The sequence below is a fragment of the Lemur catta genome, chromosome 4 (assembly GCF_020740605.2).
Source record: "Lemur catta isolate mLemCat1 chromosome 4, mLemCat1.pri, whole genome shotgun sequence".
In the NCBI taxonomy this organism is placed as follows: domain Eukaryota; kingdom Metazoa; phylum Chordata; class Mammalia; order Primates; family Lemuridae; genus Lemur; species Lemur catta.
In genome coordinates this window covers 31,870,112-31,921,795 of record NC_059131.1, presented here as the reverse complement: position 1 = coordinate 31,921,795, position 51,684 = coordinate 31,870,112, and the positions used below count along the sequence as shown (strand labels likewise).

At 54.6% G+C, this 51,684-nt stretch overlaps 2 long non-coding RNA genes across 3 annotated transcripts; one reads left to right on the top strand and one right to left on the bottom strand.

The window, feature by feature from the left end:
- Window positions 1-13,747: 13,747 nt before the first annotated feature.
- Window positions 13,748-50,794, top strand: LOC123636851. The gene is made up of 3 exons (XR_006734681.1): window positions 13,748-13,943; window positions 50,129-50,282; window positions 50,500-50,794. It is a non-coding gene; the product is annotated as an uncharacterized LOC123636851 (long non-coding RNA).
- On the bottom strand, window positions 33,260-36,038 carry LOC123636852. 2 transcript variants are annotated; one of them, XR_006734683.1, is made up of 3 exons: window positions 35,865-36,038; window positions 35,300-35,435; window positions 33,260-34,825 (listed from the first exon to the last, which is right to left on the bottom strand). It is a non-coding gene; the product is annotated as an uncharacterized LOC123636852 (long non-coding RNA). The 2 variants fall into 2 exon arrangements; XR_006734682.1 differs by having other exon boundaries at window positions 35,300-36,038.
- Window positions 50,795-51,684: the final 890 nt, after the last annotated feature.

Sequence of the window (51,684 nt, the reverse complement as noted above, 5' to 3'; positions counted from 1 at the left end):
GTCCCCTCCACTGGGCTCAGTTTTATGGGGAAGGGCCCATGGTGACTGCTTGCAGGGCGGCAGTCTCTGAGCCCTGCACCACTTACGTGGGCTGCAGGGTAATTGGAAACCTGCTGTTTGTTTTCCCTGCACCACTAACAATCTGAGCAGAGGGGGTGTACTTCAGAGGAGAGGAACTTGGCTGAGGTGTGTGGCCATGTGATCCTCTGCTGCCTGGGTGTCTCTCCCTGGCCTGGCTACTGGTGACGCTTCAGCTCCCAGCAGGCCAATGTGCAGGATTTCACGGAGCATCTACAGGATGCCCAGACCGGTGTCAAGCCCCAGAGTTGGGTGGGACTTGACGGACATCCCAGGCCACATGTCATGCAGGTGGAAGTCAGAGACACTGCAGGTGGTGGCACGTTTTGCTGAGGGCCAGAGCAGGTGAGATTCAGACTTGCTGGCAGATACCCCTCCCCCGCCCCGATTCAGCCCAGACAGCAGGGGGTGCAGGACGCTGGGTCAGCTGGCCAGGCCTTTCATTCACATCACCGGTCACTCTTGATTGTCTAGTAAATGCCTGCACTGGGATAAGAGGGGTGAGCTGACGGGCGGCATCCCTGCCTGCATGGAGCGTACATGTTTTCAAGCTTATGCATGATGCAGCATGAACCAGCCTTTCATTCCTTTTCATGACTGAATAACGTTCCATTGCGTACACATACTGCATTCTGTGTATCCATTCATCGGTGGGTGGCCATGTGGGTTGTTTCTACCTTTTTGTTGAATCATGCTGTTACGAACTAGGGTGCTACTCTTTGCATGAGCATAGGCTTTTATTTTTTATTTTATTTTTTTTGAGACAGAGTCTCAACTCTGTTGCCCAGGCTAGAGTGCTGTGACGTCAGCCTAGCTCACAGCAACCTCAAACTCCTGGGCTTAAGTGATCCTACTGCCTCAGCCTCCCGAGTAGCTGGGACTACAGGCATACGCCACCATGCCCAGCCAATTTTTCTATATACATGTATTTTTTAGCTGTCCGTATAATTTCTTTCTATTTTTAGTAGAGACGGGGTCTCGCTCTTGCTCAGGCTGGTCTCCAACTCCTGACCTCCAGCGATCCACCCGCCTCGGCCTCCCAGAGTGCTAGGATTACAGGCGTGAGCCACCGCGCCTGGCCGAGCATAGGCTTTTAATTCGTTTGGGTATATACCTGGGAGTAGAATTGCTAGGTCATATGGTAACTTTATGTTTAACTTCCGGAGGAATTGCCACACTATTTTCAAAGTGATATATTGATTTTTGTAATTATTTTATTAATGTCTGTTTTTCCTACTCAGCCATGCTCCAAGATGTCATCATAAAAAACTGGTACACAGTTCACAATAGCCGAAACGGGGAACAAGCCAAATGCCCATCAACAGACGAATGAATAAGCAAATGTGGTATGTCCATGCAGTGGAATATTATCCAGTCATAAAGAGTAATGCAGTACTGACGCATGCTACAGCACAGATGAACCTTGAAAACATATAAGTGAAATAAGCCAGACACAAAAGACCAAAGACCACCATTTGTATGAAATGTCCAGAATGAGCAAATCCATAAAGACCGAAAGTAGATCAGCAGTTGCCAGGGGCTGGAGGACAGAGAGAATGGGGATAGCTGCTGATAGACACACGGATTCTTTGGAGGTTGATGACAATGTTCTAGATTTAGATAGTGGTGATGGTTGCACAACCTTGTGAATATACTAAGATGTGTACATTTGTACACTTTAGTGAATTTTCTTTTTTCTTTTTTTAGAGACAGTCTCTTGCTCTGTTGCCCAGGTTGGAGTGCAGTGGCACCATCATTGCTCAATGTAACCTCCAATTCAAGCCATCCTTTTGCCCCAGCCTCGAGAGTAGCTGGGACTACAGTGTGCCACCATGCCCGGCTAATTTTTTTTTTTTTTTTTTAGGGACAGGGTCTCATTATGTTGCCCAGACAGGTCTCAAAACCCTGGGTTTAAGTGATCCTCCCACTTCGGCCACCCAAAGTGCTGGGTTATAGGTGTAAGCCCACTGCACCTGGCCTAGTTTGGTGAATTTTATGGTATGTGAATTATATCTCAATTTTTTTCAAAAAGTATACTCACAAGCCAAAATCAGGCTGTAAAAGGGAAGGACAGGGTACTAGGGGAACCTCTCTCAGGGAAACTGGCCTCATCTAGGGTCCGGGAAGCCCCTGAAGAAGTAAGAAGGGTAAAGGGCCAGTGAAAGAGCTTTCCAGGGAAAAGGAGCAGCTAGTGCAAAGGCCCCGTGGTGGGAGGGTTGGGGGGATGGATCCAGAGTGGGCAGAAAGGCGAGGGTGCCTGGGGGTACAGAGCAGAGCAGCAGGGCACAGGGTGGCACTGGGGAGGTGGGCTCAGCCCCCAAGAGATCTCTCATCTGCCCCCTACCCATTCACTAAGCCCCCTATTAGAGCATCATAGACAATTGTCTCTCAGTATGTGCATGGGGGATTGGTTCCAGGAACCCACCCACCTCCATACACCCAAATCTGCACCTACACAAGTCCTGCAGGGGGCCCTGCGGAATCTGGCCCTCCGTATATTAGTACAGAGGTTTCACATCCCGTGAATACTATATTTTTTTTACCTGTGTTTGGTTGAGAAAATCCAGAGCAGTTCAAACCTGTGTTGTTCAAGGGTCAACTGTCTTTGGTTCGATGATTTCTGCACTGTCGTCTTCTTATATTATCCTTGGAACTTTTTTATATTTTAGTTAAATGTTTTAGATTAACTTTTTGAATTTAAAAAAATTGCCCTCAACCCCACTCATCCAAATGCAAACGCTCTTGGAAAGGGGACCCGGTTGGACCTTTCACCCCAGAGCCCAGCATGGTATCCTAAATGGAAAGAGCTGGGGCTCGAATCAGATGGAAGCAATGGGTCCCCAGGTGCTGCCAGTTACTCATTGGGTGACACTGAGTGCAGTTCACAGCCTCTTTGAGCCTCACTTTCTTCATCTGAAAAATGGGTTAATCCATTGTGGTTGTTATAAAGATTAAGTGAGATAATATGAGGCAGAGTGCCTTGTTGAGGGCCTAGAGGTGGTACGAGTTCAACAAGTATTAGCTGCTGCTGTTACTATTACTGTAAGGTGTCCTGATTTTCCACTGCCCTCTCCCCCGGAATGCCTTAATAATTCTAATAGTTACTATTTATGGAGTTCATATTATATACTAAAGGTTTACATGTTAATATAGTCCTTATAGCAACCCAAGACTAGAGGTACTGTTGATATTCCCATTTCAAAGATGAGGAAACCGAGCTAAAAGTTGTTATGTGCTCAAGGCCATGTGGCTAGGCAATGGTTGAGGCAGAATCCAAAGGAATCTAAGCTTTTGCTCCTTCGAATCACCCCAGGCTGCCTTTCTGACTCCTTTCTACCTGCCTTCCACCTGTCTATAAAACATAAATCCTCCAAGAAGCCTTCCAGGATTTCATTCCGGAGCAGACTGTGTCCTGCCTCATCTGTGCTTTTAAAACACAATGAGGATGGGCACAGTGGCTCATGCCTGTAACCCTAGCACTTTGGGAGGCCGAGGCAGGAGGATTGCTTGAGCCCAGGAGTTCAAGATCAGCCTGGGTAACATTGCAAGACCCTGCCTCTACAAAAACTACAAAAATTAGCTGGGCATGATGGTGCACACCTGTAGTCCCAGCTACTCAGGAGGCTGAGGCAGGAAGATCCCTTGAGCCCAGAAGTTGGAGCTGCAGTGAGCTATAATGACAACACTGCACTCCAGCCTGGGCGACAGAGCAAGACCCTGTCTTAAAACCGAAACAAAACATAACCCCACAATTAGTTTAAGTCACTCTTCTGCTCAAAATCCTCGCTCAGAATAAAATCCAAAATCTTAACAAGGCCTACAAGCTCCGCATCGCTCCACCTTTCCAAATTGGCTTCCGATTCCCTCATCCTGCTCCAACCACATCAGCCTCCTAGCCGGGCCTTGATCGGGCTGGGCTTGCTCTCTGTTTCAGGGCCTTTGCACTTGCTGTTCCTTCTGCTATGCTCTTCCACACGGGCATTTCCTTCAACTTCCTGCTGGCTGTAGCCTTTCAGGGGGCCACCCAGACCACCCTCTCTAAAACAACAGGCCCATCTGGCATTCCTTCCCTCTCATCCTGCTTTATTATCCTTTTATTTTTTTTGGTAGAGACAAGGTCTTGCTATGTTGCTCAGGCTAATCTCAAACTCCTGGCCTCAAGCGATCCTCCTACCTTGGCTCCCCAAGGTATTGGGATTACAGGTGTGAGCACCACACCCAGGCTACATCCTGCTTTATTGTTTTCCTTGGCATTGGTCATCCTCTGACATATTTCAAATGCCTTTGTTTAGGCATATATTGTCCTTCCTCCCTAGACTCTAAGCTTCTTAAGGGCAGGCACTGTCCCCAGAGCAGGGAGAAACCACTGAGGACTTTTAAGCCAGCGAGTAAGATCACCACATCTGCATTTTAAAATGATTTACCTGGTGGTTGTACAAATAGTAGGGGGGGCGGAGATGTCTTACGAAAAAAAATTTTTTTTTTTTTAGAAAGAGTCTCACTCTGTTTCCCAGGCTAGAGTGCCGTGGCGTCAGCCTAGCTCACAGCAACCTCAAACTCCTGGGCTCAAGTGATCCTCCTGCCTCAGCCTCCAGAGTAGCTGGTACTACAGGCATGTGCCACCACGCCTGGCTAATTTTTTCTATATATACTTTTAGTTGTCCATATAATTTCTTTCTATTTTTTTAGTAGAGACAAGGTTTTGCTCTTGCTCAGGCTGGTCTCGAACTCCTGAGCTCAAAGAATCCGCCCGCCTCGGCCTCCCAGAGTGTTAGGATTACAGGCGTGAGCCACTGTGCCTGGCCTCCAATGATTCCTAATGATGTCATTCATGCCCCTTGTCCTTTGCCTTCCCTCTGCCTCTGCCAGGGACACCCCCATCATCCCCTGCTTCCTCACCTCTCCCCTCCGCAGCCAGTCCAGGCTGAATCCCAACCTCAGATCTCACCCGTCCACCCCTCCCTGGCCCACCCGGGCCCCTGTGCAGGCCTTTATCGAGCACATACCACGTTGTCCTACGACAGCTGGTTACGTCTGTCTTCCTTTCTGGCCTGCAAGTTCCTTCAATGCAGGAACACTGTGTTCCTCTTTGCAGCCCCCAAGCCTGGCTCCTAGCAGGGCCTCAAAACTGAGCATACAACAAAACCAGACTCCCCTGTGAGACCGGCACTGTCCTCTCCCATCTGACAGATGAGGAAAATGAAGCTCAGAACAGAAGTCACCTGCCCAAGGTCTCCCGCCTCATGAATGGTGGGGCTGTGATGCTATCCATGCCCCCTCGGAGAAGGCTGAGTGCCCCGGCCACTCAGAAGAGGGAAAGATCCGCTGTTTCTTGGTAGACGGCGCCTCTCATTGACTTTTTTCCTCTTGTTCCAAACTCATGCCTGCTTATTGTGAATAACCCAACAGCATACACTGGATTCCAATATGGACAAATGGAAAAGTCCCTGTTAACCTTCCTAAGTCCCACTCAGCAAAGGTGACCACTTGGTAACCCCTTTGTGTGAGGCATTCCAGAGACTTGGTTATGCAGCTATCTATAAATATTTATACACACACATTCATATATGGCTTCGGCTGACAAAATGAGATCATGTTGTAGCTCCTGTCCATCGGCCCAGCCTCCTTACTTGGTGCGTGGGCTGCTCGGGACGCCTGTTCCGATGGCCCCAGAGATGGACGCGGAGGCTCCGAGCGGTTTTGCTTTACAAACGATGCAGCACAAACATTTTCATACTCGGGCCCTTGGGTGAATATCTCCATCAGGGGAACCCCTGGAAGCAGCATCGCTGGGTCACAGGGTGGCTCACGTGTTTCTGGGGAGGGAAACATGCATTTAAAAGCTTGAACCTGCTGTCACAGTAGCCCTGCAAAAGTGTTGCACTTAATACCCGCCAACCACCTGCCTCAGAGGCCACTGTCCCCGTTTGTCTGTTCTGAGTTTCTGGAGTCCCCATCTCAGGGGCTGCACCCTGGGGCCTGGTCTTTCTCCATCTCGCTCCCCTATTCCGAGATCCTCCCCTAGTTGTCCACCACTGGACTGGTGCCAAAGTTTGAGGCTGTCACCTGGGAGCCCCAGGGCAGGCCTTGGTCAGTTCCACTGGGCTCAGGCCCCTGTGGCCTGAGGGGCAAGGGGGTGGGGGAGGCCCGGCCTGTGTGACCGCTGGGGGGGGCAGCAGAAATCCTTTGCGGACGTGTGTGCGAGGCGTGTGCGTGAGCGTGCGAGGCCGTGCAGGTGCGTCTCTGTGAATGCGTGTGTTAGCGCAGGGGGCGAGCTGCTGTGACGGAGCGCGTGCGGCGGCGTGTGTGTCAGAGATAGTGTGTGTGTTGCAGGGCGGTTGTGTCGGGTTATGTAATGGGGGCCCTCCCTGGGGCCAGCAAACCGCAGTGGTGTAACTGCCAGGCTGGCCGGGCCACCAGAAGGGAAAGGAGAGAAAATGTAAACACCGCTCTGAGCCTTTCCCACCACAGGCAGTCCCTGGACAGCGCGGCTCTTCCCGTCCTCCATTCCCACCACCTTATCCCTGTGGGGTGATAAGGGGGGCACGCAGGCCAAGGCCAAGGTCACAAGAGCGCCATAGGAGTCACCATTCGCATGGCTTGGCCCTGGCCCAAGCGACAGGACCAGGAGGAGGGCCTAGCCAGGGTCTCCCTGGGGCTCCCCCACCAATGAGGCCTTCCTCACCCGGCACAGGCCTCTCTTTAAAGCCTTTGGGGGCTCCATGTCCCAGAGGCCTCTCCATGGCACTGGAGCCCACCACCCTGCAGTGAACCAGCGTGGACGTCACAGCTCACCTGTTCGCACCTGTGCAGTGGCCTCAGGGCCAGCTGTCTCTGTCTCCCTCAGATACACTCAGAGACGCACCTCCTCCCTGCCCCACACCGCGCTCCCACAGACACCTCCCTTCCAGCTCCCAGCCCTTCAGCGCCTGCCTGGGCCCTCTCTCCTGGGAGCCTCCCTGTCTGCTCCAGGCTGGCGGCCTTGCTCCCTGCCCTGAACTCCCGAGGCACCTCTGGACACACAGCTGGACACCTGGCCATGCACAATCCACCCTTGTTCTCCACTTGCTCATTTTAATAATAATGGCCACAATTTATGGGTCACACTCTGCCAAACCCAGTCCCTGGAGGAGGCCTCATTATGGTATGTCATCCTCCCGCTTACCCTAGAAGGTGGCGTTAGTGCCATTATGTGAGGGAGAACCCCAGCAGAGAGAGATTACACTTTCCGTGGCTACATGGCCACACCCTAGAAGTGGCTGGTGGCAGAGCCTGTGCTCCCAACCTCTGGCGGCTGAGTCCCGTTTCTCTACACCTCCAGGCTCTTGGAGAGCAGGAACTCTTCTGCCTCCCACCCTCTGCCTGCCCCAGCATAGAGCCAGCGGGACAGCCACTAGATGTTCAAATAAAGTCTGTGGCTGGCATAGAGTTGGTGCTTTTAACTGTTAGTTGATGAAATAACTGAATAGAATGGAATGGAATCCTTTACAGAGAACAACAGTGTGATATGTTAAGAGCAGGGTCTCTGGAGTCAGTCAACTACATGACTTCAGGCAGCTCATGGACCTCTCTAAGCCTCAGTTTCCTCATCTGCAAAGTGGGAAGAGCCATTGTGTTTTCCTCAGTGTGAGGCGATTGCATGTGATACTGTGTGTGCTGGGCCTGGCTTAGTGCCCCGTACGCGTTTGGTGGTCAGTAAATGTCAGCTGCTGCTGCCTTTTAAAGGTATTGCTGGAGCAAGTGTTTCCCCCCATTTTACAGGGGAGGAAACTAAGGCCCAGAGAAATGGCTTTCCCAAGATCCTGCAGGGCCTGGACTGCACCTGCAAACTGCTGATTCCTCGCCCAGAACCCTTAGTAACAGGCCAGCATTTTTCATCCAGGTCGGTGTGGGTAGAGGCGATGGCGTCAATTGAGGTGAATATCTTTCTGGGCTTTAAAAATGGTTCTGATCAGCACGAGGGCGGTGTCCTCCCAGAAGGATGGGCACCCTCATCTTTCCACCCCTGTGACAACAGGGCCACCCTCAGGGTGACCTGCCCTGTCAGCACACAACCCTGGAAGGCTCCAGCCTGCGCCGGCCTGGCCTGGGCCACGGGCTGCTCCTCAGCGCTCCAGCCCCGCCTGCTGTCTTGCCCGCTCCTTCCCGCACGGGGCTCCGGGAGCAAGGCCCCAAGCCCCGCTCCTGCCTCCTGCCGTCTCACCCCTGCCTGCTCACATGGCCAAGTCCTAGTTCTGCACGGGGCCTCCAGAGCAGGGCCCCACTCCTGGGCCTGCCGGCCCCCCAGCTGCAGCCCCACCTGCCACTCCCACCTTCGTTTACTCTCTGTCCTTGGCACCATCACCATCTAACACACTGCACAGTTTACATATTTGTCCTTATTGCCCAGCTCCCACTAAAATGTTAGCTCCAGGGATTTTCGGGGGGAGGGGGCATCTTTTTTACCGTGTCCTCAGAACCTGGCACATAGTAAGCACTTACCAAATCTCTGAAGGAATGATTGCATTCCCTGTATCCTCCTGCCCGTTGCACACTTATGCCAGAGTCTTTGTTCTTGCCCGGTTAGGCCTCTGCCCCAGAGCCCTTCCAATACCTTAGGCTGAATCATGCCACCTCTTGCAGAAAGGCTTCTGGGATTACACCTGTCCACAGCACGGCCTCCCATCTGACCTCATCACAGCACGCATGGTACCCAGCCCAGTTGTTCTTCCCTTCTCTAAGCTCTGTGGAGTTCAGAGGAAGACGGTGGGCAGCACAGGCCGGCTGCCTGGGGCTGTGTCGGGACCAGATGTGCTCCAGGGCCTCTCTCTGCCTGCCTTGGCTTAATTATAACTCTGATTTCTGGGCTCTGAGGTGGGCCAAAGAGATTTGGGCCCAGTGGTGAGCAGAGGTGATTAGGAAAGAGGTGAGTGAGCATTAAAAATGCTCTAACAAGAGGCTGGTCACCAGGTAGAGGCCTGTTTGCAGAGGACCAGCCCCATCACCATGAAATGTCAGGTTCCATGTGGCCAGAGAGTGGGCTGGGTCTTCATGTGCTGACCAAGGACGTCTAAGCTGTGAGGTAAAATTACAAGATTAAGGAAAGAACCCTGTGTTACAGCACAGCCTCATTGCCTGTATGTGTGTGTGTGTGTGTGTGTGTGTATTTTTTTTTTTATGAGACAGGGTCTCCCTCTGTTACTGCTAGAGTGCAGTGGAGCAATCATAGCTCACTGCAACCTCGAACTCCTGGGCTCAAGCAATCCTCCTGCCTTGGCCTCCTGAGTAGCTGGGACTACAGTTGCGCGCCACCACACCCGGCTAATTTTTCTGTTTTTTGTAGAGACAGGGTCTCACTATATTGCCCAGGCTGGTCTCGAACTCCTGGCCCCCACTGATCCTCCCGCCTCAGCCTCCCAAAGTGCTGGGATTACAGGCCTGAGCCACCACACCCCACCCTGTATATTCTCTTTAACAGACACACGTGTACACATATGTGCTGCTGTGGGTATGACACTTTTTTCTGGCAGGCTCCATGAGAAACTGTAAATGGGTCACATTCAGAGAGAGGGTGGAGAAAGGGTGGAGGGAGAGTTTTACTTTTATTTTACAATTTTCTCTTTTGTTTGACTTTCCTACCATGTGCATTTATTATTATTATTATTATTATTATTATTATTATTTTAAATGTCAACAGATGTTATCTGAGCACTTGGGATTATGGGCCATTCTGTTCTTTTTCTGTTGTGTCAAAAAAGAAAGAGGTAATGAAAGTTGGTGGGGAGGGGCTATGATTTTGTTGGGTCTTGCTGTTTTGCGGCAGGGCCTGGCTGGGGGCAAGAGGCTGAAGGGCCCAAGGACCCCAGAAGGGGATTACGGGGGTCACTGCCCTGGGAAGGGGGTCCAGCCTCGCTCTTCCTTCCTCCCACTGGCTGGGGCGGCCTCTGAGGGGCCCAGGCCAGGCCTCAGGCTTTGGAGCCCTTTCTCCAGTTGAGCTAAGCCTTCCAGAGCACTGACTCCTTTACTATGGGGACAAGGACGAGGGCCTCTGTCTGCTTGGCTGCGGTTTGCCTGCAATCTGCATGCCCCACCACTGCCTGTCCTGTTTTCTAAGCCTCTGGTCCGAGGCATATGGCAGATGGACAATGGAGCTGGAGGAACACTGAGTGGCCGACCAGGGGCTCTCTGCTGAGCCCTGCCCTGTGTCCTTCCACGGGGCCTCCCTACATCCCTGCAGCAGATGCGTGGACAGGGACCATATCCTTCTGGCTAGTCCTGGAGGGCTTGGGCATCCACTGGGGACTGCACCCCAACCTTCTCCTCGGCTCTAGCCTGCTGGGCTCCATGGCTTGCAGTCACTGCTGACCCAGCACAGGCGAGGCAGGCTGTGGTCTGTTGCATCAGTCACCACTGACCACCATGCCAAGCCATGACCCTCATCCCTAGTGGACAGAGACCCCTGCACCCTGCTCAGCTGGGAAGAGTTCTGTGAGCTCCATTTCATAGGCTGGGAAACCGAGGGCCAGGTTGGTAAAGTGACTTGCCAAGACCAGTGGTGAGCTGGTGACAGCAGAGCCTGAGATCCAGGTATCTGTCCATCTGGGTGCCTCGACCCTTGATAAGAAATGAAATTAATACGATCTCAGGATTATTTGAGGAAAACCTGCTTTAAAAGTGACCCACAAAAACATCATATGTCATTAGGGAATTGAGAGTTAGAAATTAAAACAACAATGAGATACCACTACACACCTATTAAAATGGCCAAAATCTAGAACACTGGCAACACCTAATGTTGATTATGACATAGAGAAACAGGAACTCATTCCCTGCTAATAGGAACACAAAGTGGTACAGCCACTTGGGGAGACAGTGTGGCAGCTTGTTACAGAGTGAAACATACTCTTACTGTAAGATCCAGCAGTTGTGCTCCTTGGTACTTACCCAAATGAGTTGAAAACTATGTCTACACAAAGCTCCACACACAGGTGTTTATACCAGCTTTATTCATAATTGCCAAAACCTGGAAGCAATTGAGATGTCCTTCAGTAGGTGAGTGGATACAGAAACTTGGTACATCCAGACAATGGAATATTATTCAGCACTAAAAAGAATGAGCTATCAATCCATGGAAAGACCTAGAGGAAACCTCAATGCATATTACTAAGTGAAAGAAGCAAATCTGAAAAGGCCACATATTGTACAATTCCAATTATATGACATTCTGGAAAAGGCAAAACTATAGAGACAGTACAAAGATCAGTGGTCACCCCGGGTTGGGAGAAGGGGGGTGAACAGGTGGAGCACAGAGGATTTTTAGAGCAATGACATTAAGCTATGATACTATAACGGTGGATGCATGTCATTATACGCTGGGCCAAACCCACCAATGAGTTTGAACACCAAGAGCGAGCTCTAATGTCAACTATGGACTTTGGTGCTGATGATGTGTCAGTGAAGATTCATTGATTGTAACACACGAACCGCGCTGGTGAGAGATATCCATAATGCGGGAGGAAGAGGGTCTATCTATGAGAATTCTGTACTTTCTGCTCAATTTTGCTGTCAACCTAAAACTCTAAAAACTAAAGTCTATTTAAAAACAGTGACCCAGATGCAAGGGTTCCAAAGAGCCCCTGCCACTTTCCCAGGCCCCTTCCGGTCTCTGCCACCAGGGAGGTGGGTGGGGACTGCTCAGCTCCTTGGGAGGGTGAGGAAGTGAGACAGCCTTTGGGGGGCTCCCAGCACTGGGGGCTTCAGGAGGCCTGTCTTTGCCCCCTCCCATCTCCCCACATTTCCTGGAGGAGCCTCAAAGATCCCCAGCCGTTGGCCCCCTTCTCCCCGACTTCCTGTTTGGGTTCCAGAGAGACGTTTGGCCGTTTCTGCAGCTGAACTGGGAGCCAGTTGGGCTGGTGGAGGGAGGACACTGGCTGGGGAGTGGGTTGAGGGGCTGCCGGCTGGGGAGGAGGAGCTGGGAATCCGTGGGAGCCTCAGTTTGTAAGCACTTGGATGCTCAAATCCTCAGACCTGGAGGGTTTTCAGAGGGGGCCTAGTTCAGCCCCTACCTCGGTGCAGAATATATCTGGCCCAGGCAGCTGCGCCCGGGGACATCACCCTGGCCTACTGCAGCCGTGCAGGCAGGCCTTCTTCCTGGCGTGGCTTGAGCAGGCCTCTCCATCTATCAAGCCCCCCGTACCCCGTGGCCCCGCTCCGTAGGCACACAGGCCTGGAAGCTGCAGCACTGACTCTCAGGGCAGGTGGAGCACACACTTCGGACTTGTTGGAAGGGAAGAAGCCTGGCTTTGTCACCCACACATTGACCTCAGCTCCAGACCTGCCAGAGGTCTGGTGAGCAGCCGACAGCCAGGCCCTCAGAAGGGCCAGAGGCCATCAGGCTAGACACGCACATATTCAAAGGAGCATCCCGGGAAGGCTGAGTTCCAGGGAGAGAGTCTCAAGTCAGAAGTTCAAGGGTGATGGAGTTAGCGTGGCAAAGGAACGTGGGAAGGGTATTCCCTTAGCAGAGGCCCAGAGGCAGGCAGGTACCTGCTGTGGGCAGGGCTGTGTTGGGAAGAAAAGCCAGCAGGCCGGTTGGGTCAGACCTGCCCACTCACCCCACCTCGCCTACGCCAGTGCCTGGGGTCCAGGACGGCCCAAGGCCTCTGTTGCCCTGGGGTGTCAGCGGGATCACAGCCCATACAGGTCTGGCTCTGCCCCTACCTGACAAGCGGCTCAACAGGTGAGCAGAGGTCGAGGTCACTGCCACACCTCATGGCTGCAGGGTGGGGGTGGGGCCTGCAGGGGACATGGCCCAAGGGACACAGCCCTAGAACTTGGGCAAGGGAAGGCGGGCCCTGCCCCTGGGGAGGCCAGGCTATATACCCTGGGGCCAGGGAGGGCAGGACAGGGGAGGGGCCTGCCCACCTCAGTGAGGCTATTTACAAACAGGAAGGGCAGTTCCTCTGTCCCTGAGTGGAGTGTGTAGGGGGAGAAGCTTCTTTTTGGGAGGTGCACAAAGGGATGATTTGGAGTGTGGGTTCTGCAGGGTGGGGGTTGGGGGTGGAGGGTGTATCCAGCTGCTACTCTTCCAGTCCCAGGACAGCCACATCTCCTGCCACTGCTCCCAGCAAGGGTCCCAGGGATGGGGAGGGGCAGACCCAAAGTGTGTGTTTGCCCCCATCCCCACTGTGTCCTGGCAGGGAACTGTCTCCCTGGTGATATGAGGGCCTTCCTGGGCCAGCTGTGTGGCCTCCCCCATTAGAATGGGGCCTTTGGGAACTGAAGTGGGGTCTCTTTCTGAGACAGAGCCAAGGACACAGTCTCCTGTTCTCCATGCCCCCGGCAGTTCCTGTGGTGTTTTCTCAGGTGACAGAGGCCTAGGCCTGTGATGTCAGAGGGTCTCTGCTTCTTCCCCGGGGCCCTGCAGGGCTGGTCATCCTAGGCCAGACCTTCTCCTGGGTCAGTGAGGGCTCCAGGGAGAGGTGGGGCTGAGGAGGGACCGACAGGAGGAGAAGGCAGGGCTAATGCATAATTTGCAAAGCCTAGTATGAAATGGAAAGTCAGAGCCCCTTGCTACAATTTTTAAATTTCAGCTGGCATTAACAGAGCATCAAACTGACAATGGGGCACAGGGCCCTTCTAAGCTCAGGGCCCTGTACAGCTGCGTAGGTCACATGGGCATGAAGATGGCAATGCAAGAGGAGGCAGGTGTTCCAGAAGGAGGCACTTGGTAGAGAAAGGAAAGGAGGCTGGAGCAAGGACCCAAAGGACAAGGAGGAACTTGCCCTGCTGGGCTGTCAAAAAACACGGAAAGATGAGGCTGATTAGGTTGGAGGACGTCTGATCCAGATAATCCTGAGCACTTGAATTTCAACTTGATCCTAGAGGTAGGTAGACACTGAAGATTCTGGAGCCACAGGGAAGCAGGAGAGGCTGGGTTAGGGCAGCACAGAGTGCCAGACCTGGGAGGGCCCCTGAAAATCATCTGCTCCCCATTAACTGAAGAGGAGACTAAGGCCCAGAGAGGGGCGGAGACTTGCCCAAGGTCACCCAGCAAAGGCTGCAGAGCCAGACCAGAGCCCTGACTGCCTAGAATCTTGTCTCAGATTGTGTGGGGAAGAAGCTGAGAGCTGACGCACAGGGAGTGTGTAACTAGCGTTGCCTGTCATGTCATGTCTGTGTTCTCCTACCGAGTAGGACCCAGCTGCCCAGCACCTTCCGTCCTGGGCCTTCCTCTTCTGGGTTCCTGGGTCTCTTCCCCTCCCTTCTCCTCCCTTTCCCTCCCCTCCCCTCCCCTCCTTTCCAACAGAGTCTCGCTTTCTTGCCCTGGCTAGAGTGCAGTGGTGTTATCATAGCTCACAGCAACCTCAGACTCTTGGGCTCTAACGATCCTCCTGTCTCAGCCTCCGGAGTAGTTGGGACTACAAGTGTGCACCAGCTCGCCCAGCTAATTTTTCTATTATTAGTAGAGACAGGGTCTTGCTCTTGCTCAGGCTAGTCTTGAACTCCTGAGCTCAAGTGATCCTCTCACCTTGGCCTCCCAGAGTGCTAGGATTACAGGCGTGAGCCACCCCACCTGCCCTGGGTGTTCTTTTCCTCTGGCCCTGCCCCAATGTCTCTGGTGTTCCCCTGTCTTGGGGTCCATCCTCTTGCTTCCCTACTAGCTTCCGCATGCAGGCCCAGGAGCTGAACCTCACCATGCAGCTAGACCTTTGGAAAATTCTTGCCCCCTACCCTCAGCCTGGTCTGCACATGAGGGGTGCACAGTGGGGGTCCCGGCAGCCAAGCCCCCACCCCCACTGCCAGCTTCCGGGAGCTACTGCTCCCCCGCATGCCCTCTAACCTGCCCCCAATTCACCGCATGCTCTGTCCCCAGGGCATTTGGAGACCTCACTGAGGCCTTGCTGCCCCCCAGGGACCACAAATCCGTTACTTCTCAGTGCTCTGTGGGAAATGAGAGCTTCCAAAGCAGCCCATGCAAATGTATGCAAAAGAGATGCAAATTAAAATGTGAGCCTCTCCAGTTAAAACCAATCTGGGTTTTGGGTGTTGCTTCCCTCCTCTCCACTCTGCCTAATTCATCTAAATTTGCAAGTGTGTGAGTGAGAGAGAGAGATGGAGAGAGAAACAGAAACAGAAACAGAAACACTGGGCAAAAGGCAGGTGGAGGGCCCAGCCTGTGGCCCCAGATTTGGGTCTCTGAACCAAGGGAAGGGGCAGGGCCGGCCTGGGCTACACTCCTTTCCCTGCAGGGAAACCTTGGGGTCCCTGTCAAGGATGGGGGGAGTGGGGCCACGGGGAGCAGTGGTCCAGGGAGGGGTGCCAGGGCAAAGCGGGGGCAAATCGAGGCTACCAAGGGTGAGCGGGGGGTTCAGCTCTGAGTCTGAGACAAAGGGCTGTGGCCCCAAGAGGAAACCCCCATTAGTGTCAACCGGAGGCCGTCCCCTTCCTCAGTACCACTGGGCCCTGAGGAGCTCACGTGGGAGCCCTGTGGCCAGCAAGGCATTTGACCTCGGGGGCCTCGGTTTCCTCATCTGTCAACACGGCAATGGTGTGAGGACACCACGGTGCAAAGTTGATTCTACCATCCTGTTGTGGTGAGATGATTTACAACCTGCAGGAAGTAGGAAAATGGTGGGTTCTTCTAGAAGTCTCTGCAAGAAGCTTAGCAAAACATCTTGAAGTGAGGAGCCCCAATTTAGGAGGGAACTCCCTGGGTCACATCTGCAGCACTGAGGAGACTGGGAGAGCTGAGGTCATCCCTCCCATGTAGGGGAGGCCACCAGGGTTGTCCAGTGTTCGGGTATCAATGCAGGTGAGAGAAAATCAAAAGTAAAGACACGGTTGGGCATCAGGGCTGGAGGGGAGCTGAGTGTGGGGTTAATGCAGCTGTGGGAAAGAAGAACGGTGTTAGGTTCTTTTAAATTTTGTATGACTTCCTGGTCCTGCGGGCCAGCCTCTGCCACTTCCTGGCTATTTGAACCAGCCTGAGTCCTTTAACCTCACCCAGCCTCAGTTTCCCCATCTGTAAAATGGGGCTGATAATGCCTGTCACTAAGCTTGCAGTGGGGACACAGAGAGAGGGAGGTACGGGCCAGGCTGGTGCTCACTCGGGGCTTCCCCAGGAGCAGAAATGAGACCATATCAATAGAGATGTTGCTTGAATAAAGAATTCAATTTTTCTAGAAAAAGACCGAGTGAGCCCTATGTCACACTGTCTGTGGTTCGTGCTGTGGGGAGGCTGACCGCGGGCTGGCTCATGGGCAGGCCTCAGGCTTGGGTGTGACAGAGCTGTCCCTGCCCCCAGCCTTTGGAGGGCCACAGGGGCTGCGGGTTGAACTTCAAAGGACTGTTCTAACAGATGCAGTGGGTTTCCTGCAGCTGTGCAGCAGCCCACGCCAGCCTGCGTCACCCAGGCCTGAGAGGAGCTGGGGAACGAGGTCTAGGGAGTGCACAGGGCCAGGTTAATCCGAGAGGCTTCCTGGAGACAGAGGGCACCCAGATCCTAACTGCTAGGAAGAAAAGCATGGCTTGTGGGGGAGGTGCCACTCCTTCGTGATTCTTTAGGGAAGTAAGTGGGAGCTGCTGCAGCCCAGGGTGCTGGGGTATATGGTATACGTAGATCCAGAGGGGCCTTTAGGTGGAGAGGGGACTTGGGAGAGGAGATAAGAACACTGATAAACTAGGTGACACGTAGGAATGTAACCCACTGACCCTCCAAGCCCCAGGGACACACCAGCAGGGGGCTTCGGGCAAATCCTGTCCACCAAGAAGCTGTCAGGCTGTTTCCAGCTGTGTGCCCTGCAGCTGCCGAGCTACAGGGACAAGTCCTCGGGTCTGTGCTGTGGGTATGGGGGAGTGAGACGGGGTGGCCATGGACCAGGGCTGGGGCCCGGACAGGGTGGGCGCCTGGGAAAGTGGTGGCCATAAGCAAGGGGCTTAGAGGCCCTGTGTGGGGCTGGCCCGTGGCAGGTGGGAGGTATTTTTAGGTAGGCTCAGGTGCAGACAGAGACATTACGCCATGGCCCGACAGGTGGTTAATATTTAATCCCCTCCTTAATCATTAACTCTCCGGCTAGCTGGGGAGGAATAGGCCTGTTGTCAAATCACTAACCACTGGCCCTGGAACAATGTCCACAGATCTCCTTGCCTCTCCCACTGCCGAGGCCTCTGGGGGTGCTGGCCCGGTGGGGTCATCCCTGGCCCCAGGGGCCCTGGTACGGTCTCCTTCCCATGGTGACCTGAGGACTGGGAGAGGGCAGGAGGCAGGAAGAATCCCCTCCGGGCCCTCCACCCCCAGAGGGACTCACTGGTGGGGAGTGGCTGGGGGTGGTGTCCATTCAGGCGTGAAGGCTCCAGTCCCTGCTCCTTCCTTCCAGGCCGTGTGACCTTGGGAAAGTCACGTAGCCTCCCTGAGCCTCAGTTTCCTCATCTGTGCAATAAGGGTAATTATTCGTATCTTGAAGGACTGTCATGAGATTTGAATGAGATGTGGGTGTACAAGGAAGTACTTTATAAGCTGCAGATTGCGCCAGCCAGCAAGTTAGAGAAAGTGCAGACGGAAAGACACAGCAAAAGGGTAAAGATGAAAGGAAAAAGCTGGCGTGTTCTCGTTTCCATTCACCGAAATGCAGTTCCTTTCAATGGAGTTTGTTTTAATTTCGTTGAACGAGTGTTTACTGATAAGGCTGTGTCCCTGTCCTAAGCTGGGCTTTAGGGGCAATTTAAAAAGGAGTTCACTTTGCCCTCAGGGAGCAAGGGTGACCAGGCTCCGGGGCTGAACCAGCACAAGACAGCAGCGCTTGGGATGAAGTCAGCAGGTCAGGGCTACAGGGTCAGCGGGAGGGCTGGAGGGTCAGAGCAGGCTTTGAGGGTGAGGCCAGGCAGGGAGAGGAGATGGGCGTGGGGCGGGGAGGGAGGACTCCTGCGTGCAAGCTTGCACGGACGAGGGATGTTCCTGTACACAAATGCAAGCACCTAAGCAGACTGTCCAAACACACAGCCTGTCACAAGGGTGCACATGAGTCACACGCACTCTGAGTAGTCAGCCACCCACACACAAACACACACACGCGGGTGCACGCAGTCACCCCGGGAGGGCATGAGCCACCTCTCCTAGCCCCAGCCCCCAGACTCCCTGTCCCCAGGAGCCAAGCCCCCCACCTCCCGGCTTCCTCTGGGTGCCCCACTCACATCCCACACTCAGGCTGGGCCCAGGCCCCCAGAGCCCAAAAGAAGCCAGGCAGTAACTCCTGAGAAATTGGGCTGAGTGGGGACCGTGTTGTCCTTCCCCTGGCTCCCTCCCAGAGGGGGCTCTGAGGGCTGAACACAGGTATGGGGGCCGGGTCCTGCTCTGAGCTCCCTAAGCAAATACTAAGAGGGCGCCTGCAGGAAGCCAGTCCCGTCCACACTCCTCACCCTGAAGAGCTTCCAGTGCTGTGTAGCCAGGACAGACTGACATGCATCCAAACTGCCAGAGCCCGAATCCTGCCTCCGTTTCCAGCTGTGTGACTTTGGGCCTGTTATCTGACCTCTCTGTGCCTCTGTTTCTTATCTCCAACATAAGGGATGACCACAGTTGAGTACTTGCTGTGTGTAGTTGTTCTGAGGGTTCAATGAGACCCGGGCCCAGCACAGTGCCTGGTGGATAGCAGGTGCCAGTGGCATTCAGAGCAGAATGTGTTTCTGACCGGCCTGTTCAGGGGAGCTGCCTGGAGGACACACATAAGCAGACCCTCGAAGGACCAGCAGGGTCCCCATGGAGCTGGGGGAAGGGAAGACTTCACTTCCCTGCAGAGGGGCCAGGGCCACTGGAGGCAGGAAAGGACATGGCCCGGCTGGGGACCACAGGGAGTTCTGTGTGACCACAGCCCCTGCTGGGGGATGGCAGTGGGGGTGATGACTGAGGCGGAGGTGGTCAGGGAGGGTTTGCAATGCCAGGCTGCCCTGGAGCAGAGGAACCCCAGCAACACCGAGGCTGAGCGTGGCACAACGAGCAGGCCTGTTGGAAGGGGAAGCCCAGGCAGAGGCCTTCCGAGGGACAGGAGCCCTGCACGAGGCTGGTACCGTGGCTCTGGGCTCAGGGGCTGCTGGGAGGCTGGTGCAGACCAGCGGGAAGGGACAGTGCTGAGTCTTCACCCGTGGGTCTGGTCCCCCCAGCAGGACTCAGAACATACCTTCCCTAAGCGCTCTGGGCGCGCTCTCTGAGGCCCCTTCCAGCCCCGACATTCTACAGGCCTGGCCTGGGGACCTTGGGGAGCTCACTGGCCTCGATGTTCTCCTGCAGAAGTGGGTGCGGGAATTCCCGCCCACCATCCTTGCCCAGTGGTGGTGGGAGGTGGTCTGGTTCTGGGATGTGTAAGGTCCAAGAGGATGCCCATGGCCCATAAGGATGCCCTGCTGCTTTTCTGGACAATGTCCGGCCAGGGGTGGGGCGGCTCCGAGCTGGGGCGGAGCCAGGCCACAGCTTTGTCTCTTTCTTCCTGGGCTGGTCCCTTGTCTTATCTGAGGCAGGGCAGAGCTGGGGTGGGTGAGGAGGAGATGCTCCTTCGGGGGCCAGATAGTGTGAGGGGGTGATAAAGGGCACAGGCCCAGCAACTGGCTTGGAGATGGTGGGGGACAAGTGAGACTGGGCTGGGGGTGGTGCTGCCCAAGGCTGCCACTTCCCTGTCCCCTTCCACCCCTGGCATCCCTTTAGGCCAGGTGGGTACAGCCTCAGCCTTCCACCAGCCCACGGGCGGGAGGAGGGAGAAGAGGCATTTGAAGGTTGGTGGTGGCCTTTGGACACTATTTCAGGAACTGATGGGGCCAGAGGCTGGTCTATGGGGTAACAGTAGGGTGGCCAACTTGTCCCGGTTTGCCTGGGGCTTTCCAAGCTTTGGGCTGAAAGCCTCCCGGGTCCCAAGGAGATCATGATGCTTTGCTTGGGGGTGTCCAGGTTTTAGAACTGAAAGTCTCTCACCCTGGGAACCCCCTCAGTCCCAGTCAAACGGGACAGCTGGTCACCTTAGGCGTGAAGGGATCTGGGCGTGGTAATCAAGGAGGCAGACAAGCGAATTGGGGCAGGGACCAGCAGGGCAGAGCAGACAGCCCCTTCCCGGTTCCCTCCCTGAGCCTCCTGCTGCTTGTCCTCCGGGCATGCCGCTGCCAGGAGCCGCCCCTGTTTTACGTCAAGGGCCAGGGCTGGGGCGGGTGCAGGGTTCTCGGTGGGCCTGGCCAGGCCTCCTGGGGACCTGTGGACACCTGCCCCTCCGCTCTCCAGCAGCCTCCTGGGGCAGACCTGGGGCTTGGGCGTAGGTTCTTCACCTCACAACTTGTTGCTCTGGTTTGCGAGCTGCTACAGTACCACAGTTGTGGCTGGCAGCAGATCTCTGAGATCAGAAATTGCTGAAAATCAAAATCAGGACACCTGCCTGATTTTAGGGCCCAGCCAGAAGGCTCAGCTCAGAGCCTCTGCGCCCCGCCCCTCGCAGGGCCCCGGCTTCCCTGGCTCTGCCCTGCCTGGGCTCCTGAGGGTCAGAGCAGGTTCCTGGGACCAGACAGGAAAGCTGTCAGGAGGGCGGAGGGGTAGTTGGGACACCTCCCCAGGGAGGACCAGAGTGGAGGCTTCCTGCAGCCTGTACTCCAGGCCTAAGCCTCCCTGCCCCCGCCTCTGCCTTGTTTTTCTGCCATGCTCACCCTGTGAAAATGATGGCCCTTCCTCACCTCAGTGCTGACAGAGAGGTGACATCCCAGAGACCCTGGGCCCTGGCACCCCCATCTCAGATAGGCATTGGCAGGATCCCAGAGCAGGGTCTGTGCAGGAGGTAGCGCCCACTGAAGAAAGAAGGCTTTGGGTTTTGTTCGGGGCATGTGCCTGAAGGAGTGAGAGAGGAACTGCAGCCAAAGCCACCCCTAGGACAGGTCCCTTTATGGCAGCTCAGCCAAAGAACGTATTTGAGAGACTTGTGAGCTCTGGGGAAGTGTCTGAACCAGACGCCCCACAAAGCAATGATCTCTAGATGGGATTGACAGTTCACCCCACTTCCCTCCCGGGATCCCGAGTTGGTTGGGTGACAAAGTCTGTTAGCGAAGCTGGCTGTGGTCCTGTTGTTAACATCAGGGTTGGCAAGTGGGCCAAACTGAGCTGGTCACATTCTCACTCTAGGCCCTGTTGCTTCCAGAAAGTCCTCCCTGCCCTCCGCTGGCCCACCTCGTGTCATTTCCGCTCGCATCACACCTCGTTGCCTCGGCCTAATCACTCCTCCATTATCTCCCTCTTCCCCGAAGTCGGGGTCCCTGTCTGGTCACCTCTGAGTCACCAGCACCGCCCAGGTAGTGTGCTGACTAGATACCTGGAGGATCAGTGTGTGGTGGGAGACGGGCCCCAGCAGTGACCAGTGACCGTGAAGTTCCAGACAGGCAAGGGCCCTGGAGAGGGGCTGCTAACTGGGAGCTCAGGGAGGGGCCCAGGAGAGAGACAGCCAGAATGCGACAAAGGAACCGACTCTCAGGGCTATTTCTGTCTCCAGCTCAGCCTCCCCTCCCTCCCACACTACCCAGCCCAGAGACCAAACTGTGTGAGCAAATGGTGCTGATGGTCCCAGGCCGGGCCGAGAGGAATCCCCCCAGACAGGTTGGCCAAAGGGTCCTGTCCGCCGACCCCCAAGGTGCGCAGGAGCTGCGGGGAAGCGGGTGGCGGAGGCGGGGGAGGGGCGAGGCTGGGGGCAGGGCCAGGCTCAGGAGAGGGTGCGGGGAGAGGTGAGGTGCAGAGGGCAGGGGAGCCAGGCCTGGCTGGCCTTTGAAGGGCAGGCCTTCCTGGGGAGGACACTTTAATCGCCCCCAATTAAACCATTGCCGGAAGCTTTTAACAGCCCCATAAGGCCTTTTAAGGACCGCCCTTTTGTTAGGCAGCCAAGCTGTTATGCAAAAAGAGAGCAGGCCAGGGCCTCTCACCACTTTCCCCAGGCCCCAAGGCCAGCCGGCCCCAAACCCCAGTACCCAGGCAAAGAGGCTGCTTGTTTGGGAATCAAAGGCTGGGGAACGTGCTTTGATCTGGGGAAACCCAGCCCTTCCCTGCCTCCCCACCTAGTACCCCCTTACTCCCACCCCAGGGCTGGGGGCAGGGCGGACCTTCGAGACCTTCACTCCCACAGTTTCCATGTGGGGCCGCCCAGGCTGATCCCTGGGGGCCTGGGAGGCTGCCCCTGCCCCTTACTTCAAGAAACAGGCCTGCCAGGGTGGCAGGAACTGCCTCTACTGCCCCTCAGAGCAAGGAAGCCCTGGCCTCACCCCTTCAACCTGCACTAGGCCTTCGAGGCCCTTGGAGCTCAGAGTATAGTCCTTAGATGGGCGTCACCTGGGTCCGTGTTAGAAACGCAGGCTGCACTCCAGACCTGAGTCCGTCCCCCGGGGAGGCTGGGCAGTTTGAGAAGTCCTGCTCTAGTGTCCTCCCCTCCCGACCCCTCCTGCCTCCCTCCAAAAGCCAGGCAGAGTGTAGGAATGATATTAGCCATGAGAGACTGGGCAATATACCCCTTTGCTTCCCAGATTTCCTGCAACATACATATTTTTAAAAAGACAACAACAAAGTCTTTTTTGTAAATAGCTCTGGAGGACCCCAAATGGCAGGCTTCCATTTGGTCATTTGGGGGACATCAAAACCCTCCACCCTGGTGTCCACATCTGCTCTGTCATTTCATCTCCAGAACAGCCTGAGGGAGACAGGACTGGCATCCCCATTATACAGCAGAAGAAACTGAAGCCCAGGATGGTTTGTGGACTGACCTGAGAGTGGGGGGCAGAGTTACTAGGAAAACTCAGGAAACCCCATTCGGGGCCTCTCTACGCTCAAGTCAAGCAGGGCTGCCACAGACAGTTGTGAAGTGCGTGCACTGCACAAAGGTGCCTGGCCTGGGCTGAGGGTGAAGGTGGGGGCTGAAGTATACCTCCAGCTCCGCTCACCAGGGATGTCCTTGTGTGGGCAGGGCCACATGCACTGGAGAAAGGGGAGACTTTTGCTAATTTACACAAAAGCCCCACACAGGCAAGCTTAAGCTGGGAGCTTCCAGAATTCCCTATTTTCCACTTTCCCCTCCTCCTCTTCCTCACAGAAGCTGCAGGTCATCAAGCACCAGCCTTCAGGCTTATTCCTTTCCTTCCCGATCCCATCTAGTCCCATAACAACTCTCTGACTCCCTCCAATTAAGACCTAGTCCTGCTGCTGCTTTCCTTAAGGCCGGTCGCTTAAAAACCAAATAAGACCCAGAGAGTACTCCAAATGAGTCAGATCCTATAGGGACAAAGGTCTCCCATGCAGACCCTGGGGTGGACAGACTGGCTCAGCCAGGGGGACACCAGTAGGGTTTGGTTTAGAAGCATTTTCTGGATGTTTTCAGGTCTTGAACCTTTGGTCTTGAGTACCTGGGGGTACAAAGAAGGCTGAAAGCCCACCTTACTGTCCCTCCAAGGTCCTACAGCAACCCCTAGAGGCAGGTGGCGTGTTTAGGACCCCTGAGGTTGTGGGACTTGGCGTGCGGGGTTGGGGGCTGGGAGGGGTCATGTGAGGCAGGCTGTGTGGAAGAACCCTTTAGGGCAAAATTTTTCTGTAAAGGGCCTTAACAGTAAAAATGTTAGACTTTGGGGATTTGGGGGGCTTATGGTCTCTGGTCTCTGTCACAACTACCCAACTCTGCTGTACCTAATGAATGGGTGTAACTGTGTTTCAATAACATTTTATTTATGGAGATCGATATTTGAATTTTGTATGATTTTCACAGTTGCCAAAATTTTATATTTCTTTTGATTTTTTTCCCCTCTAACCACATGAAAACCATCTAGCTCTCAGGCTGCACAAAAGCAGACAGTAGGTAGAGTTTGGCCTGCATAGTTTGCTGGCCTCTGGTTTAGAGCAAAGGTTTAGGGGTCGATTGTCAGCTTTGGATTCAAGTCCTGGTTGTTTCATTAACCAGTGATGTGATTTGGGGCACATTACTGGACCTCTCTGGGCCTGTTTCCTCGCTGTCAAATGGGGACAGTGGTGTGTGTTATCGAGGGATTAGGTGAGACGAGGCAGGTAAAAGCACTTACTCAGCTCAGTGGCTGGCATGCAGTAGGTACTCGCTACCTGTGAGCAATGACCATTGCAGCAGGCCGCCTGGAGGCCAGTGGGAGGGGATATGAAGGGTGCGGAGGTCAGGGGTCCCTTCCTGGAGGAGGCCTGGGGTGAGCTGGACCGTGACTGATGTGAGACCTGCCGTGAAGGAAGGAGAGAAAAAGTTTACAGAGGTTAGGCCGAGGAAACTGGCCTCAGTCCTGGGGTCTGGCCACGGAAGGCTCCAAACAGGGGCCCCCTTCAAAGTAGAGCCAAGGGGAGGTTCATTTACAAGGGCTGCCCGGGGGTGGGGGTGCGGGCAAAGACACTATGGGCTAGAGACATGTGATGGTGACCGGTGCGCCCAGGTGACCGGGAGCTGGGGCGGTAGTGGTGGTGGGGGGGTGCTAAGGGAGTGTCAGTATCAACAGATGAAAACATACCCAGGTGCTGTGTTTTGTTTTCAATCACCTGTAGGTACTAAATCAGCCTCCTTTTTTGACTGCATGCACACTTCTGCATTTATAATTTGAGGGGGCCGCCTATTGTTTTGTCAACCTAGCAGCTGTCCTTTCCTTCCCCCACCCCCAGCATGGCACTGCCATGCCATCATAGATGCCAGTCCATCTGCTCTTCCGTGCTCGCTGGTGGGGGGGTAGGTGCCTGAGCAAAGATGAGCCAATCAGAGTCCTGCCCTGAGAGATTTTGTTCACTTGGGATCAGAGAGAACATGAGTAAGTCTCTCTATGGTGGCAGAAACATCCAGATGTGAACTGCAGGCCCAGCCAGCAGCTGTGTCCCCTGTCACGGGGGGAAGTCAGAGAACCTGGGAGAGAATGGAATTGACCCCACCAGGACGCAGCGAGGAGAGATGCAATGAGAATTCAGAGAAGGACCTCATCCCTGCCCATCCTGTGTGCGTGGCTTGGGGCCTGAGCTCTTCCTCTGATTGTGGGAGCTGTTGGAATCCTTTGAATAAACTCCTCTTTCTCTAAAGTGAGTTTGAGTTTCTATCACTTGCAAATGAAGAAAATTGCTGGTCAAATGCATCGTCCCAGCATTCCCACCCATCACTGCACATTTACTGTGCGCTGGGTGCTGGGGAAGCACCTTACGTCCATTACTTAATATAATCCTCAGTTATGCTGTCAGCGCTGAGCACTACCATCTCCATTTTACAGATGATAAAACTGAGGCTCCAGGCTGGGCGAGGTGGCTCACGCCTGTAATTCTAACACTCTGGGAGACCGGGACGGGAGGATCGCTTGAGGTCAGGAGTTTGAGACCACTCTAAGGAAGAGTGAGACCCCATCTCTACTAAAAATAGCAAAATTAGCCCGGCATGGTGGCATATGCCTGTAGTCCCAGCTACTAGGGAGGCTGAGGCAGGAGTATGGTTTGAGCCCAGGAGTTTGAGGTTGCAGTGAGCTAGGCTGATGCCACAGCACTCTAGCCTGGGCAACAGAGCAAGACTCAGTCTAAAAAAAAAAAAAACTGAGCCTCCAACTTCACATGACACTTAAGTGGATGTTCCTTAGGCCCTGGGCCTAGGTCCTCTTTGGTTAGCATTGATTACTCTCTCCCAGACAATCTTCAAATTCCCATGTTTTTATTTTTTATTTATTTATTTTTTATAGAGATAGGGTATCGCTCTTGCTCAAGCTGGTCTCGAACTCCTGAGCGCAAGCAATCCTCCCACCTCGGCCTCCCAGAGTGCTAGGATTACAGGAATGAGCCACCGTGCCCGGCCCATTCCCATGTTTTTAATTTCAACTCTACAACTTCCAATTTTCCATCCTGATGTTTCTTTTTAAACTCAAGTCTGATGTATCCTGCTGCATGCTTGATATAGATATCTCAAACACAGATCCCTAAAACTAAACTCCTGCTCTCCCCTCTCTGCTCCCAACAAATCTGTCCCTCCCCCAGGGGCTTCCTGTCTTAATAACTGGCTCCACCCAGTTTCCCAGGTCAGAAACCTGACAGTTCTATTCAACACCTTCTCCTTTGACCTCCATGACAGCCCTACAGCCAAGTCCTAAGTTCCCACTCCCTAGGCACTGACTGGCTCTGCCCCCTTCTCTCCAGCTGCACTACCCCCTCCTGGTCCAACCACAGCCCCCTCCTCTGGAAGATCGCCTCCTCCCTGTTCTCTCAAAATCCACTCCAAGCCATTATCCATTCAGCTACTGGAGGTATTTTTGAAAAAGCTCTAACCATGGCCCCTCACACTTAAAACCGCTCTGTGGTTCTAGTCCACAGCCTTTCCCAAGGCCTGTGTGCTCTCAACAGATTCAGCCCTTTCTACTCCTTTCTGCTGTTTAGCCTCATCGTAGGTCTCTCTTTTGCTCACTCACAATGGCCTCCTTTCAGTACGAGGAGTACAAAACTCTTCTGACCTCAGGGCCTTTGGACGTGCTAGTTCTGCTGTCTGTCCCCTCTCTGCTCCCCCAGTGCCTGTCATCCCTAGATATGCTTCAGTGTCTGGTGTGAACCTCCACCAGGGATACCTTCTCTTGAGCCTTCCGGGAAACAGGATCCCATAGTCCCTGTCACTTTCTGTGGTGCTCAATAGTTCTGTGTTTGGGTATGTATTTAATATTTATCTCCCTTGCTAGACTGTTTCTCTCTGAGGGCAGGATCGGGTCCGTTGTCTTATTCACCGTTGTACCTGCGGCACCCAGCACAGTGTCAGGCACAGAGCAGGTGCTCGGAAATATTTGCTGAATAAACTAGTGAGTGACAGAGGTTTGGAGAGGCCCCGTGACTTGTCCAGGGTCACAGTGAGGGTGAATGGAGGAGGCTACATGTCAGCCCCAATCCCTTGGGCTCTGATGTGTGCTCCGCTAACTTTGCACAACACTGGCACCCTTGGGGGAACCAGGAAGGAAGAGGCTAAGGAGCCAGGCCTCAGGCCCTCCGGTCTTCAGACAGGGTGCAGGAGGGGAGCCAGCCCCTGCCAGTGAGTCAGCCCAGAGGTAAGGAGATTGTCACACGCCGAGACCAGAGTTGTTCAAGGGTCCTGGATGGCTCAGGGATGGGGCTGGGAGCTGAGGCGAGGGTGGGCTGGGGGAGAGGAAGAGAATGTCGGCGGCTGGAGCCCCAGCTTCGCCAGGCCCGAGCTAAGAACGTGGCCTCATCTAATCCCTGGCCGGCCACACAAGGCAGGGTTCGTGTCTCCTGTTACAGGCAAGGAAGCGGAGCTTTGGAGCGGAAGTAGCTTGCTCAAAGTCTCCCGGCTAGTACGTGTCAGAATCAGTATTGAATCTGGAACCTGAGCCTAAAAAATCAGCTATTTCTGGGAAAATCAGTCCTGACAAGAAAAGGGCAGGGCAGGTCCCACTGTTGGTGAGAGGTGGCAGCACTGCCCCCCCCTCCCTCCCTCCATCACCCCCGCGGGCCCTTCCATGAGGACATCTTTTCGGAATTCCAAAAGCTCTGGCTGAAAGCCCCAAAGCCTCTCAGAGTAACCCCTCAGGTGGCCAGACCCCCCCAGGCTGGCGCCTACCTCCTGGGAAGATTTCCCCTGCTCCGCTTCCATTTGAAAAGGAGCTTAGGGCCCGGTACGACCCCGCTGCGCACATCAATGCCCGGCTCAGGGATGCAGAGTGAAGGGCCGACCTGCTGGGGAGGGGGCGGGGCGCGCCCCGGGGGTGGGGGAGGGAGGACTGGGAACTCCCTGCGAGCCTGGCCTTGGGCATCGGGTTTATTTAACATTACCTGTAGCCACCCCCCTTTCCCGTTTGACATCATTTATACCTAGCTCTTTAAAAAAATTAACATCACCTATATAGCCCGATGAACTCATCAATCCTTACAACAGCTCTATGATGTAGGTGCTATTGTCCCAACATTTTACAGATGGGAAGGTTGCAGCGGGTCATGGACTTGCCCAAGGTCACCAGCAGTAAGTGGCAGAGGTGGGACTAGAGCCCAGGCAGCCGCCCCTGGACGCTGTGCTCTAAAATCCCTCCTGGGTGGGGTAACCTCTTTGGGGGCAGAGGGAGCTCTGAAAGTCCTGCTCCCCAGCCAGGCCCCCGGAGGACCTGGTAGATAAGCGGTCCCTTCTTTTCACACTTGCCCAGAGTTTGTTTACCTTTAGCGAGCAAGTGGCCGCCCCAAACAAAGGGGATGCGGGCAGAGATAACCCAATCGTTCAGGGCCGGGAAGGGCAGTTGGGAGGGCCGGGATTGAACCCAGCCTGCTCCGGGGCGGAGGGCAGAAACTGCCAGGGCTTGCTGCCCGCTGTTTGTTGCAAAACAATGAGTCAGCCCAGGAGGGAGGAGAGTGGGGAGTGGGGAGTGGGGGTGGAGAGGCCTCTCCCGTCGGGGCCTGCTTCCAGTTTTTCCCATGGTGGGCTCTGTCCGCCCCCATCCTCCCAGCCCTTGGTCTTTAGAAGGCTCAACCAATTTCCTTTTCTGTTGTTTGGCTGTGATAGGAAAAGTATTGAAAAATAGAAAGTGCCCTAGACAGGAAAACACTCTGAAAGCTGAAACCTGAAACCCAGCGGCCTGGGCCAACACCCCAGCGGGAGGTGGCCAGAGAACCAGGATCCTATCCCTGGGCTTCTCGGTCACCCGCCTGCGATGGCACCTTGAGCCCTGGTCAGAGGAGATGAAACCTGGGACGTCCAGGTTCAAGGACACACAGCTGGTGCTGATGGTTGGGAGGGTGGAGCAGATCCTGTGGGAAGTCTCTGGGACCAGGTCCCTGGATGGGAAAAGACTGGAAACAGAGACTTCCTTTTTTTTTTAAATTGGCCTTGCCAAGGGACCATGCACTTCCATTCCCATGTGGCACCAGGGCTCCCCATTAGAGGCACATTCAGGGTTTGGGACAATTCTCTACTCTGGCCCTCACCTGATGGATCCCACCTGGCCATGGTGGGTGTCACAAGTCCCTCCACTCCTCTTCTGGCCCTGCCCCCTCCGCCTCTTGGCCCCTTCCTCACTTATCTGGGAAAGATAGTGCCTTCCCATTGTTGGGAACAGGACAGAGGGAATTTGCTCATGATCACAGACCAAATTCATTAATTCATTCATCAAAACCTCATTGGGCTGCTGCTGACCCAGACTACAGAGAAGAGGGAGAGGGGAGGGCACAGTCCCTGGGGAGCCAGCTGCTCCAACAGATAACTACTGTGTAACAGTGCACTGACCAAGACTTATCTGCCTCACGTGGAGTAGGGACACTGAGGGGCCCAACCCAACCCGACGAAGTCAGAAGGAGCTGGGTCGGAACGACTGAGTAGGAGCGTGCCAGGGCCAGGGAGTGATCACATCCACAAGCTCCCAGGGCCCCTGTCTGGGCTCCACCCGCTGGTCTGCAGAACCACTAAGTCAACAGTACTGAGCTCCTGTGATGGCCCAACACAGCTGGGACCTGGGGGAAGTATGGGCGTGGATACGAGGCAACTATCACGTGGTACCTGCCCTCAAGAAGTTTCCTGGGCCAGTGGGAAAGGCAAAACTATCATCTTTATAATGTTGAGGAAAGCCAACATGTGTTGGGAGCTCCACTGTATACAGTTGTCTCTTCCTCGGTATGGGGGGGTGGGGACTGGTTCCACGACTCCCACGGATACCAAAATCTGTAGATGTTCAAGTCCCTGATAAAAAATGGCATAGTATTTGCATATAACTTACACACAGCACATCCTCCCATATACTTCTTATTTTTTTAATTTTTTGAGACAGAGTCTCACTCTGTTGCCTGGCTAGAATGCAGTGGTGTCATCATAGCTCACTGCAACCTGAAACACCTGGGCTCAAGGGATTCCTGCTTCAGCCTTGCAGGTAGCTGGGACTACAGGTGTGTGCCACCACACCTGGCTAATTTTTCTATTTTTAGTAGAGGCGGGGTCTTGCCCTTGTGTAGGCTGGTCTCAAACTCCTGGACTCAAGTGATCCTTCGACCTCAGCCTCCCAGAGTACTAGGATTACAGGCATGAGCCACCGCATCCTGCCTGACGTGGATATTCTTATTATCCTCATTTTGCAAAGAGGAAATAGAGGCTCAAAAAGTATCATAACTTGTTCTAAGTCACCACCTGGTAAGGAGTGGAGCCTGACTCTAAACTCAGGGGCCTGACTGTGGAGCCTGAGCCTTTAACCACTGTGCTCATTCCACTTTTGGTGAGGAGGTGAGCAGGGCTAGGAAGAGATGGCAGTTATAGTCTCAATTCCTGGGCTAGGGAAGCAGGACTTTATTCAGTGGGCAACAGGGAGTCAGTAAAGGCTTTTGAGGAAAGGCATGATACAAGCTGACCTGTGTTTTGGCACAATAACTCTAGAGGCCACTTGGAGGATGTATTAAAGGTAAAACACAAAGGAGGATGACTGCCTTACTATTCAGATGAGAAAGGATGAAGGCTGGATGGAGCAATGGCAATGCTGTGGAACAGGGACTGCTCAGAGAGGTGGAAGATCTGGCCTCAGCCCTGCCCTCATCTCTGTTTCCTTGCTTGACCTCCTCTGACCATCTGCTGCCAGTGAGGCCCAGACAGTGGCCATTCATCCAACAGATACCAGTTGAGCACCTCCTAAGTGCAGGACTTATTGGTCCTGGGATATAAGAGGGGCAAGACAGTCCCTGCCCTCACAAAGCTCAGCATCTTGTGGTCAGTAATCCTCAAACAGTTAGCAACATCATAAATGTGCTTTCTCCCCTCTAAGCTCCCAACAGCTCCAAGAGTGGAGAAGTTTCCAAATAGACTCTTTTATAATTGTTTAGACACAATTCTTTCCCTGCCACCATCTCTTGGGCCCCTGGGAGGCTTTGAGACTCATCTCTCTCCTTACATTTCCCATAGGACCACGTACAGTACTGAGTACATTACTGAGTATTCATTTAGTATTTGCTGAGGCTAATTAGTCTTAGTGGAGAAAAACTATTCTCCAGCTGACCTTGAAGTCTGACCTTAAACCCAGACCACAAATTCCTTAGTCTAGCCACATAGTTTTCAAAAAGTGCTCTTGGGCCAGGCACGGTGGCTCATGTGGGTAATCCTAGCACTCTAGGAGGCCGAAGCAGGAGGATCGCTTGAGGTCAGGAGTTAGAGACCAGCCTGAGCAAGAGCGAGACCTGGTCTCTACTAAAAATGGAAAGAAATTATCTGGACAGCTAAAAATATATGTAGAAAAAAATTATCTGGGCATGGTGGTGCATGCCTGTAGTCTCAGCTACTTGGGAGGCTGAGGCAGAAGGATTGCTTAAGCCCAGGAGTTTGAGGTTGCTGTGAGCGAGGCTGACACCACGGCACTCTAGCCCAGGCAACAGAGTGAGACTCTGTCTCAAAAAAAAAAAAAAAAAAGGTGCTCTTGGTCCTAGAGTCCCTGTTAAAGAATGAGTGGCCTGTTCTGTGAGACCACAGTCCTGTTATTGTATGCTCAATAATGATGACACTGCTGAGCCTTTAAGGCCGCAACCCTGTGTACAACCCTGGCCCCTGCCAGAGATCTCTGAAGGCTGCCAGTCACTCCAAATAAGCCAATCAGCACAAGGTATCTGGAACTAAAACCTGAACTAAGTGATAAATGGGAGTGGAGGGCTCCTACGAGGGTAGGAGTGTCTTGCATTGCCATGAGCCCAACACTGCTCTAGACTTTGTTGAGGCAACTGAGGTACAGGCAAGCTCAAATGCAGGGCTTGACAGGAAGGGACTCTGTGAAGCTATTCTTGCCCTTTGGGGGCTTCAGTGCAGGTAGCTCAGAGTAAGAAATGAGGCAGGACCTGGGAGTCCCAAGTAGGAGCTGACCATGGGAGTTGGAATGTGCCAATGTGCATTTTGGGGGCTGCTTTTATTTCTTGAATTTGTATGATTTTATTTTCTCCTTTCCCTTCCTGAGGATTTACCAAAGCTCTTCGGGATGTTTTAGCTGCCTCAGCTGTGTGTGTGTGTGTGTGTGTGTGTGTGTGTGTGTGTGTGTGTGTGTGTGTGTGTGTCAGATCTTGGGTGTGAGGAGATGGACCCGGGGAGGGAGGGAGGGGGGTTTGCTGGGGGTGAGCTTGAGTTTGGATCAGTATGAGGAAGTGGGGGATGCTGAGGCTCTGGGTTTTAGAGAAGGGTGTGCTCTCTTCCCCTTCCAGGCCCTGTTCCAGCAGTGGGGCGGCCCAGGTCATGACTGGGACTATTTCTTCCTTTTATTTCTGGCAAAAGGTACAGGAGGGGAGTTCCCCTTCTCTGTTTGTTTTGATTCTGTTGTTTTCTTAAAGAGAGGAAGGAAAACCATCATCACTTTTTCGGTTTTGTGAACAATAAAGGCAGGCAGAGAGGATGTTCGCCTGGGCTGGGGCTGTGGGGGCTGGGCTGACACCTTCCTCCCCTTTCCCTCAGAAGGCCCCCAGAACACAGACGGAGCCCCACAGTGTGGGCTCAGGTTTAGGTGCTGGCTCTGCCTTTTAATTGCTTTGAACCTCTCTGAGGCGTATCTGTAAAAATGGGAGTCCTCAGATCTACTTTACAAGGTTTTTGAGATTAAAAACAAAACAAAAATACTAACTTGTAAAAACACTAACTAGGCATACAGTAAATGCTCCGGAGACGTCTTTCCTTTGCTCTCTTCCACTGGGGGATGGTCTATTCCGCTAGCCTAGTCGTGCGGTGGGGGGATACCCCCTGTCTTCTTGCTTGTCGGTACATAGCAGGACCTGCCAAGGCTGGGCTTGTGAACGGCTCTGGGAAGTAAGTAGCAGGTGAGGCTGGGGGCTTTCTTGGTTCCTGGGATTGTTCCTGATCTTCTAGAGACAGGCTAGGCTTGCCTCAGAATTTCTCCCAGCCTCTCAGTCCCTTGCGTGCCTCCCAGTTGTACCCCCCCAGAGCCTGCTCTACTGTCCTGGGACAGGGCCCCTTCTTTGAGGGGATGGGGGGCGCTGTCCAGGCCAGACAGAAAGGGAGCCCCACCCACTCTCTTTACCCTCCCTGCCCCAGCTTGCTCTGAAACTTGACCAGGACACACTACCTCTCAGGGCCTCCGTGTAAAGTCTGTATAGTGGTTTCTGAACTTTTAAAATACAGACACCCTTTTACAGAGTGGAAACATTTTGCAGACCTGCTTGCTGTGATAGTGGTTGTACTTTTAAAATCCTTTGAGAACAAAAAATACAAATGACTGTTAGCAAGTATACATTCAGTAATGCTTGTAAATGAATGTGTCTTTTATTTAACAACCTCTAAGTATTAATACATTTAAAAAATTGTCCTCTAACGTTGGGACACATCAGCTTGTACACGATGCTGATTCTGAAGTGGCTGGAGGCTCCCAGTGTGCCCCAGAGTCTCTGAGGGCACAGACAGCCCTCGAATTCCTGGATCAGAATTGGCAGCCTTCTGGGGGCTGATCCAGGGACTCGGGGACACTGAGTGGGCAGTAAAAAGCCCCAATACAAAAGCCCAACAGTGACTGACTGCTAAGCATGCACTTGGGCACTGCCTCGGCTGCCTGTTGGGCATCCATCCTTGCCCGGCCATCAACCACCCCTGTGACCCCACCACGACACTTTACCTCTCTGGGCCCCAGTAATGTCACCTGTAAAATGGGGTCGATGGTACTTGTGAGTTTTGTGAAAATTAATGAGATAATGAATTCATGAGACTTGCTTAGCCCAGGACACAGTTGTTGCTTAATAAAACAAGAATAAAAACAAACCCGTGAGTACCCTGGCTTCCCTCCTTGCAGTTGCTCTTGCCATCATGTGGGCCGGCACTGTCCCCTTCTGGAATAGTCTCCTTTGCCTTCTCCATCCTTCAAGCGCAGTCTTTTCCGAGGAGCCCTCCTGGCTCGTGCAGCCGGTCCCTGTGGACCCCTTCCCTGGCCTGTCCCCATCAGCACAGGGAGCCAGCCACACCAAGGGTGTCCCTCCTGTGTTGTTCCCTGGTGGGGCCTTGTTTCCGGGACAGCAGGATTCCAGTCTCCTCTCCCTGTTGCTTGGGGAGCCCCGCAGGCCCAGCCCCCATTCCCAGCCCCAGCCTGCTCCACCCCAGGCCCAGCCTCCGCTCCCAGGACCAGAGCGTTGGTTCCCAACCACATGAAGGAAGGCACACGGAAAAGCCATAAACCCGAAGGCTGAGCGGGATGTTTGTCAAAGCAGGACAGATCTGTGGCCAGGGACGTGGAGGGAGTGTGCTGGGACCGAGAGGAAGCGAGCATTTCAGGGGAGAAGGGATGAGCACTGCGGAGCTGGCACGGCAGGGCAGGAAGGAGGCCCATTAACACTTCGGCCCCAACCGCGCTTCCTCCGGCACCTCAGCCAGGGTGCACACAGGCGCGTTTGTCCCACTTTCACTGCCACACTGTGTTCGCAGCAGCCCGGCCCCCCAGCCCCAGGTGGGCGGGTGTTGCCTGGGCACAAATGCCCTTTATAGATGGGCAGTGCTGGAGGAAGGCAGTACCTCCTGGGACCAGAACTACCCCCCAGAATTCAGAATTGACCCTGGAGCTGCCTCCCTCCTGGCAATGCAGGCACCCGGGAGCCTGATCACATGGGGGGGTTTGCCCCCAGGGACCCCTAATCACAGGGGTAATCCCAGGAGAAGCAGCCATGTTTGGGAGGCTAGACTCCCCCAACTGAGCCCTCTTCTGCTGCCCATGCTGAGGGACGGTCCCATCACCCTGCCAGCTGCCACCTCCGGGGCTGGATTACAGGTTCTCATCTCCTTGAGGGGCTCTAGGCAGGGGGTGGGGGACTGCCTTGGGGAGGCTGCAAAGAAGAGGGAAAGAAGGCAGACCTTCATTGTCCCTCCACGATCCCAGGATCCGGAAGTGGGCCTAAATCAAGCGTCCAGGGACAAGCTGACCATCCCTTCTGTGAACCCCAGCCCTTGGTAACCTGGGGTTTTATTCTCAGAGGGGCCTCTGGAGCTCTTTCTGAGGCCAGTGGGTGACAGAAGTCACACTTCCCACGGACAACCCTCCAGCCAGGCCCCACTGAACCGTCCGCATTCACACACAGCCTCAGGCCCCTCTCCTGCTGCCCCAGGCCTGCCCTGGGTTTTTAAAATGTCTTTTGCTCATTTAATCTACGACAGGTGCAGGCACGTGCTGGCTGGCCACCTGCGCCCCCTAGAGATGGCCCAGGGACCTGCGCCCGCCCCCAGGGAGGCCCCATCGAGCTGTTTCTGCCAGGCGGGGAGGGGAGAAGGGAGGTCTCCGCCAGCCGCCACTCCAGGCTCACCTGATGCAGTGGCCCCTCTGTAGAGACCATTGTCCTCCTCTGACACCTGGGGAGACCGAGGCTGGAGGATAAAGAGGAGGGAGGCCGTCCCTTCTGGGGTTCGCAGTCCCGCCGGGGCTGTCGGTGGGAGGCGCTTCTACGTGGGGACAGAGGCACCTTCTCTAGGGTGCGCTGCGGCTGCCCCCTGCCTGGCTGTGGCGGGAGCCCGTGCTCCTGGCGCCCCTCCTCTCCGGCGGGGCTGCGTGTGGCGGGTGGGCCACCGTGAGGGAGGAGGGCAGGGGCTGCCAGGCCCTGAGGAAGTGGATGAGCTTCTCTGTCCCCTAGGGACCCCTGGGATGTGACACCACCCCCAACCGCAGCCACCCGTGCTCGCTCACTTGGGTTTCTCTGTGGCCCCGTGGAGGGAGATGGATGGAGGGTGTAAGCTGGCCTCGGACGCAGACCTGCGCTTGCACAGCCCGCAGGGCCGGAGGCAAAGGCTGCTGGCAGGCACAGCCCCCAACCCAGACAGACAGACAGACAGACACTTCCTCCACCGCCAGAGACCACCTCCTCCCAGACTCACCGTGCAGATGCCCACGCCTACATGCCTCGGGGACAGATACGCTCGCCACCCACGCCCTGCTCCATGGTGGCACAGACATACAGCGCGTACACGTATGTTCCTCCCCACAACCCCGGAAACTTCCTCCAACCGCAACCCCAGACGCTAATATGCCTCCGTGGTGGCCTTCGCCGATTCCCCTCCTGACCTCCACAAGCTCACAAATTCAGAGACACCCTCCGCGTCTGAGACTGCGCTGACGCACACCCCGACCCCGCGCCAGCCCCTCACCACCCTCAGCCTGGACGGGGGCGGGGGATTTATGTTGACTGACCGCTTATTTGTAATTCATGGATTTTGAAAGGGGTGTATGCGTGTGTGTGTGAGAGAGAGAGAGAATGTGCAGGGTGTCTGGCGGGCACACAAAGCAGAGAGGAAGAGATGGAAGGAAAAGCTCTGTGACTCACTTCCAGCTTAACAATGCCACATCTCAGCTCCTCAGGCCAGGGGGAAGGGCCCATTTGTCAGCACAGCAGGGCCTGGCGGTAGGGCAGGCAGTCGAGGTCCTGTCTCCAGGCCCATAGGATAGGGGAGGTGGGGACCCCATCCAGAGACAGTTGCTGCTCCCCTGTCTGCACATTGGGGGTGTGACCTCATCATCCCTAATTTCCCAACATCTGTCTTGTCTTGATAGACAGGGGTACCCATCTAGGTGCTTTGGCTACACTCCGGTTTCTGACCAACAAAACCCGAGTCCTTCTGTTCATCCTTACCGTAACTCCTGAGCTCGCAGCCCGGCCCCTGCTCCTGTCTCCAGGGTGTCAGCACCCAGCCCCCCTCCAGCTGTGGGCTTGCCTGCATCACCCTCCCTTCCCGGCCCCTCTACCTTCTGTCCCCGCCATCCTTCAGGCTCTAGCTCAGCTCCTGCCCTGGCTCTGCCTCCTGGCCCTGAACTTCTCTTCCTGCTCGCTCCAAACCACAGTTTCTTTTCCTTGTTTTCTGGGTACTGAGACACCTCCCACCCTGCCCCTGCAGTTAGACTACGAGCTCCTAAAGGACAGGCTCTGAAATTTCTTCTTCTGCCTCCAGAAACCCCCACCCCCCAGGGCCCTGGGAACCAGCAAGTGCCCAGAGAGGTCTTGAGAGAGGACGGTAAGGGACTGAGAAGGTTGGAAAGGCCAGGGGCTCCTGTTGGGCTTCTGCCCGTCGGGTAACTGGCTTCTCTCTGGACTTGATTCTCCTGGACAGGCCGCTCCTCCGCCCGAAGCTCACACAGGCTGGGGCAGCAGGGATTTCTCTCTAGGCCCCACCTCACACTGGGGCCCAGGGGACAGCAGCGATGGGCCCAGAGAGCAGCACACGGCCTTGTCTACTGCTTACCTGCCTGCTGCCAAGCCCGAGCTAGCTTTTCTCAGGGGCTCAGTTACCCTGCAACAGCCTCATATGGGGCGGTTGCCATGAGCCTCAGTTCAGAGCTGAGGAAACTGAGGCTTAGAGAGGCCGGGAATTGCCCAGGTCACCTCACTGGCAAGTGGCACAACCCCCGACCCTTGCTCTTCCCACGGTACCCCTGTGATCCGGCCCCCATGACCTCTGTCCTGAATCTCACTGGGCTCTGACCTCAACCTGAAACTTCCTGTTGCTTCCCCTGTCGCTTCCCCAAGCCCCCAGCCCTTGGCCTCACTGCGTCTCCCGTGTCGTGCCCTGGGGCAGAATGAAGAACACCCATGCCCACGCAGAGGGGATTTCTGTGTGCCCCTCAGAGGGAGTGGGGCTTAGCACGTGCTTTTGGATGCAGAAGGCTTTTCCTAAACCTGGGCTCAGAAGCTGGGCAGAGACTTGTCCTTCCCTGTTTGTACCTCTCCTTCGGGCTCACTGTCTCTCACGCACACATAAGGACTCACACACACCCACAGCTGGCTTGCCTTTGGAGCCTACAAAATCCTCATTGCAAATGATGATCAGAAAAACAGGTAATGGGTGCTGGAAATGCATGGGGAAGACTCTCCTTGTGGCACAAACTCAAGTGAGTAATCCCAGCCTGCACATAGCATGTAATTATTTGGTAATAAATCGCATTCCAACCCCAAGCCAGCTGTCCCTGGTTTTTTTCCGCTCTCCTTAGCTCCTTGCCAGACCCACGATGTCTCAGGGTCGGACGTGAAATATGGTTGTGATTTTCATGCCTAACCAAAGTCAAGGCTGGATTCCTCGATGAGTTCAGTTTTGCTGGAAGATAAAGACTGACCCAGATTCTTGTGTGTTGATGGTGTGGAGGGCGTGTTCCAGGGGAGTGGGGAGACAGTTATTGGAAGGGTGGGGTCAACCCTTTGCCACGAGGGGGCTTTGGGTGGCCCAATTGGGAGTGGCTGTTAGCACAGCTAGGGATGGTGGGCTTCATGACACAGAGTTAGAGGCACAGGCTGGCAGGGTTGCATTTCACTGGCCCCTTGGAGTGAGTGTGGCCATGTGACTTGCTTTGGCCAATGAAATGTGAGTAGAGTGGATACATACCACCAAAATACTAGGATGTTTGTTACTGCAGCTAAACTAGCCCCTCCTGCCTGCTACACCTACTTTATAGGGTTGATGAGAGGATCCACTAAATAACGTACACGAAGAGCTTAGCAAAGTGCCCCTAAATATGCTGCTTCCTCTCCCTTCTCCTTCTTTCTCCTTCTTTTCTAATGTTATTTCATTTTTTATTCCACTATGAACCAAGTCCCAACAATTTGCCCAAGCCCACTAAGTGTGTGGTGCAGGAGCACAGAGATGGTGGGGGTGGCAGATACAGATGCAAGTGACAGTCACGGATGTGCTAGGTGCTGTGTTACCACTATGAGTCTAGAGCTAGGTAAGCCCAGGGGAGGGAGTGATAAGATTATTGGGGTCCTCAAAAGTGAAGTCTGAACTAGATATTGAAGGGTTGGTTTGATTTCTTCAGGCAGAGCAAAGGGAATGGTGCATTCTAGTGATGAGAACGGCTGCCATTTATCGAGCATCTACTATGTGCCAGGTATTGAATCAGGCACTTGTCCAGTTCTCCCCGACTGTCAGTGTCTGTGATGTCTGTACTATTGTCATCTCCATCTTATAGATGACAGAACTGAGGCCACTGAGGTTGCAGAACTCACCCAAGGTTGTGCAGCTGGTAATTGGCAGAGTAGGTGCCTGACATACAGGTGTGGTAACTCCTGACTGGCTTTCTGGCACCTCCCAAAAGGGCTGCATTACACAACTCCAGGGATATCAGTCTGAGATTACAATCCACGCTCCTCTCTGTGGCCTGAGAGAGATTTCTAAAGCGTGGATCTGGTAAAGTCACACCCCTGCTCATGAACCCTCTGTGGCTCCCCAGTGCGTTCTAGATCAGGTCTGGCAGCCTCAGGCTGGCTCCTTTGGGCCTCTCCCAACCTTTCCAGTGTTGTCCCTGCCTATACCAATCTGTGTTCCCAGGGTTCTTGTCTGTGCGGAACATTTCCTGCCATTTTCTGCCTCTTCAGTTTTGCTCAAGTTGTTTCCTCTGCTTGGAATGCCCTTTCCCAGTGTACATACCTGCCTGGGACCTACCTTTCCTCCAAAGGTCAGCCCAGTTCCCACCTGTCCCTTTGCCCAGGTGGCCCTCCTGGAATGGAGACTTGGGGAATGTGTTCAGTCCGTTTGATCTGGTTTGCTAATATTTATTTATTTATTTATTTATTTATTTATTTATTTATTTATTTATTTTGAGACATAGTCTCACTCTGTTGCCCAGACTAGAGTGCCATGGCATCAGCCTAGCTCACAGCAACCTCAAACTCCTGGGCTCAAGTGATCCTCCTGCCTCAGCCTCCCGAGTAGCTGGGACTACAGCCATGCGCCACCATGCCCGGCTAATTTTTTCTATATATATTTTAGCTGTCCAGATCATTTCTTTCTATTTTTAGTAGAGACGGGGTCTTGCTCTTGCTCAGGCTGGTCTCGAACTCCTGACTTTGAGCGATCCTCCTGCCTCGGCCTCCCAGAGTGCTAGGATTACAGGCGTGAGCCCCTGGTTTGCTAATATTTAATACACAGATTTTCAGTCATACATGTATTATGAATTATGGAAACATATTGCAGGTGTGTGCTAAGAGTTGCTTTTTACTGACAGCAGTGCACAAACAAGCCTGGAGACCCCTGCCACATGGATCACAGGACTCGTTGAGGTTGGTTGTTTACAGGCTGTGTGACTTGACAAAGTCACTCAGCCTCTCTGAGCCCCGGTCTTCCTGTGTGTAAAGTGGGAATGATCCCAGTGTCTCACGGGCTCCCGGGGACTCAATGAGCTCAAGCTTGTGAAGCGCCTTCCAGACAAGTGAGTTCCAGCCCTGGGAGGGCCTTGCTGGGTGTGTCCGGACTGCTGGTGAGTCCTGACAGGAGAGGAGGAGGAAGGCGGGGAGGAGGGGTGGCACCTGGTGGCAGGGACTGTGTGGCTGAGGCAGGCTGGGCTGAGACATCCCAGTGGTGGTTGATAAAAGGCGGGGGCTCTTCTCTGGCCAAGTAAATATTAGAAGAAAAGGCTGTCTCCAGGGAACGGCTCCCCTCCCATTCCCCCCTTGAGGGCCAAAGTCCCCAGGGGCCAGTCTGGAGGCTCCTTTTATGTGACTGTAAAGTAATCCAGGGCCTGGCAGTGTCGAGCCTGGGCGGGCACTGACGCGCAGGGCGGCATTGATGTGGTCAATGATTACCTTTTATGCCTGGCCATAAAGGCAACCGCCCAGCCCTCTGGACAATGCTCCCTCCAGACAATGCCTCGGGAGGGTGGGCTTACACACACACACACACACACACACACACACACACACACCTGCCAGGCAGGGGCCTGTCCCCACTGAGGTCTCTGGGGACATCCTCCAAAGGCACTTCCATCTCCCCTGGGCAGTCCCTGGAGACTTGGCCAGGAACTCAGCGGGGGTGATTTCCATACGTGGCACCCAGTGAGTTGCAAAGCACAAAAGAGCTACATCCATGGCCCTGGACCCTGCTGTGGGCAGATCCATGCAGACAGAGAGGGGTTGACACCCAGATGCAGGCACCAGGGAAGGAGGGCATTCTAGGACAGATCAAAGTCCTTTCCCATTTTACAGGAGATGCAGTCGAGGCCTGTGTGCACAGTGTGCCCAGGGTACCATGAATGGCCAAGCTGGGAGTAGGACCCAGGGCCTCTCTGACAGCAACGAATCCTGGGTCCGCTGCCCCCAAGGCAGTCCGGTTAGGAATCTCAGGGGTCAGGAAGTGTTTGGGTCACTTCTCAGAGAAGATATCTCCCCTGAGGCTCAGAGGGGATCTGGGAAGAACGCAAGGGCCTAGCCTGAGGCTGATGCTGGGAATAGCAAGGGTGAGCGCCTCCAGGGAACAGCAAGGCCCCGTGCAAGGCCCACTGTCCTCACAGAGGCTGCTTGCATGGCCGCATCTCGCTCTGTCCTGATGTGCAGACACCCCCACCCACCTGGAGTGTGGAGGCCTGGCCGTGAGGGGTCAGGGCTGGGGCATAGATGGCCAGATTAATATTCTACCTCCTCTGCCGATAAGGCCGGGAACCTTTGTCCCAGTGAGAGAGGCTAGAGGAGCAGGGGCCGAGGTCTCACTCCGGCAGGGTCTGGCACCTGGGGCACCGCTGCTGGGTGCTGAGGTTGGGGACATGGGCCCAGCTCACTCTGGGCCTGGGCGCCACGTTCCTCCCCGGCCAAGGGGAGAAGGACTCTGCTCTATCTCCTTGCTGGGTATGGCAAGGATCAAGCCAAGGCCTCCCGGGAGCAGGTCGTGGACAAATCAGGCTGCTATCTTGAGGAAAGAGGTTTATTATTCAGTGGTCATAAATGCCCTGTGAAATTGGAGTGGAGCTGCTTTGAGCCCCGGCCAGAAGGCTCCCATCAACCTTTGGCTCTGGTAAAGATAAGCAGGCTGAGGTGATAACACACTAACCAGAAACTGTCACCTGGAGCTAATTAGGGCACTGGGTGCCGAGCCACGCCCACCACACCTGACGGAGATCTCGGGGTGGGGGGCGGGTAGGCTCCCCGCCTAGGCCTCAGCCTACTGCCCTTTTGTCACCTTCTTCCAACTTTTCCACCCCCCAGCTCCCACCCCGATGCCTACATTATGTTACATAACAGCATGAAATAAAATATATTCCGAAGTTGTGCAATCTAACATGATTGGCATGAGGCACCACAGTGGGAAAAGTCCCGAATTGGATTCCAAGAGATCCGATTCTAGCCTTGCTCTGCACGACCTTGAGCCAGTCATTTTTCCCTGAATCTCAGACTTCCTCCCTGTGAAATGGGGGGGTAGAAATGGGGCAGTTATACAGTAATCCCTCGCTTGGGTCCTGTCTAGGTTTAAAGTTCATGCTCCTCTGCTACAAAACCCCGCAATCTGGGAAGTGCACAAAACATATCTCTGGTGCCACCCAGCCGTGTGGGAGTGTGTGCGACACTAGACAGAATATTGCCGGGAGAGGGAGGTCGTGTGGAGGGCTCGGAGGTGCAGACAGTTCCCAGGCTCCTGGAATCCCTCTCCCTGCTCTATCTATCCACTGCCTGCTCTTGGGGCACTCGGGGTCTATTTTTAACTTGGTGCCCATTTAAATAAATGTGGCATTGGGGCTGGGCCCTGATGGGCCATCTCCCCTCCCCACGCCACATACACACACGGTGAAGTGCCGCCCATGGGGAACCCCAGGTGCCGAGCCGGGGCTCCCAGAGGTCCCGTTTAGTCTGGGCCTACTTGGAGCTGGGGCAGTGGTGGGGGTGCAGTCCCACTCCTCTCCCAGGTTCACCCCAGTTTCTACCTCCCATCAGCAAGGTCCAATCTGTCACTCTTCCTGGGACTGGCAGGAAAGCTGTGGGCAGGGCTGGGCAGAGAGATGCCGGTGAAAGAGGGGAGAGAGTGACCGGGGAGTGGGGGGGGGAAGAAGAGGGAGCGGGGCCCTGACCACCCTTCCCATAGCCCACTCCTCCAGGCAGCAGTCACCTACGTGGCAGCGTGCCAGGCTCAGTGCTGGGCAGCGAGGCCAGGCGGTGACTCAGGCAGGGCCCAGCCGCTCGCTCTCACCTGCCACACAGCAGAGCGAGGACAGCAAAAACCATTGCCTGTGGGCTGAAGCCGGAGCCCCAGCAGAGGTCCCTACAAGGGGCAGTGGCTCCAGGCTGGGCAGTTCCTCCTGCCTGGGGCGGTCGGGGAGGAGAAGGGGAGTCTGAGGAAGGTGGTGCCTAAAGCTTATCTTAAAATATGGGGACAGAGGCATCCTTCCTTCCTCAGCCTCTCTCAGCTCCAGCTGAGCAGGGCAGGTAATTAATGCCTTCTTCACAACGTCCTGCTGGTAGTAAGCGCTCAGGTGCTGACTGCGGACGGACGGCAGCGCGAGGGGAAAGGGGTTTGGGGCAGCGCAGACACGGCAGTCCGGCTGGGCCTGGGAGCAGCGTGGAGCTGCTGCGTGAGCCCCTGCGGGCTGCGGGGGGAGCAGGCATGGCTGGGTGTGACGTGGCCACTGCGGCTCCAGCCAGGGGCAGTGGGTACAAGAGGGCAGATGGGGGCAGGGAGGGGCCTGATCTCAGCTCTCAGGGGTTGAGGGAGGCCCAAGGTTGTTGGGGCTTTGATCTTCTTTCTATGGGGCAAGGGTGGGTGGGAGGAGACCTTGAGAGGGTTGCAGGAGAGGAGTCTGAGGGCGTGTGTGTGTTTTGTGTGTGTGTGAGAGAGAGAGAGAGAGAGGGAGGGAGAACTGTAGGGCTGGGAGCACACGCCAAGGGGCACCCAGCATTTGTGCCCGTTCCGGGGAGGGTGCAGCAGCAGGGCCTCTCTCCCAGGCTGGGCCGCTCTGCTCTCCAGCATGGGGAAGTGCCAGCCTCTGCCAGGAGGCTGCCCCCACACACCCCGCTCCGCGCCCCCCCCCCCCGGCCTGCGCCAGCCCCACACCTGTGCCTGGTCGGAGCATGGCTGGGTGTGAGTGTGTGGCAGTGTGTGCGCACGCATGTGGCATTTCTAGATGACAGAGTAAGGCTCAGAGGCACTTCTAAAGGTCAGGTCAGGGAGGGGTGAGAGCCTGCCCCATCCCCTCAGGCCTGGCACCCAGACAGCTCCTTCCCACCCAAATCTGCTGGGCCTTGGGGGCAGCAGCAGCTGACAGCGTCTGAGTCAGGCTGGGCAAGGAGGGGCCCGGCTAGTCACCTGCTGAGTGGCAGGCTTGCACTTCGCCCGGGTGGGGCAGCACTGCCAGGCCTTTCCTGCCACCAAAACAACAGGCAGCTCAGGTCTGTGTGTACTGGGGGCTGGGCGTCAGGAGGCCGGACAGGGCACAGGACAGGCTCTTGCCCACCCCCCCTGCACCCCCCACAGCAGCAGGCAGAGGCCCTGCAGGCTGGGAGCTGAATCCAGGGCTGACGCCCCACATGGGCCCAGGAAGGTCTGTGGGGATTTGGTGTGACACCGAGTCCCTGACAGCTCCTGGTGGGCTGCACCTGCACACCTGGCGTGGTGAGTGGCAGGGCAGGCGCAAGGCTAGGAGCGCAGCAACGGCACGGAACCGAGCAAAGCTGATGCGGTCCCCGCAGACACACCAGGCTGAGGAGGGACACGCTGGGTCTCGTGCCTGCCAAAGTCTCTGCCACAGGGGAAAGGAACAGCCCTGGCCCCCCGGGGCCACTCCAAGCTTTCTGGTCCCAAGATGCAGCCTCAGTGGGACTGTGGGTGGGACTCCTCTCAGCTTCTCCCAAGTCCAGGTGGAAAAATCTGCCTTGAACGAAGCTGCCTTTGAGCTTTCTAGGAATGCCGCCGGGGTGGAGCTGGGGTGGCAGGGGAGGGGACGGGCGTGGGGGTGGGATGTTCCAGAGTAGACTTGGACCCACACCCCAGAGCACAGTGTTCCCACAGGCCTGATGCCTGGTTGTGGAGGAACCGGGTCACAGGGGTGCACCTGGCAACACCAGGAGGAGGCAGGCTGTGGGTGTGAGTGTCAGACACACAGGGCTGGGAATGACCTAGAATGTCACGTGTCTGTGTCCCTAGTGCCAAAGGCTGCCTGGGCCAAGTAATGTCATTTTTTTCTTTTTAAAAAATAAGTGAAAGGATATATGTATGCGTGTGCCGTGTAACAAGCCGCGGTGTGGTGGGGTGTGGTGGGGTGTGGTGGGGGGAAGTGTAGACGCGGCCCAGCAGCCTGGGTGTGAACCCTGACTGCTCACTCCTGCCGCCGTGACGGCATGAATGGAGTGCATCTACCTATGTGTCTCAGCCGCCACAACTGTAAAATGGGCATCAGAATCGTATACCTCCTAGGGTCATTACAAAAATTAAGTGAGCAAATATAAACAAAGTGCTTAGGAATGGTCTGCACATTATACAGGTGTGACTGGTCCTTGCTGAAGGAATGAAATTCCGTGTCAGTCAATCAACTATTGCAGAGCTCTGGCCAACTGGGCCCACGTAGGGTGTGGCAGGGCAGCCAGCGTCAGCACATCCAAAGTCCCCTGACCTGCTGAGTTGGCACAGGGCCTGCCCTGGAACTCCCCAGCCCCAAAGAACACCCTCGAAAAGTGCCTGGGATTCCTAGGTGCCCGGGGGTGCAGGGGACAGGGCACTGGTGTGAAATGTGGCTGGAGGCAGGCAGGAGGCAGGGTGGGGGAGACCAGGAAGGGCCCTGTGAGCCAGGCTCGGGGTCCCGCTTTCTCTGAAGGAGCTGTTGAAGATATGACGTCAGGCATGCAGAGGTTGAAGATGGCTTTCCTGCTGTCACACGAGGCTGGGTCCATGAGCTATTCAGCGAGCCTTTGCTGGTTAGTGACAGCGTGGGTGCTGGGTGGCTCTGAGGGTCCAGGTTGCCCCATACATTGTAGACCACGTGATTGACTCATTCTGTAGTTGTGCAACATGGCAGCTCTGTGGCATTTGGGGGGCCTGGTGTCGGGGCATCCATGACTGTGTGCCCACTTGTTTGGGTCAGGGCTGTCTGTGGGACTGTGGTTCAGCCAGTGGGGGTGTGTGTGTACGTGTGTGCACACGTGCACATGCATGTGCCTGCCGTGACTGCAGCACTCCCCAGGTGCTAGAGGGCTGGAGGGCGTTAGCCCACCCTGTGCACACCTGCTCAGGTGAGAACACCTGGAGGTGATTCCACATCTGGGCTTGTGGCAGTAATAGCAGCAGGACTGTATCTGGCTGGAAGGTGTGTCTCTGGGCACCAGGCCAAGCAGGTGTTGGCTTCCCTGGAGCCTGGCCTGGGAGGGTATGGAATGGGGCTGAGACCAGAGAGTCTGGGGTGGGAGTAGTTTGGTCTTCACCCTTGTGGGCTTCCACGGGTGACGACTGCAGGGAAAGAGGTCCGGCAGCCCTCTCGGCATGCCTCCCCACCTCTCCGCCCCGTCTGTCCCCACCCAGTGTCCATTCCTCCATCCACTCATTTCTCCCTTTCTACTGTCCATCCATCCTCCTCCACCTTTCAGGCCATCTGTTAGTCTAGCCATTTGGCATCCATTGGCCTCTGTCTGTCCCTGGTCCTCTCCTTGGGCACCTCATTCTCAACTTGTCTGATGCCAGCTACAACCAGGGTCTCACCCTGGCCCCTCAGTAGCCCCCACGGTCACAGCACCCAGCTTATCCCTGGTGCTCGGGCTGGCCCAGTCAGCCTGCTCTTCACCCCACGGTGTCACGAGGTCCTAGCATAGACCCAGAATCAAGAGTGGTCGCACCCCCGGCTTCAGGTGTTCCTCCCAGCCCTCTTCCCAAAAGGTCCTCTCATCTCTCACCTGTGCAGAATTCCTGTCCTCTAGAGAGTCCTCCTGACCACCTACCCACACCCTGCTCAGTGTGTACCAGCGCGGTGCTGTAGCTCCCCCAGGGAGGTTTTGGTGTAAAAAACCGGATCCCTGCCTGCCTCCCAAAACAGGCTCAAAGCTGCTGCTCCCCAAAGTGCAACTTCCCTGGGACACCTCCCCTCACACCGCTTGGACTGTGGGCGTGAGAGGTGGCCAGGTCAGAGAAGGATAGGCCTCCTGGCGCTGCTCCGTCCAGGGCTCCTGGAATTCAGAGCACCAGGCCCAGGTAGGGTTCCGGGGGGAGTAATCCATCACAGAATGTGTGCGCGGCATTCAGGTACAGAGTTCCTGAGCACCAGCATGTGCTGGGCGCTGTTACAGGTGCTGGAGAGGCAGCCGTGGACAAAACCAACAGGGCCCCTGCCCTCAGGAGGTGGATGTCCCAGCTGGGGAGTCCCCGGAGGCCGTTGGGCCTGTGTGTGTCAGGACACAGGTGAGTGTGAGGGTGGCCAGAGCCTGTGGATAAGCGGCCTGTGCATGGACAGGGCCAGCCTAAGTCAGACGCACATGTGTGAGCTAAAGTGTGTCTTTGGGGGTGTTGGCACATCCGCTGGGGTCTGTGCAGGCCCAGAGCTGGTGAGTGCCTGTCAGCCACACCTGGCTGACTCCCAGGCTGCGGGGCTCTATTTTTAGAAGTGACAGCCTGTAGATTCCCCAAACACCTGCGCAGGTGCCCAGCCACTGGAGAGGGCCCAGCTGGCCTGCCTGCAAGGGAACCTGTCTCAGCCGGGGCCTCCCGCTCTCTGCGCGCAGCCTCTGACCTCTAGTTAACCAGGGTGGGCTGGGCCTGGGGCCCCAGCGATCCACGGAGGAATCCCAGCTCCTGAGCCTCCAACCTGCAGCCCTACCTCCTGTCTCTGGGCATAGGCCCAGCTCTGGAACACTCCTGCACTCAGCAGCCCACCATGCCCAGCCTGATCAGCCTGAAGAGTGGGCCATGCCGGGCTGGAGGTGAGAGGAGAGGAGAGCAGTGGGTCAGGGATGATCTCTGGTCTCACCAAATATCTGGGCCCCTCCATCACTCCCCCTCCCAAGGGGGCTTCTTTCTGGGCTGCAAGTGGACCAGCCAGAGAGGCAGAAGCTGGGGCAGCCTGGGTGTCACCTTCCCCTGACTCTGACGCCTCCTCACTCTTCTGTATGTCCTTATCTTCTCGCACTCTCGTCATCTCTCTAAGAGGTAGTGACTGCAACTACCCCAACTCTATAGCAGGCATAATGCTAAGGGCCTCACAGTATTTTCTCCTCTAACCCTCACAGGGACCCTGTGAGGTCAGCACTGTCATCTCACTCTCAGGGAGAAAGCCACAGCTCAAAGGCATCCAGATCACCTAGCGAGGAGGGCACAGAGGGCTTCCTGCCCAGGCAGGGAAAGTCCTTAGCTATCCTTCGGCCTTGGCCTCAAGCTCTGTTGTTCTCCCAGACACGGTGTTGGTGGCAGCTGAGGGTGGCTCAGGAGCCCCTCCCCGGGTGGAAGCAGGGGTTGTGCAGAGGGAACAGGGAGGTACAGACACATTAGGGTCCAGGCCATGGCCATGGAAGATGGTGGTGGACATGGAATCCCAGCTACCTCCCCGCTGCCGGTCTCTCCCTTGCTGCAGAACCTTCAGTGGCTCCCTGCGGGCATCTGCCAGGGCAAGCTCAAAGTCCTCTCAGGCTGGTGGACGGCCTCTCCCACACCACCCCAATCTCCTCCTCCCCACAAGCACCCTCTCTCCCAGGCAGACCCTGCTCCTGCCCTCCACCCTCTCTGCTGTGGCAGCCTCAGGGCAAACAGCCACGCCCCAAGCAAGGTGCCTTGCCCACTTCATTTCATTCAATCAGCAATGTCCCTATAAGCCAGGTTTTCTTTCTTTCTCTCTCTCTCTTTGGTTTTTTTTTTTTTTTTTCTTTTTTTTTGAGACAGAGTCTGGCTCTGTCACCCTGGCCAGAGTGCAGTGGCATTATCATATCACATCACAGCTCACTGCAGCCTCAAACTTCTGGATTCAAGCGCTCCTCCTGCCTCAGCCTCCCGAGTAGCTGGGACTACAGGCGCGCACCATGATGTCCAGCTAATTTTTCTATTTTTAGTAGAGACGAGGTCTTGCTCTTGCCCAGGCTGGTCTCCAAGTCCTGACCTCAAGTGATTCTCCTGCCTAGCCTCCCAGAGTGCCAGGATTACAGCCACCACACCGGCCTGAGCTAGGTTTTCTCATGCTCTTTTTATAAATGAAGGAACTGAGCTCAGGAGGACGGCAACTTGCTCAAGGTCACAACGCTAGTAAAGAGCACAGGTGGGATTCCCAACTAGGCTCATCTGACCCCACTGTGCCATGAAGTTCAACTGCATTTAATAGACCTTTATTGAGTGTGACTCAGTGCCAAGCCTGCTGCTCAAAACTGGGGGCAGATAGAGTATTAGCGGAGGGGGCTAACACACACACACACACACACACACACACACACACACACACACGTGTGCGCGTGCACACACACAAGGGGCTCTGATACTTCCCGCTGGAGGGTGGTGGGACATCGTGTGGTTCTCTCTGCCCTGAGATGGGGAGAGAAGGCAGACAGGGAGGAGGGGGTAGGTGCCGAATTACTCACCTCCCAGTCTTAAAACCTTCACACTTGTGACTTAGACCCCCAGATGGTCCCTTTCAAGGAATGAGCTCCATTTCCCTTTAAAAGAGGGGGGGAGTAGGAAAGAGAAAAAACACATTTTGTTCTGCAGTTTCAAGTAGTCATTTGGGGACAATTTGTCCCTTTTCCTCCCGATCTCTGTGTCCTTCCTCGCTCGCCTCCATGCCAGGCTGGTCCTAAGACCACAGATAGCATCACCCCCACCCCATCCTTCCCTGCACGGGGCCATTTCCACGGGGCTTCCCCAAATCCCTGTGTCCAGCGCTGAGCACTAGTCTGGGAGTTGGGGTAACCGTCGGGGGTTGGGAGAGAAGTCAGGGGTCCTTGGCTAGCCCAAGACTCAGATCTGATCCCCTTCACCATCTCCTTTTGTCGAAAGGCTGGTTTGTTTGTGGACTGAAAGCTTGGTGAGGGCAGAGACCACATCTGCCTGGTTCGTAGGTTTACAGGCTTTTCAAATAAAAACCACCATGGGCCTTGACACACTTGGTTTTGGAGCCCCTACCAAGCCACATGTAACATTAAAATGCACTCTGCTCCCACGTTGAATGTCATTTTATAGTAAAATTTTTCAAAGAGTTGACAAATAATGATTGCGAAATTATACAACTACAGTTCATTGGTTTAAGATTGACTCTAATTTCTTGAAAAGCATCATGCATACTTGGGAATTCTTTGAAAGAAGAACATCCAAACCAACCAATTGCTTTCAAATGTAGTGACATGTTCATGATTTCCAGGTTTCCTAGTTAATGAAGTTGCCATAAGATTTTGGTTTGTTGACATTAAATGACATAATTTTAGTTTCAGTTTTCTGTTCTTTTAAAGATATTTGAGAACCAGCACATTTCCCCCCAGCTCCCAGGTCTAAAACCTTTGTGTAGGACCTTGAAGTCTTCGTAGACCCCAGACACCTTGCCTGTGGGCCTGAGAGAATGAACAGCCCGGCCCACAGGGGCTCCTTGGACACTGTTGGAGAGAGGTAAGACAGATATGATACGAATGATTTAGAAACATGAAAAAAAAAATGCTGGCATCCCTCATAAGAAAGAATGCAAATTAAAATGAGATACCATTTTTTTCATATCTCAGATTGGTAAAGACCAAAAAATTGTTTTTGGTACAATTTGGTGCAACTTTTTGGAGGACTATTGGATGGTATCTGTCAAAATGCAAATTGTACGTCCCTTTTGCTGCAGCAATTACACGCCAAGGAAGCGAGGCTCCAAATATACACACAACTGTGCAAAGGTGCATGGAGACAGATTTTCACTGTCATCAAAAACTGAGAACAGACTAGTGTGCACAACAGAGGACTGATATAAATGGCGAGACATCCCATTCTGAAACGGTCGGCAGCCACGGAAGAACACAGGCACGTGTTGGTATGGAACATCTACCTCAATACAGCGCGAAGTGAAGAAAACTCAAGGTGCAGCACAGTGTGTAATGTATGACTTATTTTGTGAAAAAAAGAAAATATACATCTCACACATATGTTTATTTATATTTATATAGTAGGAAATGCCTAGAAATATTTGGAAGGAGACTCAGAAATTGAGACAAATAGCTGTCTCTGAGAGGGAAACTAGGAGAATAGAGGGAGAATTACTTTTTTGCTTTTGCTCTGTTTAATTTTATTTTTAACCATAAGTACATATCTCTTTCTTTCATTAAAAAAATCTAGCTAACAAATAGAAAAATGCCTGTGGAATAAAAGAATTAAAACAGGCTGGGTACAGTGGCTCACACCTATAATCCCAGCACAAGGTGGGAGGCTTGCTTGAGGCCAGGAGTTCGAGACAGCCTGGGCAACATAGCAAGACCCCATCTCTACAAAAAAATGAAGTAAAATTAGCTGGGCATACACATCTGTAATCCTAGCTACTCAGGAGGGGGGATCACTTCAGCCCAGAAGTTGGAGGTTGTAGTGAGCTATGATTGTGCCACTGTACTCTAGCCTAGGCAACAGAGCAAGACCCTGTCTCTTAAAAAAATAAAATAAAAAGAAGTAAGACGAATGAATGAATAAATAAACGGATGAATGAATTTTAGAAGCCAAATGGGGGGAAGGAACTGCACTGTAGCCTGGAGCCCAAGAGGCTCCCACCACCTGGTGGAGGAGACACAGAAGGGCAGAGAGCACAATGGTGTATGCAGCTGGGGTGGGTGGGGTGCCGTGGCCAGGAGGGCTTCTTCCACGAAGCCTGAAAGATGAAGAAGGCTGAGCAGAGGGGAAGGAGGAATGGTAGGGAAAGGCTTGTGGGTTTTTGTTCTGGGAGGGCTGCCTCTCCACCCCTGTCCCTACCCCTAGCTCATCCCTAGAGTGTATTTCAAGCCTGGGAAATTTAAGCACCCAGCATGGTACCTGGCATATAATCTGT